We start from the raw sequence: 72,089 nt of genomic DNA on the forward strand, positions 1-72,089 counted from the left end.
CGTTCAGGAGTTAAAGGCATTTTACTAAAAGTAGCCCTGCCCCTTTTAAACGCTTTGGCGCCCCTTTTGCGACAGAGTCGAAAGTTCAACTTTTTTTGATAATTATTGATATTCACTCTCCGAAGGATCTTTCTGCACTGGTTTGGTTCCGATCAGGTGAAAAACCTAGGACTAGTTCTCAAAAGTAGTTTTTTCAAAGAATGTGAAATACCCGAAAATTTCGCCAGTCCGTTGTGAGCCAAGGATTCCAACAACATAAGACAATTGAGCCTGCGACTGACAATTTAGGAGTTATGAGTGATTTCGTACTTTTGATCGCTGTAGAGCTCCCATCAGGCCGACTGGGGCGAGCCTTGGTCACATTGTAAGTGGTGTGAGTACTACCATCCCTCCAAGTTTTAAGTCTTTATGACTTTCGGTTTGGTCTGTATGAGTAGTTTTACATGAAGATCACTGATCCGTAACCTTCTAACAATTACAATAGGGTTTCAGTGCTATGCGCTTGAACCCTTAAAAAGTATAAAGTGACAGATCAGTTAAGTATAGAATGATTGTCAGTGTCTCCACTACATGATATCAGGAAGTGGTGTATCTCCATGCACAGACATGAATCCGGTCATTACATCATTAAACATTTAAGATATTTTTGTCTCTTTGAGGAAAGGCCACAGGCATTTTGTGACCTCTGTATTTGAAGGCAGAGATAAATAAGCTCTCTAAGAAAAGCTGTCTGTCCAGCGGATCTGACAAAGCACTAAGAGACAAGTAAGAAAGATGGGAAACAGAAAACCCAAAGTCTCTAAAAATAACAGCATGTCTTTCTGATAAACAACAGACTGTCAGCAGCTGTGTAACAGATAAAGAGTGACAGACAGAGACTAAACTGAACAGGACAACAACTGCAGCAGGTGAAACACACAACAGCTGTCACAAATAGGGTGTTAAAAGGACATTGCATGCATAATTGACTTTTACATGGTGTTTGTATATAAATGTGTTTTAACAGTGTGGACACAACCACCCTACAATGATAAAAATCCAATTACTCCTTTTTTTAAATCTCCAAAAACCTAAACAATCTCACTTGACCCCATGTAGTAAAATAATCTATCACGGAGCAAAGAAAAAACTGACAATGCACCAAAAGTCAAGACAGAGCAGGTTACTTCAGGTATAAAACATAGTCTCAGCTTTCAAATTTTGTGATTTTTAAAAAATGTAAAACAATAAATAAATACTGTTTTCTTTAATTTGTCCTGATAGATCATTGCAGCTCCTCAGTTCAAGTGGCAGGTGAACTGATCATCTCTTCCTCTTTACTAGTTATAGTATGAAGTAAACACAAATGAACATCAGAAGGTATCTTGTTGCAACCACAGAAAGACATCAATACACAACATTTTTCAAGTTCAAGTCCGCCAACTTCACATTTTTCATGTTTTATAGCAATTAAAAATGAAGTGAAGGATTATATTTAGTCCAAATTGCTCTCAAAGAAATAAAAAGCTATTAGTTGTGCAAGCTTGTGCATTCTTTAATGTATTTCTAAAATATTGTTTATATCTCCCTCTAGCATTTTATTTTATTTATTTATTAATTTATATTTTGTATTTGTTGTAATTGAATTGCCTTGAATGTGAAAAAAATCATCCAACTTTAAAGTTTATTTGTTTGACAAAAATAGCTGATCCGGCGTTATGATTGGTCAGATCGCCTGTCAATCAAACAGTCCACCAGCAGCCGTGGGCGGGACATGAGCGATGTTGTGCGGTTTGATTGACAGGCAATCTGACCAATCATAACGCCGAATCTGCCGCCCTCAGTCAGTTGTACGCAGTCCGCCATTGTCTCTGCACTCTTTGGTGTAGCTGTAGCGACAACGTTTTGTAAACAACGCAGGTGTTTTGTAGTTGGAGGTGAAGATGAACATAAGAGCAGTGCAGTGGATAGGTTTGGTTTTTGATGGTAACGCGCCATACTTGAAAGAGTGCGGTGGAATGAGCAGAGCTCATTAACATTTAAAGAGACAAGCACCAAACAGGTCGCTGTGACAAACGCTGTTTTTGACAAGCTGAAAAGAGTGTAAAAAAGTATTTTGACATTCCATGAAGACCCTAAAGAATCATACCAACCTGTGGAAAATGGGCATCTGTCGACCCCATTAAATATACATCAAAATACAGGTACTCTGTCAAGATCACAATATATAACCACAAACATACTTGAGTAATAGTAAAAAATTTCCATTTATGTTGCTATTAACTGAAACCACTTTTTGTGGTTAATTTATAAATGAACAAAATATAAAATGAATTAAATAAAAATAGATGAAAAACGATAAATGAAATTTAAAGATATTGCATTGGCATATACATTTAAATAAATAAAACAATTAATACAAGGGTTAACCACTAAAAATTAAAAACTAAAAACATGCACGTAACGGTGAATTGTACTTTGTGTTAAAAATATTCTTAAAAGTAATCTTAGAAATGGCCCTAAGTTTATAAAAAACTATAAACAGGATTTTCTTAAAGTAAAGCAAAGTGTTTAATCTAAATAAATAAATAAATAGCGGTTATCTGAAAAAGTTCAGTACCTCAGGAACTGTTTTTACAGTTGTGTGTGATTTGTGCACAGTTAGTTATAGTTATTTGAGATCATATGACCAGTTACACATTAAAATAGATTTCATAGGTTGTTTTAAATGAGAACATGTTAATCATTACCCAAGTAAATATATATATAACAGTCTGAAAGCACAAGTTAAAATTATTTCATGAATTTTATGGAATTTAATGGTGGAAAAAAAAAGTATTTAGTATGTCCTCCTAAAATATTATTTCTAGATTCTGAGGTTTTCAGACGTTTGGATCTCATTGTTATTAAATATCATGACACAAAAGATGTATTAAATATTAAAAGTAAAAAGTTTCTCCATGATAATGACCCTTCATGACATCTAGAAACAGGAAGTTGACACAACCAGATTTTCTTTCGAACTGTAATATAGCAGCTCAATTTCTGCATTCCTCCAAAACAAACATGTGTTGTTAGACAGAGGCACATCTGTTTCAGAGGTGTGTGAAACTCACACTTGGTCCCACACACAGTTATTACAGCTCCACACTGAGAAAGGAAGAGCTGTAATCTCCCACATATACTCTTTAATAATGGACTAACACTCCTGCTTCCCATGCTTCACCCAAACCTCCTTAACTAATGACTGCTTTAAAGCAGCTCTAGTACTCACACTAGCAAACCTAGCAGAGACACAGAGTGAAACACCATCATAAAAGCACAAACATGTTCATTTCTAACTTGTTTCAGGATTTTCAGTTCAACTGTTTACCTTTTGATTAGCATTGATCACTACTGCCACCTAGTGGGAATATATGTATCCTGGTTGTAAAAGAACAATGAATCAGCATCAATGTGAAAACAAACAAAAGCTAAATTACAAACTCAAGTATTATTTCAAATTATTTATTTTATATATAGGCCATTCTACAGATTTGGTCCAAACTACTGTTGCACAACCAAAAACACATTTACAAAGCATTTAAGTGTTTAAATCTTAAGATCCTTTTATCATCTATTGAAACTCACAATAATATTTAAAATATCAGTAAGCTTAATATATATATAAAATTATCATTTATTGGGTAATTTCACTTGGGAGGTGGCTGTCCTGAACCCTAACCCCTAAATTTCAACTTAAGAAAATATTGAAATAAAATTTGCATTTAATTCCATTGTTGATTTTAAAAAATAGCTTTTTGATTTCTTAAAGTTCAAAAAGATTTTTTTTTAGTATGTTCTTTGTAAAACATGATACTTCATGTTAAAACAAATGTCACTACCGAAACAATGTATGTTTTAGTCCATTGGCTAAGACTGATTTTAATTACATCCCCTACATTTATGATCAGGAAATATTCATGTTTCACTCTCTCTCATAGCTACATAGTGAGTAGATAGGAACCATCATTTTGAGGTAAAAGTGTTCAAAAGTATGAAAAATCTGTGTGTAACTTTTTTTTAGGAGTTATTCCGTAACATTTAGCTGATTAGCATCTTTGAGGTAGGTTTAAAAGTATATAAAATTGTCACTACTGAAACATTTGGTGAAGTTTCAGTAGTGACATCTTCGTTTTTTTGAGTGTTATTCCATAAAATTGTCATGACCGAAACATCTGATGAAGTTTCAGTAGTGACATCCTTGTTTTTTTTGGGTTGTATTCCATAAAATTGTCACTACTGAAACATTAAGTTTTGGTCGTGACATCCTTGTTTTTTTGGGTGGTATCCCACAAAAAAAAACGGTCACTACCGAAACATTTGGTGAGATTTCGGTAGCGACATCCTTGTTTTTTTGGGAATTATCCCATAAAACGGTCACTACCGAAACATCTGAAAACATCTACCGTAACAGTCATGACCAAAACTTGTCATAATAGTTTCAGTAGCGACAAAAAGAAACACATAGTCCTCATATTTGGGGGAAATAAACAATTTTAGTACAGTTATGCATTTTTTTTGTATTTTAGTATGCAAGTAAAAATTCTATAATGTGATGTAGTCTCTACCAAAACATGGGATGTTTTGTCAAAAATAAAGTACACTGCATTATCAGCAATTACAAGATGTTATAATAGTGTTTGGTTCAATATATATTCAAACTAATGAATCCTTAACTTTGAAATCAGTATGACAACCTTTTGCCTTAAGATTGGATTTAAAATACATCTCATAAATCACACTTGAAATATTGTTAAAATTGTAATTGTTATTGATTTACCGCTGAAAACCTTAATAGGTCAATATAAGCTGCCTTATTAAATAATATAGTACTGTGTTTCGGTAGTGACAAATATGCCAAAACTTTCTGAAAATACAATATTATAAAATTTTCATACATATACTTAAATTATTCCATAGCTATGGAGTCTTTACTGTTGTTTAAAAATGTGGAAAACTGTAGGCTGTTCCTCATCACCAGAAAAGAAGACACCAAAAGAAAGACATGTAAATACTGTTTTATTGTAAGAAATGGACTTCAGTTAAAAATGTGGAACTCTTAACAGCCAGCAAGTACAAAAAACAGGGAGAGAGACAGTGGTCGTGGTGCGGGGCCCACAATGTACTGAGTACCTTTCGCTACAGATTGTTCTTAAAGGCCACAGAGCATTGAAAAGAAGGAAGGAAGGGTGAATCACTGCATTTAACAGACATTACCTTCTTCCAAACTACTTCCTTCCACATTTTTACTTGCATCCACCTTGTGCCAATATTTAGCAGTTCGGCTTACGTGAAATTACAATGGGATATTTGTCAATGCAAGCCCAGAAATGTGAGTGTCACTTGTTTTCCTATTGTCTCCTGTTATAATCACCCAACTGCAGCAATGTTTCTAACCCAATGAACCAAAACATCCAGCTAAAAGCCTTTTCTAGCACAAACAGGCAAGTTCTTAAGGGTCAAGGTATTCGATAGCACCAATAACAACTCTGATTGCCGGTTTTGCACGTGCTATTGATGTAAAACGTAACATTGAGAACTACACAGAGAAAATTCATATCGATTGAGAATGATCAGTGCACATGAAAACAACCAAGCTAAACGTCGGAGAAAGTCAGAGTTGGCACAGTGATCATCTCGAATCTCCTAAAAACGACAAACGAAGCGGGCGAGCGTTGCTTTCATCTAAAAAGCTCCTTTAGTCGATATTTTTAGTGTTTTGCATTCGTATCATCAGCTCGACATGGTTATTTGGGGAATGGTCTTGAAAGAGTGCAAGATTTTTTTCATGTTCTCATCTTGCGTATTTAAAAGACTGAGGTCTGAAATAAACAATATTCTGCTGCTGATACTACTTCTACAAATAATAATTAAAAGAAAACTTAAATTTAAAACTTTAATATCTTGAATTACAAACATTTGCCAAGAGAGAATGAAAGGATAGAAAAACGCATTAAATATAAGGCAGTAAAAACAGGTGGAAATCGGGCAGTGTTTGTCTTGTCAACTCAAATTTTGGCTGAGTCCACCAACGTAGTGGCTGCTAACTTCATACGGATAATTCTTTAAAACGAAAGCAATAAAATTATAATAAAAACATTTAATCTCGCGCAACCGTGGCGCCACAGTGCATCTGCGTCCTGTAGGCCACAGCGCACGACTGAGTGTTAGTACACGCGCCGTTTCACTACATCCATAAAACAAAGCAAAGACGAACGTCAGACTGGGTCCACTCCCTCCAGACAGTCTGTATAAGGCACAGTCACTGAGGGTAGACTGGAGCGGTGGTGACTGCTACCTGCCTTACGCTAAAGCAAGCACCAAAACCATGAGTGGAAACTAGGAAGCGAGAGGGTTTTACGCACGTTTTGTCATTCCGTCCCTCGGTTTCGTGTCAGTAAGGTACGGTTCTGAATAAGACGTGATCACAGATATGTACCACAGCGGTGGGGGGGGGGGGGGGGGGGACACCACCTATAATTCACTACAGAGGATGTGTCCGAGACGACATTTAAAACAAGATAAATACATTTGCAGGTGTCTGAAGTTGCTGAAAGAGGAAAGCAATCTTAGATTGTATATTACAGACAGGAAACAACACACTCTTCCTCGGAGAGAACCAGGAGTATCGTGGCAGCCAGAGGTCTGAGGGCATTAAAACAGTTCGTTCGACATGAAGTGTGTCTATGCATGCTTTAGCAGATGGATTCAGTATGGAGTTTGTTCGGAAAAGTCCAAATGCATTATATGACGTGTAGATGGCGGGGTAGTGACTGTGTGGAGAGGACGGGAATGAAAAGGGGGAGAGGAGGGTAAAACTGCAACGAGTCATGAGCATTAGAACTCCTCCTGGTCCTCTGACTCAGCGTCTGGTATGACAAACCCCTCCTGAGAGAGCCAAAAAGACAGAGAGAGAGAAAAAGAGACTGAGTCATCTGATAAAAAAGGCTTGCCATTTAAAGATCGTTCCACTGTTCCACTGCAGATGTTGTTAACCAGAACAGCAGTGTCTGAACCATTAAATGAATGAACAAGACGTTTATTGTGGATCTGGAATACCTCTATTCGTCTTGGGAATTCTGTAATGTCAATACAAAAAAAAAAAAAGTTTATTTATTCATTAGAGGTTTCCAAGGTCATGTAAAAACTGGACGTATCTGAGCTTTTTTTTTTTTTTAAATGAATGTAAAGCTGCAAAATACTAATATGACTATCTTATTAACCCTTGACACTTCAGTCACACTTCATTAACCATTGACAGAGGCTTCAGTCGTAAAACAAATGAGTTTCTTCTGATTTCTAATAACTTATTTCTAGGGATGCAACAATACTATTTTTTCAGATCCAATCCAGAAAATTCTGAGTATCAGCCAATTCCGATCTGATACAAGCGCAGTTTGATTTTTAAATCATTGTAGAATTTTTATGCTTCTGTGTGTTGATCTAAACATCACTCTGTTAAATACAATCTACTAAATATGAGCAACTTCAATTTAATGAAAAATAACAAATGAAAAACTTATAACCATAAACCATGATAAAAATACTATTATAAACTAGGTTAGTGGATAATTTAGCAGCAGAAGTTATTCAAGAAAAATCATGAATGCACAATTTTATACATTCTAAACATTTAGAGAAATAACATTATGGGGAACAAATAAAAGTGAACAAGTGTAGGACTAAATCTGGTAAAATGTTACACATTGGTCTTTGTTTTGTAAAACACATGAAAATGTAATAATGGAAACAAGTAAATGTATTTATATAAATATAAACTAAAATTAAAAGACATTTCTTTTAAATGTATAGCACAGTAATGAAGACAGCAACATGATAGAGGAGTCCTATCTGTCATGTTGCTGCCTCCATTACATTAGATTATTAATAGCCTTTGTTTTTCAGTCCTATCGTAGAATAGAACAAGAAACGCTGCAAGTAATCTTTCATTGCGCAGAAGTATTATAATATGAAAAGCTTAAATATTCATCTGTATCTCACATTAAAGTATGGAACAGCTTCAGACCCTTGGACTTATCGTGCTCTATAATGTTTTTGTGCTTTCATGGGGCTTAACAATAACACAATAGTATACAAAGAACATCAGATTTGGACCAGTTTCGTATGACAGATACCTGATCCGGCAGAAATGCCAGTTTCGGAGCAGATACCGAAACTGAGTATCGGATCAATGCATCCCTAATTATTTTATCAATAGAACCAATTTAAAGGGACAGTTCAACCAAAAATGAAAATTCTATCATTTCCTCATCCTCATATTGTCCCAAACCTATATGACTTTTGTTGGTCTTTGACATAAATGGAGACATTTCTAATGAATCCTGAAAGTAGTGCTGGGCGATATGGAAAAATCATATATCACGATATGGATTATTTTATATCACGATATACCACAATAAAGTACGTTTTCAGTTATTCTCTGAAAAGTTTGACAAAAATATCATTGCATACTTTTTTTGCAACTTTATTTTGAAGTGACATTTAACTGAACTGTCACAAATGAGAAAAATACATTTTAGCGCAGCAATATAAATGTATCAAATGACAACAGATGTGGTGGAGGTAGAGCTACAGTAGCCTTCACATTTTTTTATCCACATCATAGTTATTTAAATAGTGTTATCAAAATAAACTATTTGTTTTTATTTAAAGTGCACAACCATTTCGAGTTTCAAGAGCAGAAAAGCACTCAATTATAAAAAAATAAACAAAACATTTTTCAACCTTGTAGTGCAAAGTTTGCAAACCAAAATAAAGTATCAAAAGTAAATATCAGAGTTGAACATAACACTGTTTAAGGCGGGTTCGGGTTGTTTATACACTGACCCCGCGCATCACTGATAGCTAGCTTGATAGAGATGGATCACTCAAATTAGAAAGAATGTAAAAGCTATGATGACAGCAATAGACATTAGACGGTGTTGACGGTTTTAAGACACAACACCGGTGACATCACTTTTCCACCGTGACACCATCCCCACATTTTTTTTTTTTTTAAGTATTCATTTTTTTAAATTAAATATTTATTTGAATTAAATGGAAAATATAATTCTAAATAATTTACTTAAGACAAGAGCATGCACTATAATTAAAAACTGAGCTACAATGCGTCATATTTCATTTATCACGTGAGGAGAACGAGAGGAGTCGAATTTACAGAAAGAGAATGGCGGACGATTTAGTGTCAAAACGCAATGCAAAAGCGCCTGCTTGGGAATATTTTGGGTTCAAACCAAATGCAAAAAGGGAACCTGAAAACGTTAATGAGGCAATCTGCAAACTTTGCCTGACAAAGGTGGCAGCATCTGGAGGAAACACAACTAATTTATACACGCACCTTCAAGCGCTCCCCGACTGCTGACTTCTCATTTTTGTAGCCTAATGTCATTTTGGAAGTTTTTCTTTTATATTCGTTTCTTGTTCATTCGTTTAATCTTATTTCAACTTTGTGCAATTTATTTATTTATCTTTCTATTTTATTTTCTTATTCGTTTTAAAAACATTCTAACATAGGCTACGTAATAAATGTTCTATGGTTGTAGTTTTTTCAGCCTGTAGCATTGTTGTGTTTTTTTTTCCGTTATGTTAATAAAAGTTCTGTTTTTTGTTTTTTTTTGTAGTTTCATTGTCTCCATTCAAACAATTGACGCCGAATTGCCAATTCCCGCAAAACTGAAAGTGAAAGTATAATACGCACGCATTTATAAGCTATTTAAAAGCAGAAAAAAAGGGGGGAAATCTGGATTTCCTCATCGTCACAACCCTAATGAGCGGTAAATTATAGTTCACAAGGAATTCGTTTGTTCCTTCTAGATACTGAATATTTTTAGGTGAAAGCATGATTTAAACAGGTACAATACTAATTCACACGCAATCACTCTGTTAATACATTAAAACAAATGTAATGGTATCCGATTTCGAATGAGCAGAAATCTTTAAGAAATGCAGCGATCCATAGGTAAAATAACTGACGAAAATGTATTTTTATTTTCATTACAAACTTTGCACTGCATAAAGCAGCAGTTATACTCTTTTAATGCTGACAATGTTATTAGCTTGGTATGTGGTAGGAACAAAGTTTGCACACTAGTGTTCCAAACTCTCCTGTTATTTAATTTTAGTATTTTTTTTATTTTAATATGTGTTATGAACAGGAACGTTATATTTCAAACATTATTTCTGAATTTTTTGACATGGAGCGGTGTTTCTGATATCAGTGAGTGGGAAATTGTGAACCCGGAGCGGAGCTGGAGCGGAGCGATTATTAAATGCACGGAGCGCGGAGGGGGAATTGTTGCCGCTCCACTCTGCTCACATACTCTGTAGTAGAGTATGCATTGCATAGCAACAAGACATTATCATACATTTGTCATAGCCTATTTAATGCAATATTTTCTTTAGTAATTGATAAAATTTGGTTAGATACGATAGAAACTTTTCTATTGTCCCCACGATATATATCGTCATATCGCCCAGCACTACCTGAAAGAGTTACTTAAAGTCCATTTCACCAAACGTTGCCACCTCAGAAAGTTCACAACTAGACTGGGTAGAAGTAAGCCATAAAGCACATCCAATATGGCAAACAGAAGCTCAAATATGTTTGCTTGTTATCCAAGAACCAATGAGGTTATAGAACAATTATGCTTCCTGTGTATTTTGGGTTGATCAATGTTTATATGTGAATAAAAGCCCAAATTAAATCAGTTCATAATATAAAATGAGTATGCTTCTTCAGAAGACTTCAGAATAAAGGATTACGTCATCCAAGATGCTAATGTCCGTATTTTTTCTGTCGAAAAGAAATTAAGTTTTTTTCTCCACATAGTGGACTTCAATATTGATCAGGTTGAAGGTCCAGATTGTCTCAATGCAGCTTTGAAGGGCTCTACACAATCCCAGCTGAGCTGAATAATGGTCTTATCTACCAAATCGATTGGTAATTTTCTGGGGGAAAAAATAAAATAAAAAAAAATAATAATAAATAAATATTGTATATACCTTAACCACAAATGCTCGTCTTGCACTAGCTCGACTTAATGCATAACGTAATCACGTTGGAAAGGTCACGCGTAATGTAGGCATAAGTACTGGCCCAGTGTTTACAAAGCAAACATGCAAAAAAAGTCAAACAGCCTTTACACATAAAAGTAAAACAACAATGCTAAATGATTTTTAAGTTGGAAGAGAAAATGAGATGGAGTTTTTTACTCTATCTTACTTTTTTGTAGGTGACTTTTCCAACGTGATTACGCAATGCATACGATCGCAGAGCTGGTGCGAGATGAGCATTGGTGGTTAAAGAGTATATACATTTGTTTTTTTTAGAAAATGACCGTAAATGATCGTTTTTCACATATTCCTCAGCTGGGATTGTGTAGAGTCCTTTGAAGCTGCACTGAAACTGCAATTTGGACCTTTAAGCCATTGATCCCCATTGAAGTCCACTATATGGAGAAAAATCCCAGAATGTTTTCCTCAAAAACCATTTATTTTTAACTGAAGAAAGAACATGAAAATCTTGGATGACATGGGGGTGAGTAAATTATCAGAAAATTATTATTCTAAAAGGGAACTAATGTATTAATTAGCTTGATTTGTAGTTTTATAGAAAGTTTTGGTGGAATTGACTTTCAATAAAGGGGCAGAAATTGCTCAGGTTTGATCAAAATATCTTATATTCAAAATAATTTAAAGTCTTATGGGTTGTGGGAAAGAAAATGACATGAGTGTGAACTATCTCTTTAAGTCTAAGATGATGCCATATCGGCCAGGGAACATGGGGATATACATTAATATATGACTGAAACAGTCATGAAGAGGTCATGGAATTCATTGGTCAATAAGTGCGGGAACATTGTTAATTGCTACTATGGTCTATGCAAGTGTGAGACTGTAATTGTGTTCAACTCACATCTGTGGCATAGAGAATATCCACAATCCTCTGCAGGGTGGGGTCTCCCTCCCCCTCCTTCTCTTGACAGATCAGCTCAATGTTCCTCAGTTTGCCAAAGTAAAAGTCCCGCTCCTTCTCCATGTCCTGGATTGTAGACTTCAAGATATTTAACTGCAAGTCAACAAACAAACATTTCAGCCATGAAGCCCAAAGTACACTTAGGTTTTTATGCATATGTTAAGGTACTAAGTACTACGCTGATGACAAAATTGGCTACTTGTACTGTACATGTGTTGACAGATGCAAGTGACAGGGTTAAAACATACCCAAAAATCTAGTTTAAACAAGTATAACAACATTTCTTTACTCTTCACTTCTGGACAGAATTAGTGCAAACATTAGACAAAGATGAAACCGTTAAGTGCATGTTGAGAGCCTCTGTTCATTTCAACAACAACAAATATGCACCTTGACACAGTGTGAAAGTTTACATAGTATGACAAACCTCTTGAATAAGCTCCGCCCTTTCATCATCACCACCAGCACCAGGTCTCCGTGCAGAGCCAGGCGCCACCATTTTGGGTGTTACCTTGGCAACGGCTGCTCTCTGTGGTGCTGTTGGGAACAATCAATAAGTAGTAAGAGACTGCCAAATGATTTTGAAACTCAGGAAGTAGTTAATAATGTTCTGACCATATAACGGAACATCACTTGACCTGTTATTGAAATGCACTGAAATGCAGTGTGTTGTTGATTATTTTTTTTGCAATGAAATGCAAGGAGTAAGTGGGCGATAAAATCAACATGAAATCAAAATAGACCCATTTACTTTAATCAGTTCTTAATGGACTGTCAAGAACCACTGTATTTTTCTTCTTGAATATCCAGGTTTATTTGGAAACGTGTCAGATTATGCAAGTAAGATGGGTTGTGAATAGGGGAGTGCGATATACATTGTCTGTAATTGTTGTTTTAACTATGTTTAATTTGACACTGAGTATTTTGCAAAAATCATTCAAAACACCTACAGAGTGAGTGCACGCATTAACAGTTATGTGTCTAGACTAGTGTGTGTTCAAATAGTTCAGCAATTTCACACGAAGAGCGCCATTTTTTTTCTCTAAAAATGATAATTATTTAAAAATGTGATAATGATATTTTACAACAGTTCAGTAGACAAGAAGTTACTTAAAGGATTAGTTCACTTTCAGAACAAAAATGTACAGATAATGTACTCACCCCCTTGTCATCCAAGATGTTCATGTCTTTCTTACTTCAGTCGTTAAGAAATTATGTTTTTTGAGAAAAACATTTCAGAATTCTCTCTCCATATAATGGATATGGATGGTGCCCCTAAGTTTGAACTTCCAAAATGCAGTTTAAATGGAGATTCAAGCAGCTCTAAACAATCCCAGCCAAGGAAGAATTTTCAAACAAATTGACAATTTATATACTTTTTAACCTCAAATGCTCATCGTGTCTCGTCTCTGCAATGCGCATGTATCTGTGTAATCCGGGTATGTCAAAAAACTCCCATCTCGTTTTCGTCTTCAACTTCAAAATTGTCTTACATTGCTGTTTTACCATTTTTTGTAAAGGGCGTTTAATCGTCTTTGTATGGTCACTTTGTAAACACTGGGTCAGTGATTCTGCTGCGACGTAGGGCGATTTTGAAGTTAAGGAAAAAAACAAGATGGGAGTTTTTTGACATACTCTAACTGTACTGAACCGGATTACAGAGACTACGCATACGGCACAACCATTTGAGGCTAAAAAGTATAAAAATTGTCAATTTGTTTCGAAAATAACCGATCGTTTCGCTAGATGAGCCATTTTAAGCTGCATTTAAACTCAATTTTGGAAGTTCAAACTTGGGGGCACCATTAATATCCATTATATGGAGAGAAATTCTGAAATGTTTTCCTCAAAAAACAATATCTTTACGACTGAAGAAAGAAAGACAGGAACATCTTGGATGACTAGGGGGTAAGTACATTATCTGTACATTTTTGTTCTGAAAGTGAACTAATCCTTTAAGAGACTTGCGTTAAAGAAACCATATTGCCTGTTTTTGCTCTGTTTTGCCAACAAAAATCATTCCAAACACAGCCACACCATGGTTTTGCATCTCTGAGCAACATGACGGTGTTTCCTCCTGAATGAATCAACCGCTTAAATGATTCGGTTCAATCGGAATGACTCACTTATTAACAGTGATTTACTGCCTCCTATTGGTGGTTTTAGTTCCACATTTAAAGTATCTTTTTATTTTTTAAATAATTTTAAATATTAGTATTGAACATATGTTTAATATTTCAGAATATTATTTATGCATTTGTAACTGCAGATGCATTCATGAGTCATGACCTTCATTAAACAGTGTGTAAATACATCTAAATCCCACTTCAGATGCATTCTTGTGTTTCCTCTGCATTGCAAAGACAAATTTGGTTGATACTGATTTCATTTGGTTGGTAACAGCCCAAATGTCTTATTATTCTAATTCACTGTATAATTGTAAGAATTTGACTCAAAAGATAATGCACACTTTTACAAAAATGGCTTTCAAAGGTTAAAATGCCCATAAAAGTTATTTGAAAAGATTAATTTCTATCAGTGTGAACTGACCACCACACAGAATATGAAGAATATCAAAAAATGTAGGAGTCAGCTGTCCATGGTAGCCCTTAAGATACCAGCACAACAACACACTCAGCAAAATTTTTTCTAATTTTCGTTATCGATAAAATTCCAGAAAATAGAGATTATTTTTGGTCAATATCTCGCACACCCCTAGTTGTGAACACAATTTCATGCTGCTTTTATGCCTGGCCAAAAGTCTTAAAAATCGCACCAGACTCACCACGTCTCTATTGTCTGAAAAGTTTCAGTCTAGCACTTTCCATTTGACTGGGTTAGTTGACACTAAAAAACTCATTTAAACATTCAATTTACTAAAATGACTGCAACAAGGTCCACTCCTCCAGCAACAGCAATCATGTTACATGTGTATTTCTTAGCTGACACCCTGCATTTTCTATACTGACTAGACGTCAGCAGTGAGTAGTCAGTAAAGACTGAGGTGTATCAGGAGAAATGGCACCAGACTGAAACTGTTCCATTAACTAAAGTGCAGAAATTACGAAGTGTTCCACCACTTGAAATCCCTACAGACACTGAAGACATTTAAAAGCCCAAAAACCCATGACACATCTTCATACCAATTACAGCAGCTGGTGTGGTAGTCCTAACAGGAGAAGACTGATGGACTGCAGTAAGCCAACAAACACAGACATTTTTGGCACGTCAAAACGAGGACAAGAACAGAATGATCAGTTCATGTATATTTTACCGAAAAAATCAAGTGCATGTGAACATAACGAACTGCCTGCTGGATATAAATAAAACGGGGGAATGAAATTGAAAATACACTATCGTTCAAGATTTTGGGGTCAGTAAGATTTGACAAAGATTTTGATGTTTTTGACAGAAGTCTCTTATGCTCACCAAGGCTACAATTATTTGATCAAAACAGTAAAAATAAATATTTTTTAATAATATAGTTAAAAATATATATATTTTCTATATGAACGTATTTTGAAATGTAATTTATTCCTGTGATGCAAAGCTGATTTTTTAGCATCATTACTCCAGTCTTCAGTGCCATGATCCTTCAGAAATCATTCTAATAAGCTGATTTGGTGCTCAAGAAACATTGTCGCTTCCTGTTGAAATCACACACACAAACTTCTCTTATTTCAAGCACATTGAAGCTTCCAGGATAAGCACAAGTACCAATTTGATGAATACAACACATGTATCCTTCAATTTCTTAAAAAAAAAAAAAGAAAAAAAAAAGAAAATGTTACTGACCCCAAGCTTTTGAATGCTAGTGCAGTTCTGAATATCCAACCTTTTTGGGCAGATGTACAAAACATAAATATATGTCTAACCCTAAATGCGTTGTGTAAACAATCTGTTCAAATGTAACCAACCTGCATTCAAGATCTTCTTGGGCTTGCTGAGGGCAGACATGGAAGGGTTGGGTGCAGGCATGGTGTCCTGGCCTTGTCTCGCTTCCACTGGGTCATAATCTTTTCCATCGTAGTTGGCGTCAAAGAACTTCTTAAACCACTGAACAAATTCAAAATTGTCTTGAAATTTGCCCTTCACCAATTTGTCAACCGGGATAATCTGATGGGGAAAACAAAGTCGAATATTACTTCATGGATTTTTCAGGGACATTACAGTGGAAAGGATGTAACAGTATTCAATATCGTTGTATCACAATAGCAAAACTGCCACATGACGATATGAAATGATAGGTCTTCAGGGCAAAAAGTGTTGTTTTTAAAATATCTTATTCTAATATAAAAGTTTTTTAAAGTTTTATTTTGGGCCATTATGCTTTGCTCCGTTTTCACTGCACATTTTAAAGTGAAGCGTGCACTTTAGACGATCAGCTTGTGAACCAGTGTTTTCCGCACTTCAAGTAGCTCAGTTCACAGTGAATGCAGTGAACTCGTTTATTGCATGCGCCTGCTGTGAGTTTAGCATGAATTTGAGAGCAAAACGTCCACCAGTTATGTATGGTTATTATTGTCAAAGGAATAAGATTAATATAAAAATGTTGTTATTATTATTATATTCTAATTTGTTTGGCTTGACAGAGACGGTATACCACAAATAAAAAGAGGGTTGAGCCCCCTTTTAAGAACATAGGTTGGAACTCTTAATTTTGAACTCTAAAAGTGAATTAGATAGAATAATTTAACTTCAAAATGTACAAAATATAAATTTTTCTCCCCGAGTCTTGATTTGTCTTTTTTTTTTTTAAATATCGCAATAATATCGTATTGTGGACTTCATATTGTGATACTATTGTATTGTGAGATTGATACCGTTACATCCCTATTCATTGATAAAATCAAAGAAAAAAGAAATCTAAAATGTCTACAAGGTGTCTCGTTGCTAAATCTCTAAAAAGTCTGAAGTCTGTTTTGTTGAACTTGACCAGACAAACACTACTTGTGCAGACAAGCTTGAGGAAAAGAAATGAAGCAACTCACTTTGTCAACTCCCATCTTCTTAAAGGCAGCCTGCAATATCTTAAAATTGTGAATGTATTCATGCTCTAACTTTGCACCAAATTTAACTTTCTTCAAAGGTATGCAGCCTGGGAACAGCATGTCCATGAACTGGCAGTAGGCTGCACCTGTAGAGAAAACCAGATTACAAAAAGTTTAAGGATTAGTTCCAGAAAAAAAAAAAAAACATCTGATGATTTACTCATCTCTATGTCATCCAAGATGTTCATGTCTTTCTTCCTGAGGAAAACATTCCAGGATTTTTCTCCATATAGTGGACTTCAATGGGAGATGTGTTGAAGGTCCAAATTTCAGTTTTAATGGGCTCTACACAATCCCAACCAAGGAATAAAGGTCTTATCTAGCAAAACAATCAGTCATTTTCTAAAAAAGGTTTAAATTTATATACTTTTTAAACCATAAATGCTCGCCTTGTACTAGCTGCCAAGTGTGTCATGTGTGGTTAGTTCTTTGTTTGTGTACTTTGGTTCATAAAGATAGTGTACGACAAAAAACGGCATCCCATTCCACGTGCTGGAATAAAACAACAGATTCCTATGGATGCTTCCACATAGACCGCGAACATTCGTGCACCAAAAAAGCCAATGTTTTTTTACCAGTCCGACGAATGTTTTGAGTTTCGCAAAGCGAAAACAAGGCCGTCTAATACGATTTGAGGCCGTCCATCACGTGCCCGGAGCACCTGCTGTTGCACAAAAGGACGAGTAATAGTGCAGTTTCGAAAACCAGTGTAAACAAACACAGAAGAAAAGTATTCCTAGAGAGAAAAGGATGCATTCTTGTTATCGCATGATTATTCTCACATGTTCTTTATATAATTTCTATTAATTCTCCACTGAATTATGTGATCTGGAGGAGAACACTGTCCGTTTTCTTCCACATGCGCGAGTGTTATATGAGTCAGAGCGCGTTCTCAAAATCTTCTGTATTAAAAAAAAAAAAAAAAAAAAAAAAAAAGGACTGAAACATTTTTCTACTGTTCTACACATAAAATATATATAATATATTTTCTGTATCTGTTTTGTGTTGTATGCAGCTCATGGTATTTTTATAACAATAAAGGATGTTTATGATAATAAGCAGGGTGGTGTTAATAAACATACAAAGAGTGCATGTCTCCCTATTATACATTCAAAATCAACTGCAGATCACAATCAAGTTATTACAAGCACTCAATGAACAATGTTAAATCCATACACAAGATACATATTGAAAAAAAAAAAACATTGTTTGTCGACGCTCTCAGTGTGGGAAGGCCTTGAAGTGTAGTGCAAGATGAGCATTTGTGGTTAAAAAGTACATCAATTTTATTTTATTTTAGAAAAATGTCTGATCATTTCGCTAGATCAAGAAAATTTTGGACCTTCAACCCATTGATTCCCACTGAAGTCCCCTATATGGAGAAAAATCCTAGTATGTTTTCCTCAAAAACCTTACTTCTCTTCACCTAAAGAAAAATAGACATGAACATCTTGGATGACATGGAGGTGAGTAAAATGATCAGGAATTTTTACATTTTTGAAATGAACTAATCCTTTAAAGCATTGAAAAAAATAGTTCCATTACTCCAATAGATATCCATAATTATAAAGTGCATTAGAGCAGACCCATTTCAGCAGTGTTACTGTTGGTTTCAGAAGCATTTCTTCCACTGAGATTGAGAAATACTGAGATTTATACATTTATAAATTGTAGAATAGGACAATATTTGGCTGAAAATCTGCAATCTGAGGGTGCAAAAAAATCTAAATATTGAGAAAATCGCCTTTAAAGTTGTCCAAATGAAGTTCTTAGCAATGAATATTACTAATTAAAAATTTAGTCGGTGGTAAAGCAATTTTTGTGCTGTTTTTGAACACATCCTCAAGAAAATAATTGCTCTATCTGGACATTTGCATTTTTGTTAGCATTTTTTACTGTCAATCATATTGTGAGTGCAAATATGAATCTGAGGCACCATTTGTGACCACAAAACCAGTCATAAGGTTCAATTTTTTTATCTGAAAGCTGAATAAATAAGCTTTCCATTCATGTATGGTTTGTTAGGATAGGACAATATTTGAAAATCTGGAATCTGAGGGTGCCACAAAAAACAAAATATTGAGAAAATCGCCTTTAAAGTTGTCCAAATGAAGTTTGAAGTAGTAACGAATATAAAGTAATGAATATTACTAATCAAAAATTCAGTTTCGATATTTGTACGGTAAGAAATTTACAAAATATCTTCATGGAACATGACCTTTACTTAATATTACGATTTTAGTTTTTTCTTTACAATTTTTGGCATAAAAGAAAAAATTATAGTTTTGGCTATTGCTACAAATATACCTGTGCTACTGGTTTATGGTCCAAGGTCACATATAAGCCAGAAACCAAGCTATTTCCTTAAATTTACATACATTTTCATAAGTTTCTACTTCCAGAACCCAAATGTTGCACATTATACTCCAAAGCCACATACATTACAACTTACCTGAACATAAAAGCTCAATCTTAGTGAAGTTCATCTGTAGAGACTCATTGATCCATGCAAGCATGTCATGGCGACTCAGATTGTCGCTAGTCACTGAGGTGGAATATACGTTTACAGCCATGTCCTAAAATGAATGAAGCAAGAGATAAATGAGACATCAAGATGAGTAACCATGCCCTGAATTAATAGTTCTGAAACTAGGGCATATAACATCAGGTTATTATTAATCTACATATTATTATAACAACAATAATAATAATACTACAAGAGGCTCAACATCTCAATTTCACTATAGAGGTGTATAAAGAACCATAAGCACTGCAATGAACGTATTTTAACCCATGGGTGACTCCTAAGGGAGTGTATCACGGATGTTAAATCTCACATTTCTTCTTTCATACGCCTATTCACAAAACCAACCACAGTGCGGACTAGTCTTTCTAGTCAACAAAAGCACTGATATCTAACAGAATAAGCACTACGCCTCTGGTTAATCCTACATAGTGTGATATATACACTATGAAGAAAAATGGAGTTGTAATGCATCGTAATGCTATTAAGCCGGTCAGAGTCTCAAGACAGCTAAGCAGATGCTAAGAAATAGACAGGAATGATGTCAGCCACTTATAAAACCCCTATTAGTTGCCCTACATAGACAGCATTCTATTCGAAGTCGTTTTTAAATATAAGCACTTCTGACTCAAATGCGCACTTGAAGGCCAAAATGATTTCTTTATAGGCACCTCGGAGGTTTTGAGACACAGCCCTTGAGTCACACACCGCCTCAGCTGCTCATCTCCATCCAGGCCTCGCCTTCCCCTGTATAACCTTTATAACACACGCATTTACGAACACTTATTAAAACTAGAAGGCTAAAATGAATAAACGTATTTACTCGAACCTCAAACACCGGTTTCACAGACCAGAGTACCGACGAAATATAAAACAAGCGCAGCTAATTCTTTGTCCCATAAAACATCAGCAGCAGCATCAGCTTCCGTTAGCGGCCGGGGCTAACCGTTCATTTCAACGCACTCGTTTAAAATAAACCGTTCCCCAGGGGCATATAACGCTTTGACGACGATGTCGCAACATAACATACCTTTCCGTGTCATTCGTTTATAGAATAAAAGAAAAAGAAGAATATCTAACGGTATTTGAGATGTCAGCCGAGTTTTACCTCTTGTTCGCCGGCGCCTCTTTCTCTCAGATCATGCGTCGGTTTGTTCTTTGGGCGTCTTGCGTCATCACGTACCGATACGTAGGGAAAATGTTGTGGCGGAACACTTGACAAGATAAGAGTTTTTCCGTCTCGTTGTTGTTTTTTTTTTCTTTTGGTAATATATTGAAGGAACAGTATTTATACTAAAATGAGACTTTATAAATGTAAGCTAAATAATAATAATAGATTATAATAATAGGTAATTTCTGATGTATGTGATGCAGAAAGATATATAGACCGTAAGTAGATGTCTTTTTTTTGTCAAATGCTGTAAGTGTAAGGGAGGTCACACTTTAGTTTGAGATCAGTTTCACTATTAGCTAACTATTAACTACGACTTTTGGCTTAATAAACTCCTAATTTGCTGCTTTTTATGTAAAGTATGTAAATCAATATTCTAATAATATACACTACCAGTCAAAAGTTTTTGAACAGTACGTTTTTTAATATTTTATTTAATATATAAAATAATACCAAGCCTGCATTTATTTGATCCAAAGCACAGCGTAAACGATATTTTTTTTTTTTACTAAATTACTAAATAAATATTTTTACTATTCAAATTAACTGCTTTCTATTTGAATAATTTCTAAAATGTAATTTATTCCTTTGATTTCAAATCTGAGTTTTTAGCATCATTACTCCAGTATTCAGTAAAAATATTTCACACTTTTACTGTTTTTGCCATACTTTGGATCAAATAAAAAACAGGCTTGTTGAGCAAAAGAGACTTCTTTCAAAAACATTTATAAAATATAATAATATAAAATATTTGTACTATTTAAAATAACTGCTTTCTATTTGAATCGTTTTTTTTTAAATGTAATTTATTTCTGTGATTTCAAATCTGAGTTTTTAGCATCATTACTTCAGTCTTCAGTGCCACATGATCCTTCAGAAATTATTTTAATATGCTGATTTGATCAGAAAACATTTATTATTATGTTAAACAGCTGTTTTTCATGTTTCTTTGATGAATAGAAAGTTCAGAAGAACAGCATTTATCTAAAATAGAAACCCTTTGTAACATAAATGTGTTTATCATCACTTAGAATGATTTCTGAAGGATCGTGTGACACTGAAGACTGCAGTAACGATGCTGAAAATTTAGCTTTGATCACAGGAATGAAATTATATTTTAATATGTATTTAAATAGAAAACAGTTATTTGAAATAGTAAAAATATTTCACATTTTTGCTGTTTTTGTTGTACTTTGGATCAAATAAAAGCAGGCTTGTTGAGCACTTCTTTCAAAATCTTACTGTTCAAAAACTTTTGACTGGTAGTTTGTTCTAATAAGCAACTCTGAACTAAAGTGTTATCATAAGGGAAATTCATTTACAGATATTCTCGACAGAAAAGCACAAAAGACCAAAGATTTGTCTCATGAAGACTTTATTTTTCTTACAGATATCATCTCTGCTTATTCTTTTCTATTTACAGTATGTAAACAAGAGAGTCTACAAGACAAGAGAAAAAAGAAACATGCCCACAATAAGTATAATCTTTTCCTTTACTCCTCTAGATTTTTGCTCATTTTTGTTTTTGTTTGTCAAGAAGCCTTCCATGGGTGAAAGACATTAAAGAATTAAATCTTTCCAAAAACGTAGTGACAATCCATTAGTACTAACAACCATGTTCCATAAGTTTTTGACCTTGTACAAACACGTTCTTCATTTGATAAAATGAACTTGACTCTTTCAGAGGCACTTCTAAGTGCATCTTTCACATTAAGAGAAAAGAAATGATATCGATCAAACACATTTGCTAAAGTTTACAAAAGTCGATATGTATAAAAAAAAGGACAACAGTTTTACAGTTGCATATTTTATATCAAAGGGTGTTTCTGTCTTTTCTGTCTGTACTAAACAAGTCACAAATTCAAATACGAAATGTACGTAGAAATGAATCAAACTTTCATAGGCATTATCCTAATGTTGCGTTGGATGTAGTGAACAGGAAGTGACATGTCATGATCACACTGAACAAGAAGCAGTCTGTTTGAAATGAGTCAAGGTCCTTTGGTGTTAACATCTGACTCTCTCTGAATGGCACCGTTTTGCTGATAAAAAAAAAAAAAAAAAAAAAGATTTCACTCTTGGGTTATGAGACAGCCACCGAGGAGCTGCCTTTAGTGTTGTCTGTGGAAGGGGAGGGTCCTCGGTTTGTGGGTGATGTTCTTTCTCCGGTTGGTGAAGGCTGGGTTTTAGGGGACTGTCCTACTGGTTTTCCAGCTGCGTCCGAACTGGCTTCAGCTTCGGTTTCCTGCTGAGATGCTGTGGCTGAGAAGATAAGAAAAAGTTAAGATGATTGCCATTTAGTAATAAATGCAAAGTATTCCTTCAGAATGGAATACTAGCTTACTACATACTGAATAGCACAGCATAGTTTGAAAAAGGACCCTTTTTCAGACCGTTCTGATGCATTTCCACAGTGTAAATCTGGTGAGTTTTAATTTTTTTTTTTTTTTTTTTTTTTAAGTAATGCACACTGGCATTCAAAAGTTTGCAATCAGTAAGATTTTTATGTTTTTTAAATAAGTTAATGCTCATCAAGGCTGCATTTATTTGAGCAGAAATCCAGAAAACAAAACAGTAATATTGTGAAATATTATTTCAATGTAAAATAACAGTTTTCTATGAAAATATATTTTAAAAATTAATTTATTCCTGTGATGCAAAGCTGAATTTTCAGCATCATTACTCCAGTCTTCAGTGTCACATGATCCTTCAGAAATCATTCTAATATGCTGATTTGTTATGAAGGTTATTATCACTTTGCACTTTTACACTTGGAAACATTAAAACACTTTTTTCAGGATTCTTTAATGAATAATAAAGTTAAAAAGAACAGCATTTTAAAACCATTTTAAACATTGCGGTCAGTAAATGTTCTTTTTTTGGAAAGAAAAAAATACTTTTATTCAACAAGGATGTTTTAAGTTGACAAAAAAGTGATAGTAAAGACTTATATTGTTAGAAAAGATTCATATTTTGAATAAATGCTGTTATTCTTAACATTTTATTCATCAAAGAATCCCAAAAAAGATTTACAGGTTCTAAAAAAATATTCAGCAGCACTACTGTTTCCAACATTGATAATGAAAGTAAAAAATCAGCATATTAGAATGATTTCTCAAGAATCATGTCACACTGAAGACTGGAGTAATGACTGATGAACATTTAGCTTTGCATCACAGGAATAAATTATATTTGAAAATATATTAAAATAGAAAACCATTAGTTTAAACTGTAATAACATTTCACATTACTGTTTTTTCTGTATTTTGAATTCAAATAAATGCAGCCTTGATGAGCATAAAAGAATTCTTCTAAAACTTTTGAACTGCAGTGTATACTATACTTTTGTGACCAACAAACTCTCAATATTTTTTACTCTTTTGGAAAGTCATAGAAATGCTATTGTGAAACATTATATTTGTTGAAGTTCCTGTTTACCTAGAAGATTAGAATATAGACGTTTACCCAACTATGATGACCGTTTGCCGAGAACCCTGTGACCTTGAAAAGAGTCTATAGTAAATGGTAAATAAATAAAATGGTAAAAATAGTTTTTTTAAAAATTACAATGTGAGTGGCATCCATTTATCATCTTAGTATTAAAAATGGTTATTTAGCATTTTTATTTTAGTAAAATGTCTTATCACTTTAAAACAAACATTACTTGATCAGACCACAAAAAGTAAAATAAAAATGTACAAAATTACATCATTTCACTGCATTACACTGGAAATGAAAATTCAAGTTGAGTGCATTGCATTATGGAACACAGCAAAAAGTGCAGTACACAACAGAGCATACTGCACAGAATACTAAGTATATACAAAATATACAAAAATGCCATACTGTGCACAGTATACACATTGGACAAATAGTAGAAGTAGTATGTTAGTATGCTATTCTCACCTTAGCCATTCACAGTTGTGGCCTTTCTTTGGTGCTAATAGAGTGGGGGAACTATGACGTCACTTTGTAGGCAAAAACCCTGAAGCGAGTTAGCATTTTAGCATTTCCGGTTCCATCGCCCCAAAGTCAATGGGTTTTTTGAATGGGATTTTGGTTCAATCTATTAAATAAGGTCTGTGGTAATTCACAATTTTTTTCAAATGTTATGTTTCTTAAAAACTTGTTAGACGGTAGCTAACAAGCTGCTGTCAGAGAGCTTAAACGTCATCACGCAGAACAGTTTATCAATTTATAGTATTGTATATTGTATAAAGTATAATTTGTAGTACAATTAATTGTAGAATAACCAAACTAGTTCCCTGTATTTTATATTGTTGTTCGACAATGTTGTTTTTGCTTTGCCCCGAAATGCAACCACAAAATAAAACAGTTTTATTACTGATGTAACCAGCGGAGACTCTGGGTTTGTACCATAAGGTAAACTCAAATTGCGATTATTCATGTAAACACCACATTTACCAGCTTTACGTGGTCGCGGTGAAACTTTACTGATGCATAGCGCTTAAAGCGCGTTAAAATTAAATGCTTAGAGCCACACGAAGCTGTAAGAAAGCAGAAAGATTGAAGATTTTCTAGAAGAAAGGATAAAATATCATTTTGTGTAACCACCCTAACAAAACAATAGCTGAAATATGGTACTTTATTCACTAAGCTAAGTTTAATCTTACCAAAATTAAAAACTTGCTCACTCTGCTGTTATTTAATAATTTCATGCACTAGATTTTTATTGAATACTACGTGGAGACTCGTTTTAATTAAAATATTCATATTAATCAAGGATTTATTGGCTTTTAAAATGGACCTTATTTTGAAATGTACAGAAATATATGCTTTCACATGTGCGTTTAGTAATGATTATTTCACTCTTTACTGTTTATTATTGTTTCATTTCAGTTTTATTTTGGCTCTAGTTTTGGATTTATTCCAGTTTTATATGAAAAGGTTCATGTAACATGGAATAAAATTCACCCACAGAGTAAATCCTTTATACTGAACATGTTTCTAAAAATAAGTTTGAAAAAGGTTGTCGGAAACATGCTGGTGGTGGCGTTGAGACGAGCGAGCGATGTAGTTCGTTTATAGCCCAAGTTTAGCTTTTTAGTTCTGCCGTTTGTATTTAGGCTTCAAAATTTATATACAAGTTATATTATTTTGTGAGGATTACCTTTATGGAAAAAACGTGCAAGTTTCATGAACTGTGGTTGAACTCAGCCTATGGAAAAATCCTATTGCCTTTTGTCGAGGAAACCAGTGTGATGTTAGCAGCCGATCTGCCTACAAAGTGACTATTCAATACTGGCCTTTTCCTGTCCTCTCTCTTCTAATCTTTTGGTAAAAGTGATACTCTAATGAAAATAAAAGTTCAAAAAGCAGATTTTTATAGCAATGCACTTATTGCACTATAAAGAATGAATCTTTTGCGCAATAGAAAATTTTCATTGAAGTTAAGCGATTAGAAATATTTTTGCAAAGAGTGTAAAAAGCCAAAAGCTGAAAAAGATAGTATGGTGCAGAAATGGTTACCTGACTGTGTGCAGGATTTCATGTGTTCGGGCCAGTGTGCCTGCTGGCAGGGGTAGTCGCAGTAACTTGTGTTCCAGCAACAGTAGAAAATGGCCTCTTTCTTGCAGTTGGCACACCACTGCTTCTTCTTGGTCTCGTCCACCGCCTGCTGTTTCTCCATCTCCATTTGTTTCTTCACTTCTGACACCAGCCGCTCTCTCTCCTGCTCCAGACTCTGCCTCATTTCAGCCATGGTCAGCTCTACACACACACACAAAGGTTATATGTGACCCTGGACCACAAAACCAGTCTTAAGTCGCTGGGGTATATTTGTAGCAATAGCCAAAAATACATTGTATGGGTCAAAATTATTGATTTTTCTTTTATGCCAAAAATCATTAAGAAATTGAGTTCATGTTCCATGAAGATTTTTTGTAAAATTCCTACTGTAAACATATCAAAATGTAATTTTTGATTTGTAATATGCATTGTTAAGAACCTAATTTGGACAACTTTAAAGGTGATTTTCTCAGTCTTTTTGATTTTTTTGCATCCTCAGATTTTTGATTTCAAATAGATGTATCTCAGCCAAATATTGTCCTAACCTAACAAACCATACATCGATAGAAAGCTTATTTATTGAGCTTTCATATGATGTATAAATCTCAGTTTTGTCAAATTTAACCTTATGACTGGTTTTGTGGTCCAGGGTCACATATATTAGTGGTTAAAGCTCTGTATATGCTCTCTAACTTGCAATGAATAACAAAAGCATTTGCTATCACAAAACTCCCATAATGCAGTGCTATTGTAAGTCATAAAAGTGAGTTACCGAGGTTATGTTTCATCTCTGACAGCTCCTGCTGATGCAACCACTGGAGTTTCTCAATCTCAATCCGTAACCGCCGGATCTGCAACAAAATGCACAGCGAATGTCACCCAAGAGAACCGTAACAAAGTATTGCTATTATAGAAATTCAATCTATTAACCTGCAACCTATAAGTGCCTGGGAAATGTTTTTATTTTTTTATAAAATACATTCGGAGAGGGTTTGGATGGTGGAATAAAATCAAGCAGAAATGACATAAAAGCACAAACCTCAGCAATGGTGTTCCCCGTCGTGCTCTTAGAGAGATCATTGTATATCTCTGTCATTGTTCCCTTGATCACATCCATCATCTATCATGATGCAAATCACAAATAACAGTAAAACAGTCAAATTCATCATCAATTTTAAAATTATTTAGGCACAATTTAAGTAACAGTAGTTCATCAGTAGCATTAATCAAAGATAATTTATGTTAATAATCCAAAATGAAATTGCATACTGGAATATTAACTTTTTAACATTACTTTCCAAATTATTTTTCAGAATTACAGCACAGGGAGCTGTAGCTGTGGCCTGAAGTCAGGGTTGTGGTTAAAACGTACTTGTACTAATGTGCTATTTAATTTAATAGTTTGATTGAACAGTTTTAAATGATGAGTGAATATCTGACTCACCTTAGTGGTGTACTTGGCAATGTCAGCGGCAACGTCAGCAGATGCCGGAGGGGTGAGGAAATCTCCAGCCAGACCGGAAGTGGACGTACCAGAAACCATGTTAACAGGTGAGGTGTCTTTGTGTTGAACAACTTAAGAAACACAAGAAAACAATTAATGTTACCGTGAAACAACGCAACATTATCAAAAACACATTGAGCAGCATAATGTTAATCACCATAGGAAATACATTTTAAATACATTACATCTTAACCTTTAGCTGTATTGTTTTTGTTGTCATAATTGTTGTTGTTTTTAAAGCCGAATTCACTTTTGGATGAATGTAAAGCTCAAATGTGAAACTTGTATATCTATATATATGCATATATACATTTTGGGTTTTTGGTCAAAAGCAAGTAGGCCTACTTCTATTTTTGAATATTTTTTTATATTTTTAAAATGACCCTCAATTAATAAGAATAACATTCTGAAGTATTGTCAAATACATAGAGATGGTTTTTTTCTAGGCTTTATAGACAGATGAGTTGAGAGTGACTCTTGAAGGACCAGCACCACATCCTCTTGTAGCACTCTTTCAAAAATATATTTTCCAGAATCTGGCAGTAAGTTTTAGGAGTTTATTTTGGTCCCTCTCTGCAAGACAGACATTTCAGGATAGGAGATGGACTAAAACTGAAGTCCCAAAACTTACTGCCAGATTCTGGAGGATAAACTTGAAAGAGTGCTACAAGAGGATGTGGTGCTGGTCCTTCAAGAGTCGCTCTCAACTCATCTGTCTATAAAGCCTAGAAAAAAAACATCTCTATGTATTTGACAATACTTCAGAATGTTATTCTTATTAATTGAGGGTCATTTTTTAGGATTTTTTGTCCAAGCAAAGTCTCTGAGAACCTGACACATTGCACTTCTGGAGACTCCAGGTAGGTTGCAGTTCTGGAAAACGGTGGCGCTGGAGACTAAATGGTTCCTGATGGTTTCATATCTGATTCTTAACATTAATTCTTACTTTTTTTGCAAATAACATGCATCTTTTCTCCTCCACCTGTTTGTTCTGACAATGCAGATGCAACAAGCGTTTTTCTGTCCGGTGGTCATGCCTTAACTTTGCAAATTGCAGTATTGCATCCTTCTCATGGGCATTTAATAGTTTTTGACTTTTCAGTCTGAGGTAAATCTCTTTTTTGGCTCATTTTATCTGTAAAAGAAAATGTGCCTAATAATTCTGCACACCTGAAAATAAGGAGTTTTTCACTTCCAGCCTTCTTGGACAATTATATAACAATTATAAATAATTAAATACAAAATGAATAGTAGTTATTAAGATTGATGTGGTTTGGAATTATTCAAATGTGCTTGGGAAAAAAATATGACAAGAATATCAACTTGCCTAATAATTCTGCACTCCCTGTATATATATAACCATATTGCTAATTGCCACTGCTAATTGTAACTGCATTAGTTATATTTTCATAATAATCAAGTTATATTCCAAGTTATATTCCTGTAACCATCAAAATTATATACACATACAGTCAAACCAAACTTTATTCAGACACCTTTAACATTATCACAATTAATTTGCTATAATTTAGAAAATGGTAATAAAATATGACAAGACCTCAAGAATTAAACTGTGTCAGGACTAATTGATCTAGATAATGTCAGATAACTTTGATAGAAAGGTATGTAACAAAACATGGTCAGGCCAAAGTGTCAAATCCAATTTTTGGTCCCAAATCTATATTAATTTTACTGGTAGTCTACTGTATGAAGAATTGTTGGTTAATAATATCTCACAGTTTATTTTATTTTCATATCTTATTAGAAAACGTAACCCTGGACCCCAAAACCAGTTTCACGTAGCACTGGTATATTTGTAGCAATAGCCAAAAATACATTGTATGGGTCAATAATGATCAATTTCATTTTTTAATGCCAAAAATCATTAGTATAATAAGTAAAGGTCATGTTTCATGAAAAAATTGTGTTAATTTCCTACCATAAATATATCAAAACATAATTTTTGATTAGTAATGTGCATTGCTTAGATTAGAACATCATTTGAACAACTTTAAAGGCGATTTTCTCAATATATTTAAAATCTGCACCCTCAGATTCCAGATTTTTAAATAGTTGTATCTCCAAATATTGTCCTATCCTAACAAAACATACATCAATGGAAAGCTCATTTATTCAGAGCTGATGTATTAATCAATTTCCAAAAACTGACCCTTATGACTCATTTTGTGGTCCAAGGTCACAAATAAACTACAGAGTTCTGCAACCACTAATAAAATAAAAAATAAAAAAAGATATATGGTGTGTGAATAATTTTTGGTTTGACTGCATATACACAGACGCACACATGTGTGTTTTTGTTTTTGCTACATTGTGTGTGTGTAAAACTTTTGCATTTAGAATCAGTCATGTATTTACCTTTGACGGACTGTCTGGTCTGGTAGCGTGTGCTGGAGTTATTGGCTGAGCTCTGGGTCTGCGCTTGGCTCTGTGCCACTATCTGAGGAACCGTTTCACCTTGTTGTTGCTGTCTCTGCACCTTCTGACTGGACGTATGGAGTTTACCCCCAGCTGGGTTCCACGTCGCAGGCCGCTGCGCTGGCTGTGTATTGTCCTTGGGCAGCAGAGGGCGCTGTTTTTTCACCACATTGGAGGAGACTGGGGCAGTAGACGTGGGTTGAACAGCCGAGGTGGAGGTGGCTTGAGTGGTAGATGCAGTTGCGACAGTAGCTGGAGGCTTGATAGCAGATGCGCTTGCATCTTTTGGACCAGGATTGATGGAAGATAAAGTATTATCTGTGGATGAAGAAGCTGATATGCTGGTGGATGCAGAAGCTTTACCTAAACAATGGAAAGAACAAAGATAAAGATTCAAACTAATGAGAAAAAAGAACAAAAACAAAATCTTTAGGTTATCTACCGTCTATTTTAATGCCCGTCTGATCTTTAGTTGTGGGGATGGGGGCTGTTGGGTTGTCTCGCTTGGCTTTTTTCTTTTCCCTTCCACCTGGTTCCTCACCAAGGTCTATTACCAGCTCTCGCTCAGAGTCTGAGTCCAGTTCCTGCTCTGATCCAGCAGGCCGAACGTCCGGCCCAGGCTGTGACTTCTCCTTCTGGGTCTGCTGCAGGGGTTTGCTCTTCTCCTGGGAGTCTTTCTCCACGCCCCCGCTTGACTTCTCTTTGGTCTGGGGCTCTGAGGACTTCTTGTCTCCACCTGGTGTTCCTCCAGCGGTTGGCGGGGCAGCGTCTTGATCTTGTCCTTGAGTGGATGGAGGTCTGGGTCTCTTTTTGGAGTCTTTGTGGACACTGTTGTTGTGGTTAGTGTTCTTGGGCTTCTGTTCGTCCTCAGACATATATTCGCTGTCACTGGAGTCTGATTTGTCAGAGTCGTCCGAGTCACTGTGCTCAACACCGCGGTACACATCATCTGAGATCTCATCGATTCCTGTGGATAGAGAAAAAGACTTTTTTCAGTTCTAAGTGTTATAAACTGCATATATAATAGAGCTCAAAAGCAGGGTTTTAGACATACAACGCCATTTAAAAGTTTGGGTTTGGTAAGGTTTTTCACATTTTTGAATGCAGTCTCTTATGCTCACTTAGCCTTCATTTATTTGATCAAAAATATTTGTAATATTGTGAATTATTATTGGAATTAACTGATTTGTATTGTGTGTGAAGCACAAAATTACTAGTAATATATCAACCACAACTGAAGCATCTAGGCAATATTTGCAGGTTACCTACATAACCTAGTTAAATTGCTTAAGCATAAAAACAGTAGAGGTGTTTTTTCTGATAAGACAATAAAACTACAAAAAAAAAAAAACGAGACAGATTAGATTATCATTCACAATGCTTTATGGGAGATGTAAGTGCAGATTACTGCCTCATAAAAATATGTTAAGGTTGTGCAAAGTGTAGAATTAGAGAACTGGTTCCCTTTCAGTTCATAGAGTTGAAGAGGAATTTACTGAATTGCAAAGAAATTTAAAGGGATAATTCTCCCAAAATTGAAAATAACCCATTACTCATATTCAGGTGTATATGACTTTCTTCTTTCAGACAGAAACAATCAAAGTTACATTAAAAAATATCCTGGCTTTTCCCAGCTTTATAATGGCAGTGAATGGCTGTCAAGATTTTGAAGTCCAATAAAGCCACCTACGATGACTTGAGGGTGAGTAAATAATGGGCATATTTTGATTTTTTTGGTGAACTATCACTTTAAGAGCATTTATTGGCATTCTGGGAAATTAAGATTTCTTCTACCCTGGTCTATGAATCTGTTTGTCTATCCGTTTGAAACGCCTGTAAACGCATCTAGATTTTAGAACTTTCAAACAATGGTTTTGACAAACGTTCCCTTTTCTTGTTAAAATGAAAGTATTGAATTTAATTCTAGCTCTTTTTGCTACTTAAAATAGGTAGCAAAAAGCCGTGGCCTAATGGTTGGAGAGTCGGACTTGTAACCCAAAGGTTGCGGGTTCGAGTCTCAGGTCCGGCAGGGATTGTAGGTGGGGGGAGTGAATAACCAGCACTCTCTCCACCCTCAATACCACGACTGAGGTGAGTCCCTTGAGCAAGGCACCGATCCCCCAATCCAAAAAAATTCCTAGTATGGGTCACCATACTTGGCCTCACTTCACCTCCTTTCCTTTCCTTTCCTTTCCTTCCTAAAATTGAGGAACTGAATTGGAATTGAAAAGACATTTTCAATTCAATTCTTAATGGCGCAAAACCCTGTAGTAAATGCAATATGCATAATTTCACTGCTTGAAGGCAAATATTGTACTGTTGTGATCTAAAAGGTGGCTACTTTGGGTCAAGATTCTTTTTCAGTTCAGGAACTTTCTGATATTTATATGGAGAAAATAAATGTGAAAACCAACGTTGGCACAAAAGAGGATGGTCATTATTTGAGGTCTATTATTAATAGGGATGTAATGATATTATCAATATCACAAAGTCAAAACTGTCTCGATATTATTGTGCTCACATTACGATATCAAACAATAGGTCTTCTGGGCAAAAATATATTTAAACGTCTTATTCTAACATAAAAGGTCTTTGAAGTTGTGTTTTGGGCCATTATGCTTTGACACAGTATCTGTCAAACGAACTAAAACTGAAAGCACAATATGGCTTAATCCCTTCATCCAGTTTGTTTTCCCTGCACGTTTAAAAGCAAAGCGCGCACTACGTTCAAGTGATCAGCTCGTGATCCAGTGTTTTCTGTGCTTCAGAACGGCTCAGTTCACAGTGAATGCAGTGAACTTGTTTATTTCATGTGCTGTAAGTTTAGCACTCGTTTGGGAATGCAACAGCCACCAGTTATGCTTTATTTTACATCATTTTACAAGATTTGTAGAGAGACACGTTTTCTGAAGCCTGTTTTCCATCATAATAAAAGCTCTACTGCCGTTTCTGTGAAAATAAAAGCTTAAATCTTTCAAGTGTAGAAATTAGGAAATTATTATAATTAATTTCCCTACTGTACACATATACATATGTGACCCCGGACCACAAAACCAGTCATAAGGTTAAATCTTACAAAACTGAGATGTGTACATCATATGAAAGCTCAATAAATAAGCTTTCTATTGATGTATAGTTTGTTAGGATATGACAATATTTGGTCGAGATACATCTATTTGAAAATCAGGAATCTGAGGGGGCAAAAAAAAATCAAAATACTGAGAAAATCACATTTAAAGTTGTCCAAATTAGGTTCTTAATGCATATTAATAATCAAAAATTACATTTTGATATATTTACACTAGGAATTTTACAAAAAATCTTCATGGAACATGATCTTTACTTAATTTCCTAAAGATTTTTGGCATAAAAGAAAAATCTATAATTTTGACCCATACAATGTATTTTTGGCTATTGCTACAAATATACCCCAGCGACTTAAGACTGGTTTTGTGGTCCAGGGTCACATATATATACACACACATATATATATATATATATACATATATATATATATATATATATATATATATATATATATTAATTTTCATTCATCTTACAGTGCAACTGTTTTACAATATATGGCTATTACTATCATAGGAATAACAATAACATAAAATAGTTTTTATTACTATTATAATAATTTGTTTGGCTTCCTAAAACACCAGTGTGAATGTAATTTAGAGCAAGACAGTATACCACAAATAAAAAGAGGGTTGAGTCCCCTCTAAAGTTCAGATACTGATCAATTCATTGACTTTTTTCAGACTTCCTTAGTTAAAAAAAAATGGATTGGAGCTCTAAATTTTGCACTCTCAAAGGGCATTAGATACAATAATTTAAATATCGCATCGTGAGGTTTTGATATCATTACATCCCTAATTATTAATCATCATTTGTGTGTGTTCATTACCCAGCTGAGCCTTGCAGCTCTCTATAGTTTTATCCAAACTCCTAGTAGGTTTTTTGGGAGAGGTGAGGAGAACCGATGTCCCTTGCTGCTGCTGCTGCTGCTGTTGTACAGTCTCACTCAACTCCTTCAGGTCCATTTCAGCTTTACTGCGATCTGAGGAAATACATCCAGCACAAATATTCAACAAACACAGATAAATAAGGATCAGAGTGCAATGGTCATTTCAAAGGCCTCAGGTTGATTTAAAACTCACCCAGATTTAAGTTGAGGATGCTTCCCGTGCCCGAACTCCTTTCCTGTTTAACCGGCGTGGGGAGGAGAGGCTTGGGACTGTTGCTTGTCTTTAGAGACGCAGGGGACGCTGTGGACAAAACATTAAAACTTTAATCACCTGCTATTATTCGTAAAATAAAACACTAGTTATATTAAAAGCAACACATCAAATTAATCACCTGTATAATCCATTGAGTCTTCACCGCCGCTATAGTGACTCGATGACACTCTCGCCCCTCGTTCGTCCTGCTCCAGGTCGGACCCCGTGTGGACTGAAGAGTTGGTGCTCATTGGGGATCTGGGCACGTCCGTCATAGAAATTCGCCGCCCCCCACCTCCTGACATTACTGTTTTACCCAAGAGCATCTTGGGAGATGCGGTCATATCGAAGCTGAACTTGACCTTGTCCTGTTTCTCAGGCTTCACCGTGCCTTTTTTAGGGTTATTAGGGTCCTGCAGCATTTGGAACTGGTTGTTGGGTGTGTAAGGTGTCCGGAACGGGGCGTAGTTGAACACGCCGTATTTCTTGCGCACATTTTCCACGTAGACCTCCATTTCTTGCATGGCACTGTTGAAAATGCTTTTGGTCTTCTTCACAGAGAAGGGGATCTCCTTGGACATGAGGTAACAGTTGTTTATGGGCACCCAAGCTCTGAAAGACAAATGAGCGGGAATACACATAAAATTGTGTATGGCAGTAAAATGCCACAATAATATTGATTTTGTTGTAAATATAACAGATAATTAATACAATAATCATTAGGAATTGTTAAAATGGAATTAACACCTGTTTTCAAAAGTTCAGTAAGATTTTTAAATGTTTTTTTTTTTTTTTAAAGAAATCAAAGTTTCATTTGTGTGATGCAAAACTGAATTTTCAGCAGCCATTACTTCAGTCTTCAGTGTCACATGATCCTTCAAAAATCATAATAATATATTGATTTATTATCAATGTTGGCAACTGTGTTGCTTAATATTTTTTTCGGAACCGGTGATATTTTTTCAGAATTCTTTGATGAATAAAAAGTAAAAAAAGAACAGCATTTATTCAAAATAGAAATCTTTTCTCACAATACAAGTCTTTACTACCACTTTTGATCAATTTAACACATCCTTGTTGAATAAAAGTATTAATTTCTTTCAAAGAAAGAAAGAAAGAAAGAAAAAATTTGCTCACCCCAAACTTTTAAACAGTAGTGTATGTTGTTACAAAAATTTATATTTTAAATAAACACCATTCTTTTTAACATTTTATTCAAAGAATCCTGAAAAAAGTATCACAGGTTAAAAAAAAAAATTAAGCAGCACAACTGTTTTCAACATTGATAATACATCAGAATATATGAATACTAAAAATTCAGCTTTGATAACAGGAATAAATTACATTTTAAAATAGAAAACCACTATCAATTGCAGTAATATTTCACAATAATAATACTATTTTTTCTGCATTTTTAATTGAATGAATGCAGCCTTGGAACGACTTTTAAAAAACACTCATAATCTTACTGATCCCAAATTTTTGAACGGCAGTGTACATCTAGATATAGATGAACAAAATGCTTATTTTTCAAATCATTTTTCGTGATATTCTTGAGATTTATGCATTTGCTCTAAATATTTTGTCTAAAATTAATCATTTGTTTTTCATTTTTACCAATACAATAACCCATAATACCAATAATATTAACCCATTTTAAAACATAAAACTATGCAGACTTAACTAAACAGCAAACAGCTGTTATACAATTGTAGCCAAATTGGAAATTAGAATTGCAAATGTATTTGCTACTATGCTTAAATCAGAGATGCTATTAAAACTTTAAGCAAATTAAGTTCAAGATTTAATTTGCTGGATTTTATAGTTTTATAATATGGGTCAGAGACAAAAGTGTAATACTGCTTTAAATTGTAGTTTTTTTTTTTTTTCAAAAAAAAAATAAATAAATAATTGAGTTTAATTTTATTGCGTTTTTGTTTTTGTATTTCTGAGCAAAAAATAAATATCATACATTTTTCCTTAATTTACAAAAGACATCCACTAAAATGTCATTCAGTGTAACAATCTTGTTAGGCATATTTACAACAAAAATCAATTAATTACATATTAAAAGGCAAATTACTTTCACCCCAAATACGAATTAGTTGTAATTTTTTAAATTTGCCACTGTCCTAGGTTTTGCCCATTTGTCAGTAAGATTTTTTTTACTAATTTAAAACACAATAAAATGCATCTTTTATATATGTGACCCTGGACCACAAAACCAGTCATAAGGTTAAATTTTACCAAACTGAGATATATGCATCATATGAAAGCTCAATAAATAAGCTTTCTATTGATGTATGGTTTGTTATTATAGGACAATATTTGGCCGAGATACATCTATTTGAAAATCTGGAATCTGCAAAAAAATCAAAATACTGAAAAAAAATCACCTTTAAAGTTGTCCAAATTAAGTTCTTAACAATGCATATTACTAATCAAAAATTACATTTTGATATATTTTTAGTAGGAATTTTACAAAAAATCTTCATGGAACATGATCTTTACTTAATTTCCTAATGATTTTTGGCATAAAAGAAAAATCAATAATTTTGACCCATACAATGTATTTTTGGCTATTGCTACAAATATACCCCAGCGACTTAAGACTGGTTTTGTGGTCCAGGGTCACATATTTTAATATTAACAAGTCAGAATAAGCATGTAGTTTGATATGTATTTTTTACATAAACATTGTCTTACACTGAATGACAATGTAACATTATTTCAACCAAATTTTGACATTTTATTCTCCAAAAACTTATTTGAAATCTTAAAAGTAGACACTTTATTTACATTTAATGTGTTTTCTATGAACATAAAATCACTTTTGGAAATGTATTTTGTCGTAGACATCTTAACGCCTTTGACCCATATTTTCTAAATAATCTATATATTGATTAAGTAAATACAAGATTAACAGGCTTACCTGTCATGCTGGCCAAAGAACCGTGCGTCCACCTGACCATCTTTGTCCCTCAAGGCTTTAGCGGGCCAGAAAGGAAAACCTTTCAGTTTGGCCCACACCAAAGGATGAGGCTGAGACTACATGAAAACAACAAACATGACCATTAGATACCCATGAAATACAGCCTAGATATTTAACTGGATGATTATTTTTTAAAAATGACTAATGAAATGACTGATAAAATGACTAATATAACATTTTATATAATTGTATAAAAAGATTATCCTCTTACACAAGGTTCGCAGAACCAGTTGTCTCTCTTCTGACAGGCGGATAGGTAGCACTCCGGACAAACCTCGATTTCATTCATCTGTGGATGATTCAAAGATACTGTAATTCTTTACTAACACCACCTTCACAAAATTAAAATGTATACAATTACACATTTACTACTGAAAAAAATATTTGGGGCTGATAGGATAGGATTCTCTCTTTTTTTTTGGAAAGAAATGAATACTTCTATTCAGCAAGGATGCATTATTTGATTAAAACTGACAGTAATTAATTAAAATTCTAAAATAATAATAATAATAAAAAAATTGATAGAAAATAGATCATGGTTTATACGAAAACATTAGGCAGCCCAACTGTTTTTGAACATTGCTAATAATAAGAAATTTTTATTTAGCAGCAATAATATCAGCAATGCTATGGCGTTAGAGAAATAAACTGCATATTAAAATACATTAAAATAGAAAAAATAATATCTGGTTTTACTGTATTTTGATCAAATATACTACCAGTCAAAAGTTTTTGAACAGTAAGATTTTTTTTTTTTTTTTTTAAAGAAGTCTCTTCTGCTCACCAAGCCTGTTATTTAATATTTAAAACAGTTGAGTACATTTTTTTTTAGGATTTTTTTGATGAATAGAAAGATACAGAGATAAGAATTTATCTTAAATAAGCTTTTGTAACATTATACACTATACCATTTAAAAGCTTGGAGTCAATATAATTTTTTTTTTTTGGGGGGGGGAATAAATGATAGAAATTAATACTTTTATTTAGCAAGGATGCTTAAGACATTTATGATGTTACAAAATATTTCTATTTCAGATAAATGCTGTTCTTCTGAACTTTCTATTCATCAAAGAAACCTGAAAAAGCAAAGCAAATCAGAATATTAGAATGATTTCTGAGGGATCGTGCGTCTGATCCTTCATGAGTATTGATGCTAAAAATCCAGCTTTAAAATCACAGGAATAAATTACATTTTAAAATATATTCAAATAGAAAGCAGTTATTTTAAATAGTAAAATATTTCTAAATTTTACTGTTTTTGTTGTACTTGGAATCAAATAAATGCAGGCTTGGTGAGCAGAAGCTACTTCTTAAAAAAAATAAAATAAATAAAATTAAACAACATTTCAACATTAAATCAAATCTTACAGACCCCAAACATTTAAACAGCAATATCTGGTTAACATATAACATGTATTATGTATTGTAAGGATATAATAGTACTCACTTCATGTTCACAGATCTTGACAATAACTTTAGCAGTTGCTGTTAGCTTATGGTTTCCTGAAACACACCCATTGAAACTTCATGAACGTACAGATATGAGTCAAGATACATGTAAACTGACCTAGACCGGCACTAACCTCCATTATAAATGATACAGTTGTGTAGAATCCATTTCACATCGGCCAAAAATGCTTCTGTGCAACCGTACATTTTCTTCTTGATATTCTACAGACACACATACATCTCAGTTACAGTATTGTTATTATTTTTATTTTTTACATTTAGGCATATACAGTGGCCTCAAAATCTAAACTTGAAAAAATATATAAGAATTAAAGATATACTCTTTAAAACCAACCTTCTCTAGAGTGCACAGGTCCATGGGGTGAAATATATACTCGGCATAATCCGGGTGCTGTTCAAGCGACACTGGCTTCTGAAATGGTTCGGTCTGCAAGATAAATCAATCATAATGATAAACCATAAGGGTTGAATCAATGCAACCTAATCACATAAATACAGAGACTACCAAAATTAAACTATGGAGTGATTAAATAAATTGTGAGGGTATAACGTGGTATTGTTGACTCACCCCTGGTTGTTTCATTTTCTGCAAAGCGAACTTCAGCAGGTAGGACAGCTGCTCCAGGTTCAGCATGGTCATAGCTTTACTCTGAGTCTCTATGCATTCAGCCACTGTTATTTTCTGAAAGCAGAGAGCAAAATGACTGTACTATATTCATAAATCACACACATAACTGAATCAAGAGAATGTTTGAGAGCACATGACTGAATATGAACTGCATAAGTTAATATATATATATATAATAAAATGTATTAAAATAAATTTGTTCTACCGTTGGCAATAATGAACAACTGAATGTAATCTGCTATGAAATCAAGGGGGGTAAAAATTCATTGATGCTTTTTTCAGTTGTAAACATCTAAATATTACCAGAATAAATTGATTTGTGAACAAATTTTAAATTTCATGATGCGTGACAGGATTTAGTAAAAAGCAAGCAAAATTGTTGTAAGCAAATATCTACGCCCCTGCATTGTTAATTCAACCTGTTTAACTCGTTTCTGAACGATCTACTTCATTCTAGTCCAAACAAAAGCTTAAAACTCTTATGTAAGGAGTAGTGAAGCACCTGTTTGTCTCCAAAACATAGTGAGCTTGTGTCAACTGCCTAGACGGCATCCTAATTGTTATGGAATCTCAATTCAAAAGCCACTAAAAATTAGCGGTCACGCGAAGTGCTTGAACATTCGCCTCAATTTTTTTTTTGTTTGAGGTTAGCATGTCACTAAGCTAGCACAGTACAGATAGCCTACGTGATAACACAGTAAGCATAAAGATATAGAATACGCTGAAATATTGGGCAGAATAGCCAATTTAACGATACCGGTAAATGACTTTCAATCAACACTTTTTAGTACTGAATGAAACGTTCATTTATAATCAACATTTACTGTGACTCTTCTGCCACTTTGGATAAGAAGTTTAGGGGAATCTCCACGAAAGATACTATGATATTTTGGCCTCTTTAAAGGGATGGTTCTCATCAGGAACACAAAAAATATATATTTTGAAGAAAGTTGAGAATCTAACAACATTCGAGTCTGTTGACTTCCATTGACACAGAGACAATTTTCAAAAATCATATCAGAAAGTCAGCCATGCAGTTTTTTTTTTTTAATTATTATCATTTACATACGTTTATAGTACTTATTAATATTCAGATTTTTTCATTGTACGTTTTTTAAATTAATAATTTAATTTTAGTCATTTTAATTTCGTCATTTGCACACACACACACACACACACATATACATGTACATATATATATATATATATATATATATATATATATATATATGTATAGCTAGCAATTTTAGTACTTTCCACTTGTTTTATTTCAGTTACAGTGTTGTTTTTGACAACCATCTTAGATTTAGTCTTAGTCTTAGTCTTTTGGACTAAAATGCTTCTTAGTTTTAGTCAAATTTTAGTCACTTCTATATGTGATAGTTTTAGTCCAATTTTAGTCGACGAAAAGTCAAAAAGGTTTTAGTCTAGTTTTAGTCGACGAAAAGTCAAAAAGGTTTTAGTCTAGTTTTAGTCAAAAAAAGGGGAAAAAGTAGTCTTTTAACAAATTAATGTAGGTCATTAAGTATTTAGCTGTTGGGTAGTGTCACTTATAAGTTCTGAAAATAGCAGATCTATAGTTCAACACAATGTGAGCTTCCGGATCGACTATTTTCACCAATAATTACAATAATGAAGGAATGTTTTAGAACATAAAAGACAAACAAGGATGGAATGCTAAAACGGCTTGCCATACTAGTATAGCAAAGAGTATTTAATGCTAAAACGGCTTGCCATAGCGTCAGATACTTTTTAAGTTTTAATTGGCATGCACAATAAGCGGAAATGTCATTTTAAACGTCTGACGGACCACCCACTAACATTTTCGTCTATTCTCGTCTCGTCAACGAAAACTCGCACACGTCTCGTCATGTTTTAGTCATCAACGAGCCATTTTTATCTCGTTATCGTCATGAAAAAAAGTGGCGTCAACAAAATGATTTCGTCATCGTCATCGTTGACGAAAACAACACTGTTCAGTTAGTTGCTGAGGCAACATTTTCAATTTTCTTTTTAAAGTCAAGATTTTCATTTAATATATTTTATTTCAGCTTTATTTAAATTAACAAACAAAAAGATACAAAAGATAGTTACTTATTATTAAAGGTATAGTTCACCCAGAAATAAAAATTCTGTCACTCTCATGTCACTCAAAACTTGTAAGACCTTCATCTTCCGAACACAAATTAAGATATTTCTGATAAAACCTGAGAGCTTTCTGACCCTGCATAGACAGCAATGCAACTGAAACATTCTCAGGCAGAGAAAGGTAATAAGGTCATTGTTAAAATAGTCCATGCGACATCAGTGGTTCAACTGTCCGTTATGAAGCTACGAGAATACTTAATGTACTAAATGAAGTAAGGAATAATTGACGACGGGCCGTAGAATTCTTAGAAAATAATGCACACCCGAGGTGGTGATGCGGTCACGACGCGAAGCGGAGTGGCCGTTACACCTCGGTTGTGCATTATTTTCGTAGAATTCTACGGCCCGAAGTCAATTATTCCGCTTATACTACAGTTACCACACCTCAAGACATCGATCAAATGATATATTTCAAGACATTCGTCCGGTTTTTATCCTTAAAATGCTATTGTGAGTAGGATTAATTTCTTACGCAGCTCATTCAACAGCTTCGTTGCTAGTTCCAAAACGTCATTTTAGACCTAGTAACGATGCTCGGGCTGTTGATAGCAAAATAATGCCGTTAATAATGAAGTTTAGACAGACCGACAGACAGGCAGACAGACGGAAAGAGTGAGGGAGAGTCACTAAGTGTATGACTTTACCTCTTTCACGTCTGTGTCTCTCAAGGGTGACTGGCAGCATCGTCTCTACTAACAGTTAAACTTTAAGTTCATTTTCTTCAAGACCACGCCGTTGTTACCTCGCGTGTGAGAGCTGTCATGTCATTTTTACGTTGTTAATCGTCAGGGCAGCGCTAACAACATTAGCGCGAATGCTAACGCGAGTGCAAACTGTAATGTTATGTGTGTGCGTCTGTGAGGTGAGTGAGAGAGGGCGAGAGAAATAGAGTTTGTGCTTTCCGTACATAATAAAACGTAATATATTGTGGAAAAAAACATGGAAATAATCTGTCGTTTTTATCCTGATGTTTACTGTATTTATTAGTTTGGCCAGTGTCATTGTGGGTTATAGTTATTTTGCTGTTTTGGGCTGTAAGGACCTTTGAAATAACTGAAATCGTATGGCGAAGTGATATAGACATGCACTGCGGTCTAAAGCTGCCTGGAACTACGTTCGCCGTGCGTTTCCCCATGCACACCTCTAGAACGTTCGTCAGCCAATCAGATTCAAGCATTTAACGGCCCTGTAGTATAAAACAAAAATAACAACTTGACTCAATGATTTCTTCTCTTTGGTGTCAAGATTGACCCATGACCCAGAAAAAAAAAGTTGTTATTTTGGTTTTCGTTGGACACAAAAAGTATTCTCATTGTTTCAGTTGCATTGCTGTCTATGCAGGGTCAGAAAGCTGTTGGATTTTATTAAAAATATCTGTGTGTTCTGAAGATGAACAAAGATCTTACTGGTTTGGAACGACATGAGGACAAGTAATTAATGACAGAATTTAGATTTTTGGGTAAACTATCCTTTTAACACGACTATACACTTTTGGAATGATCTGAGGGTGAGTAAATGACCATTTTTGTTTTTAGGTGAACTATCCCTTTAAGACAAGTAGGCAGCTCACTAGGTTTTGGAACAGGTCTTAAGTTTCCATATAACCAGTAAACTGCCAGAAGGACAGTCCCATAACATGACTAATCCAGATACGGTCCTCAGTACCTCGCACTCTGGACAGAACCAGTCGCCTTCAGGCTCTGCGGCCAGTTTGAGGCACTTGGCGTGGTAGACGCGCGGGCAGAGCTCACAGCAGAGCACCTGGCCCTCGCGGTGACACACCCAGCAGTAGAAGTCATTCCGCCCGTCCTGCGGTACAACATCAACAGGGTCTGTGGTGAGTGCGGGCTGCTTGACATAGTAAAAGGGACCATGTCTTAGCTCACACTGAAATGCAGGCAAGAGAGACAGGGCAAGGGGTCAAATCACAAGCCACAACACTCGCAGGGGAAACGTAGCAAGGTACTGCAATAAATCAAGCATGGACAGGTAAGCAGTCACATGACCACTGGGTCAAAAGCGGCACACTGGGATCACACTGTAGGATTTCATTTCACATTTCCGTAAACACACATCACGACCCGTGTGTGATCTGAGAAACACATGGCGTCTGAGATCAAGTGTGTTTCGTCAGAATTTGAAATCCTAAATTACCATCAGATGCCAAATACAGATTAACAGGATCACAGTGGTAAAATATACTTCAGACCAAGATTTAATGGAAAGATACTAAACATAATAGTGATTTGCTTTTTATTATGTATTGAAAACAATCAATTAATATCAATTTGCTTAGTATTTATTTTTTTTTAAATAAGACTGATAAGCAAATCCACACTTGGCATCTTTCATGAAACATTGTTCATATGCATTGCAACACACCACCACAAAGACAGCACAGCATTCGATAAAATGAGTGCACTTGATTTTCAGCTGTAATTAAGTGAACTTACAGTGGGCCAAAAAAGAAGCATTTGGACACTTGTGTAACCTTTTAAAAAGGTGTCATCTGCAAACAAATTATTAGTAACCATACCAGCTTTTCTCAGAATTAACTTCCCTTTAAGCTATTTTTGCCGTGGCTTTAACCAGCTGGCAACCACAGGTGCAGTTCATCACATTAAGTATGTACACTACCGTTCAAAAGTTAAAAATCAGTAAGAATTATGTTTTTAAAGAAATTTCTTTTATTCAGCAATGGTGCATTAAACTGATCGAAAGTGACCGTAATAGATTTATAATGGTACATTATGCTCCATTTCTATCTATTTCTAGATTTCTGTTCCAAATAAATGCTGTTCTTTTGATCTTTATATTAATCAAACAATAGAAAAATGTCAGCTTTTACTGAAATAATAACCTTGGTGGGGATATTAGACTTTTCTCAAAACATAAAAAAAAAATCCTAATACCAACCCCATACTTTTGAACAGTGTGGTACATTTATTTTATGATTTAATACTAAATGTTATATTTTTATCTAGCTAATGCAATGAGAAATTTATGAAGGGTATATACTACCAGTCAGAAGTTTTTGAACAGGAAGATATTGTTTTTTTTGTCTCTTCAGTTCACCAAGCCTGCATTGATTTGATCCAAAGTACAGCAAAATTTTGAAACATTTTCACTATTTAAAATAACTGTTTTCTATTTGACAATATTTTAAAATGTAATTTATTCCTGTGATTTCAAAGCTGAATTCTACTCCAGTTTTTAGTTTAACATAATCCTTCAGAAATTATTATAATATGCTGATTTGCTGCTCAAAAAACATTTATTATTATTATGTTGAAAACAGCAGTAGATTTAGAAACAGTAGATGTTTTCAGGTTTCTTCTATTAATAGAAAGTTTAGAAGAACAGCATTTATCTAAAATAAAAATCTTTTCTATTAATATCACTGTCTTTATCATCACTTTTGATGATCGATGAGAATTTAAAGCATCCTTGCTAAATAAAAGTAACACAAAAGTATGTTACAAAAGCTTTTTATTTTTGACAAATGCTGATCTTTCTATTCATCAAAGAATCCTAAAAAAAATTCTCAACTGTTTTAAACATTGACAATAATAAAAAATGTTTCACGAACAGCAAATCAGAATATTAGAATTATTTTTGAAGGACCGTGTGACACTGAAGACTGAAGTAATGATGCTGAAAATTTAGCTTTGACATCAAAGGAATAAAGTACATTTTAAAATATATTCCAAAAGAAAGCAGCTATTTTAAATAGCAAAAATATTTTATAATATTACTGCCTTTGCTGTATTTTGGATCAAATAAACACAGGTGTGGTGAGCAGAAGAGACTTCTTTAAAAACATTAAAAATATTACTGTTCAAAAACTTTTGACTGGTAGTGTAGTTCACCCCAAAATTTAAATTCTGCGTTTCTTTCCAAACCAGTATGGCATTATTTCTTATGTGGGACAGAAAGAAATGTCTTTTTGTCCATATTTTGTCCAATGTTGTTTGGACCCCATTCACTTTCATTGTACGAACAAAAACGACATGAGAGTGAGCAAAAGACAGATTTTTGTTTTGGGGTGAACTATACGCTCTTAAACCATGCCTGTAGTGTCCAAATGCTTTTTTGAGGCCACCCTGTAGCTTACAGGACAGAAATCCCCACAAGGGGTCGACTTTGTTCATGCAAATCAGCAAAAGCATTCGGCCCTTTCAGTGACCGGTGTTTTATCATTAAAAACTGCACATTGAATGGGAATTAAAATCAAACACACATATTTACAAGCCACAATCAATCCTGATTATTTCGATTGGCCGTATGAATAGAAAAATGCAAGAAAATGTCAAAGGACACAGAAAAAGACAAGAGTTTGACTTACAAACCAAAGGTGTGTTTTGAATACTACAAATGTTTTTATATGAGCAAGAATTATCAGCTTAAACTAATACAACAAAAGGACATCAGGAAGCCATGGAGGGAACATACTTGGTCTTTACTGTTGTTGACTAGTCCCGGTTTCTTCTTTTTCTTTGTGGGACTGGGTGACGTGTCAGCGGGAGAGTGTCCGTTTGAGGAATGTGGAGGACTGGGTGCTTTCCTCTTCTGCGCAGCCAGCGCCTGCTCCGCTGATCCTAGATCAGAGACTGCTGATGAAAGAACCACAGCTGCTTTATTATGCAAAGCCACATGGATAATACAACACCTCACCCAGCTGGGCCTGTGATTGTGACCTTTCAAAGCATCGACAACACAAACCACCATCGACCTCCACACGCACAAAGGCTTGTCTTTTATGCACATCTTCGAGAATAAAACAAAAGACGTTGTATCAAATGTCTGACTAACCTACTAACACAGCAGCAACCAGTCAGCATAATGAAAGAGAAAATTAGGCTGCACGCCACATTTGATGTGGTTCAGATTAAAGCATGACTTGCTTTTTATTCATTTCTGCTCAAGAACTGTATACAATCTGAATCTATTTTTGGAGTCTGTTACATAAGAGTGCATGAACAAAAGAGTCACATTAGAACGAAAGGAAAAAAATACCTTTGGGTGGCACGGACACCTCCATCCCATCAACAGCATCAGACTCCGTCTTTACTTCATCCACAGCCAAACTAAATGAAGTAGAGAGAGAGCAAAAGAAAAAGCTGTAGTAAGACACTGAAATCTCATGAGGTCTCCCCCTGAGATAAAAGACTTGGGTGATGTAATCTAATCTCCAGAGTTATGCTGTTGTTGTTCATAGCGATCGTCCTCCATTCCACATATGAAGCACATTTACTTGTGCTTGGAGACCCTTGCATGAGCATTGCTTTGTCTGAACGGTGCTGTAACCAATCATGGGCCTGTAGAGTGATTTTACAACATGATATTAACCGTACGAGGGACACTCGTCTGATCGAGATGTGCGAAGTGTAAACTAACTCTCTCTGTGTCTAGTAATAGATCAGCACCTCCTTCAAACGAAGCAAACATGTTCATGGGGAATACTGCCGTGAATAGGTCCACTCACAAGGGATTTACGGAGTAGACGTCTGCTGTGCATCGTAGAGTGTCTTTAACTCAGTCTCATTAGTCTACTTCTCGTCTGAGAGGATTTGGCCTCGTCCGAGTTCACGCATAATCGGTGCTAAAATACCATCAGCTACTGACATGGATATATTCAAAATGTGGCCTACAAAGCGTTACATTTACATTAGGCTGTTAAGCTGACATGAATTCGTCTTAGTATGCTATGCTTTGCATCATATAATTAAAGACAAAAGATGTAGATGTAGGTCTCAAAAAAAGACCGGTACTAACACACAGTGCCCTAAACAGTCACTAAACAATAAAGTTGAAAGTGCTAAATGGTGGATTTTCTGCAACAAAACAACTGCCCTGCTGAAAAACAAACAAAAAATAGAAACCATCACATAAATTTGAATGGTTTCCACTACAAATTCCATACAATCATTACAAACCACCAACTTTTAACCATTAAAACCATTAAAAATGGTTTTCTGTCGTTTGTTTTGGGACATATTCCATTAGGATTTAATGGTTTTAACAAGCCACTAATAGAAGGCGACCATTACAGTTTCCATTAAAACCAAGTCCCATTTTAACCAATAAAACTATCACAAATTCTGTGATGGTTTCTATTTTTTTTTGTGCTAAAGGATGAATTTTCTGCAACAAAACGACAACCAATAGGAGCGATTCGCCACATGATACCTTTGAATATTACCTTAGAAACCATAAAGGAACTTAAAGGAGATGAATAATATTCCTTAGAGTAGGAACGTGTAGAAACCAACAGCTCAGAGATTCAAAGATCTTCAATGATTGAATCATTGTCAGCATAAATGCCATTTAACAAGCTACGACGGCAATGAGAGACAGAACATTTTTATTTGTCATTAGGGTTCAATTCCACCCACAATGAAAAATCATTGGACAGATGAAAACTTAGGTCATTCGCAGTTCAAATTTTTACACTGCACTGTTGCGTTGCTCTTGGCATATGAAGGCCTTTAGTTGAGCTGCTGAAAAAACACTATTTGCAAAAAAAAAAACTTTACATTCGCAAGATATCAAACAATGAGAATTTAGTGGACAAGTCTACCCAAAGCAAATCTGCATAAATTGCTTAAATGATCAATGTGACAGTTTTAATAAAGATTTATATAAAACAGTTGCGCCAGAGCAAACCGTCTTTTGGCGTTACAATACAATACTTTCAGGATTTACTAAAGACGCACAGTAAAGAATTAGCGCTGAAAAGACTTGGACTTAGACTTGCACCTGACCTTATTGAATATGCATTTGCAGGAGTTTCCCTTTTAGATGCAAAATTTATGGGAGGAGAGTATTAAAATGAATGACGCAACATGATTTTTTCTAAAGATTGCGCACATCAAATTACTAGTATTTCCGCAATTATTCAATGCCCAAGAAAAGCATGTCTTAAGCATCAGAGACTGTTGATGCTGCAACAAATTATGCACATATATACAGCGACAACCAATAGGACTGTTTGGCCATGTGATTTGTCATTAGGGTTCAATATTTGTGGCATTGCACTAAGTAGGCAATTTAGGCAATGCGGTTCGATTTTTTACATTGCGTTGCTCTTGGCATGAAGGCCTTTAGTATGAACTGCTGAAAACACACTATTTGCGCAACACAATATATTTCGCATTTGCAAGATATTGAACAGTGAATTTAGTGGACAAAACTACCCAAAACAAATCTGCGTAAATTGCTTTGAGTCTTATGCGATCAAAGTGACAGTTTTAAGAAAGATTTATATAAAACTTCATTCTCAATACTGAAGATCTATCTTCGTGAACTTAACATTTACGGCCAGATTTACTAACAGCTTGTGCCAGCGCAAACCGCCTTTTGGCGTTAAAATAGTACTTTCAGGATTTACTAAAGACGCACAGTGAAGAATTAGTACTGAAAAGGCATTGACTCAGTTATTTTTGCTGCTGACCTTATTAAATATGCATTTGCAGGAGTTTCCCTTTCAGAAGCAAAATTTATGAGCTGAGAGTATTAAAATGAATCATGCCACACAATTTACTAAAGATTGTGCACATCAAATTACTGGTATTTGCGCTATTATTTAATGCCCCAAAAAAGCTTGTCTTGAGTATCAGAGACTGTAGATGCTGCAACAAATTTTGCACAAATAAACAGCGACAACCAATAAGAGTGATTCGCCACATGATACATTTGAATACGTCTTTTGGCATTAAAATTGTATTTTCAGGTTTTACTAAAGACGCGCAGTGAAGATTTAGCGACTTTTTTGCGCCTGACCTTATTGAATATGCATTTGTAGGAGTTCCCCATCAGACGCAAAATTTATGAGTGGAAAGTATTAAAATTAATCATGGAACATGATTTACTAACATTTGTGCTTGTCAAATTACTAGTATTTGCGACATTATTTAACGTCCAAAAAAGCATGTCTTAAAGCAGGCGGTAATTTGCGCCGATCTTGGTAGATTGCGCTGGTCATTATGGAAATGATCTGGCTGCATCTGTTCTTGTCAGTAAATCTATCGGCACTTTTATAGAATTGCTCTATAATGCTAATGCCGTGTTTAGTAAATCTTGGCCTTGATCCTGTAGCGCTATTATTTTACCTTATCATCTGACTGAATGTAAAATATAAGAAGAAACTGAGGTAACAAATAGAGTCTCTACATTTGGTGATAATGTAATCCAATCAGAAACATTTACAAATTAAGAACAGTTAAAAAAAAAAACTAAACTAATAAGCTAAAGAATTAAACAGCAACAACAAAAAGGGGTTAAAACTCTACTTAAAACTCAACCACACGTATCTTGACCACAATGAGGCCTTATTTACCCTCTATACACGGGGAAAACCACTACGGTCAATCAATCAACAAAAACCTTCTCAACCGCAAGTGTAGGACGGAAATGACGCGTACCAAAAAGAAGCTGGTAAATGACAGGTGAAAGAAAAGAGGCGGTACAAGGCCAACGGCACAAACAAAATCCTAAAACGACGAGGCCTTGATCCCGGTCTTTGTGAAAAAGAAAAGACCAGAAAAGATTAGAAGCTGGCAACGGTTCTCTATTTCATGAGGTCAGGATTAGGACCAGTGTTGAGGATTGATCATAAGGCCACAATGAGGCCTTAGTCTTTTACTAATTCTCATTGACGGGGCCACGGCTTGACAACGTAGAGAAAAAACCCCATGTACTTTCACTGTTTAGATATTCAAATAAATCCAAAATGCCACATAATCCTTCATGGCGATGAATAAAACTCACCTTTCTCACAAAAAAGTATTCCAGGTTGTTTGTAAAAAAAAAAAAATTGTAAACAATCTGCAGGGTCTTTCAGAAATGACACTAATGTCATTGATCTTGAGAAAGAATATCCGTTAAATAAGACATGCAATGTCTGAGGTGGGAAAGGCACATCTAAGAGTGTAGCCAAGGGCCTGAGGGCTCTCCATTTTTGACTTTAATGCGAGGCCGAAATGAGCCACATGGATGTTATGTCACATTAGGGCCACCTCACGTCAAAAACTCCCATCCACCAGGCCTCGCTTTTCCTGCTCGCTTCAGAAAGGTCACACAACGTCAGGCCAACTGCGTGGCTGCAAATCCAGATCTCTACATTGAAATCAAAGAAACAGGAAGTCCTGAAGCTGCTCCAATGAAGAGAAAGAAAACCACCGCTCTGCAAGCAAACCGGCCTCCAAAACTGGGTCTTCTAGAACGATCTGAGACAATCAGAGGTGCTCGCAAACAGACCAAATACAGAGAAAGGCGGCTGTGAATGTGGAGATAACTGGTCAGAGAGTGAGCCGAGTTCTTTTTTTCTCTCTTCGCAGGAAATGAGAGTGCCTCCCTTCCCCCACCGCTCTGCTCGAGCTCCCCTTCCCCCCTCCCTCTAGGCCAGAGACGCGGGCTCTGGCACGTCCATGGCACAGGAGCTTACAGTAAACAGGGAGAACGAGAGAAACCCGTGCATATAGGTCAGTCTCAAGAGCCACAGCTGAGAAAAACAAGTGAAGCGGTAATGCACTTGAGTATCAACATGCAAACAAACGTTTTGCCTTTCAGACAAGGCAAACCTTTTTTCCAGATTGCGCTCGTGGGTTGTTCAAAAGAGCAGCTTTGTGGTTCATGGCCATTTTGCGAGGGGCAAGCAGTGTGATTTTACAAGCACACGGTTGTTTTTCCTGTCAGAGATGTCGACGTTGATACTGTTTGAGGTTTTCTCTTACTCTTAGCTGATATAGCACAGGCAAAATAGCCTTGTCAGAGCACTACCAGTCATTTCCTCTGAATGGCATGAAGCCAATCACCACAATCCTTTATAATGTTGTTTCCTTGACAAGAATCCCAATCGCAGTGGCATAATCTCCCTGGGAACACACAAAACTCGAGTTATACTGTACTGAGGTAAAACCCTCCAGTCATTTTCCCATAAAGAGCACTTAGGCTAGCAATATATAAAAGATCTAGCCAACTGTATTGTGATTGCAATTAAATTAATCGCTCATAATTACAATAACTAACTCACAAGCCATTTGTTGTTGATAAACAGGTGTAATACGATACGTATCGGATGGGGGGTTTTTTAAACGCAGCCATAAATATCATTAGAAAGGCCAAGGATCCGTTGGGAATGCGGCAGGAGGCTTTCGGTCCCGTGTGATTTGCGCTCGCTTGTTTTGTCTTGGGGAGCAGCTGTGTGTGTATGTGTGCCTGCCTGGGCACAATTTTATTGTTAACTATACCATAAACCATAAAGGAACTTAAAGGAGATGAATAATATGTAAATATCAGCCAATAATCTTCTACGACAAGAATCTGTTTTGTTTTTACATAATTTGAGTTTAAAAAGAACTGAATTGAACACTTTACATGTATGTTTCAAAATATTTAAGTGGCGATGATGCTAACTTTGCAAGAAAGCAATGGAAAACACATCTGCACATGAAGAAATTTAAAGTCAAACATAATTCTGATGAACTCGGTGGCTTTTTGCCATGTGACTGTTACATTGTAGAGTATGCATGCTAATTATTGGCCTGAGGAAAATTATTTCCCTGTTTGCTTATAAGTTTTTGCATGATTTGTATGAAGCCGATATCCAAAAAAAGCTGCATATGCATTTGAAAAATGTGATTCTGGACCACAAAACCAGTCGTAAGTAGCATGGGTATATTTGTAGTAATAGCCAACAATACATTGTAAAGGTCACAATGACCGATTTCTCTTTTATGCCAAAAATCATTAGGATATTAAGTAAAGATCATGTCCCATGAAAATATTTTGTACATTTTCTACTGTAAAAATAACAAAACTTCATTTTTGATTAATAATATGCTTCAAAGAACTTCATTTGGACAACTTTAAAGGCGATTTTCTCAATATTTAGATTTTCTTGCACTGTCAGATTCTGGATTTTTAAATCTTGTCCTATTTTAGATCACAAATGTACCCTTATAACTGGTTTTGTGGTCCAGGGTCATAACTGGTGCCTTAGATTCATATTTGTACTCACAATATAATTGACAGTAAAAAATGCTAGAAAAAATGCAAATGTCCAGATAGACCAATTATTGTCTTAAGGGTGTGTTCAAAAACAGACCAAAAATAGCTTTGCCACCAATAACGTCCCTCCTGAAACTAAAACTACAACCTGAGAATATAAAAGAAACACGATTGCCAGTGAAATATGTGCATGAAATGGAAGATATATATAAAAAATGTTTCGAATTCAACTCTCCGCCCCTCATTGGTAGCTGACGTCCTGAATTACCCATGCTGCCCCTGTGTAAAATGACCACAGCTGGGGCTCTGAGCTCTCTAATAAGGCCCTAACAGATGCCTCCATTTTCTATGGCGTGGCTTGTGACACAAACAGACAATGGGACAGGCAATCAGCTTACAAAAGTACATCACCCGAGCACCCCACCCCCCTGATCCTCCACCCCCTGCGTGGGGCAGATCAACAGAGGGCCCTAGATATCCAGAAATGACTGTCACTGAGCTGTTTGTCAGTACAGCAATGAGTGATAGCTGACTTGGTCTGCCATGTAACCATGTGACTGAGCAGCACACGGGCCAAAGCTCAGGAGAGCGAGAGGGAGAAAGCCTGACCCCCCTTCTCTGGCCCTCTCCCCCACCTCCTTCCTCCTCTGCCCTGTTTTTCTGAGGCACAGGCCTTTGCTAGGCCTCCCCAGTCAGTGGAGAATCAAATCTGCAATTCACAGTGTTAGCAGTGGATGAAAACAGTACAATGACAAGAAAGGACAGACGTAAGAAAACATCAGGCTTACCTCTGTGGATGCATGGCTGAAACAGTGTAATGTCAATACTTATAAAACATGGAGGACAGCCTCAGCCTTTAGACAAGGGAGGGCTCTCCTCTCCACACTCAGAGCTCAGGCCTGTCTGATCAGAGCAGGGCCGTGACTGGCTGCCCTCCCACTAGCAGGATGTAAGGCCTCGTCTGATTGGCCGAAGCGCTTCCTGAGTAATTATCTTTGTTCGGCACTGGCAGGATCAGCGGTGAGTGCGGGAAAGAGCACAGAGGAGAGGGAGAGAGAGAACTAGGCCTCACTCGCTCAAAAAACACGCTTGTTTGTGTAGAGCCACTGTGAAATGGCAGCTAAATGTCTTTTCGCTGTGGATGTGGTGGAAATTTAGTGGGATGTTGCATTAAAAGCCTATTGTTTGTCTCGAGTCTGTGTGGAGCCGTAGGCCTTTGTTTAACCCTCCCCCACCGGAGCCGGTTGAGAAATAGGAGACACTCCTTTAGTGAAAAAGAGCCTTGAGCAAAAATAGTGCAGTCACCATAGCTTCCTGCAACTGATTCATGGGCGATATGTAAAGCAGATATAACATTTAACCTAAAATGAGAAGAACAATGTATTATACCACTATTGTGCCAGTAATCAGTGCAAATCCAAATGAAATATACTTGGATGTTACGTAACGAGTAAAGGAACAAAACAGATTACATTAAGTAAAACCTGAAGCACTAAAAAATAAAACCAAGTCATTATATTCAACATAAACTGTTTTCTAAAAAACTGTATTCACAAAGTAGGAGAGCTATACAGATGGTGCGTTGCCAGACCTTTTTTACTGGGGCACGTGCCCCAGTAAAAATATGCTGTGCCCCAGTAAAATCTCAAATTTGAGTTATAATTTACGTTGATAATCCCAAAATAAAGACATTAAACTACATGCAACAACTGAATTAACAAGTAATGGGGGGCCTGTGCCCCAGTAGAGCTTTAGGTCTAGCAACTCCCCTAGATTTATAATCAATATTTGTACTGCTACAGTTAAATTCTCTCAGTTGTGACTCCATTAAGACGCTGTTACATTTTAAGGTGACTCTATTAGATATATATTAGTAGGAACGTGTTTAGGCCTTTCTAGAAAAAGCTTTCCCTAGGCCGCAAACAGCGCCGTCTGTTCAGTGACACTTACATAACACTGACATCTACTGGAGAGACAAGGAAGAGACTTTCGTCTGAAATCATCGTTAGGACTTTTGGAATAACAAAACAATAAAAAACTCAAAAGTGGTGTTACTGTTAACTAAAACTATTAAATATTTATTATCTGCACTTAACAAATATTGTAAAAATATGTTAACTGAAAAAGGTAAATTGTGCTTTAGCAACTGAATGAAATCAATAAGTTAAATTAGGCTACTGAAATTACTAAAAGTAAAACTAAAGTAAAAAATAATTTCAGCTATTTAGAAAATATCTAAATTAATAAAATGAAAAAAACTAATGAAATATAAATGCAGTCCCTTGCAAATTTTTTTTTTTTTTTTCACGTTTTGTTATGTTGCTGCCTTATGTTAAACTGCTTTAAATAACTTCTTTTTCCACATCAAGCTACACTCTATTCACCATAATGGCAAAGCAAACATCTTTAATATCTTAGCAAATTTATTAAAAATAAAAAATTATTTCATTGCATAAGTATTCAAACCCTTATCTGGGGCAGTTAAAATTTAGCTCAGGAGCAATTCATATTGCTTGTAGATGTTACTACACTTTGAGTCGAGTTAACTTGTGACAAATTCAATTGAATAAGTATGATTTGGAAAGGCACACGTCTCAATAAAAGGTCAGCTGAAAATGCATATCAGAGGTCAAAAAAAGTGCCTGTAGAGCTCAGAAACAGGTTTGCGTCATGCCACACATCTGGGGAAGTGTTCAGAAAAAATCTGCAGAGTACCATACCAAAAGTAAAGTGTGGTAGCAGCCTCATGCTGTGGGGCTATTTTTCAGTGGCAGCCTGGCAGGATCTGAGGGACTCGTCAGAGGAAAAGCTTAATACACCAAATTATTGAAAAAGCCTTAATGAAAACCCAGTCCAGAGCATGCAGAACCTCAGACTGGGCAGAAGGTTAATCTTCCAACAGGACAATGACCCTAAGCACACAGCAAGAGTGGCTTATAGACAACACAGCCTGGGCTTGAACCCAATCAAACATTTCTGGAGAAACCTAAAAATGTGCCTCTGTGCCAATCCAACCTGGCAGAGCTTGAGAGGTGAGGCAAAGAATGGCAGATAATGGTCAAATGTTGATGTACAAAGCTTGTCCCACCACACCAAAAAGACTTGAGGCTGATATATGATGCACAACAAAATGTCTAATACTGAGAGGTTAAAAATAAAAGCTTTATTATTTAAATAGAAATAATGCTAAAACAACTGGTCTGCAAGTCCTACTAACTATTTTTTAATTAACTATTATTTATTTATTGTTTACATTTAGTTTAAAAATAATTATGTACAGTCAGGTCCATATATATTTGGACAATGACACATTTTTTATTATTTTAGCTGTTGACCAAAACATATTGAAGTTACAGTTATACAATGAATATGTGACCCTGGACCACAAAACCAGTCATAAGGTTAAATTTTACAAAACTGAGATGTATACATCATATGAAAGCTCAATAAATAAGCTTGCCATTGATGTATAGTTTGTTATGATAGGACAATATTTGGCCGAGATACATCTATTTGAAAATCTGAAATCTAAGGGTGAAAAAAAATCAAAATACTGAGAAAATCACCTTTAAAGTTGTCCGAATTAAGCTCTTAACAATGCATATTACTAATCAAAAATTACATTTTGATAGGTTTACAGTAGGAATTTTACAAAAAAATCTTAATGTAACATGATCTTTACTTGATTTCCTAATGATTTTTGACATAAAAGAAAAATCAATCATTTTGACCCATACAATGTATTTTTGGCTATTGCTACAAATATACCCCAGCGACTTAAGACTGGTTTTGTGGTCCAGGGTCACATATGGGCTTAAAGTGCACACTCTGAGCTTTAATTTTTAGGGCAGTCTCCTCAAATTGGTAGAAAGGTTAAGGAATCACAGCTCTTTAAAATGTACCTCCCCCCTTTTTCAAGGGACCATAAGTAATTGGACAGTTGACTCAAAAGCTGTTTCGTGGACAGTTGTGGGCTATTCCTTAATTTTTTCTACATCAATTAACCAGGTAAAAGGTTTGGAGCTGATTCTAAGTGTGCCATTTGCATTTGGAAGCTGTTGCTCTGAACCCATCATGCAGTCAAAGGAGATCTGCATGCAAGTAAAACAGACAATTGTTAGGCTTCAAAAACAAAAGAAATGCATCAGAGAGATAGCAGGAACATTAGGAGTGGCCAAATCAACAGTTTGGTGAATTCTGAGAAGAAAAAGAACACACTGGTGAGCTCAGCAACATAAAAAGGCCTGGATGTTCACAAAAGACAACAGTATGGTGGATGATTGGATGATCCTCTCCATGGTAATAAAACATTTTACAACATCCAGCCAAGTGAAGAATACTCTCCAGGAGGTAGGTCAAGTCACTGTCAAGTCTACAATCAAGAGAAGACTTTATAAGAGCAAAATAAAGAGGGTTTACCACAAGGTGCAAACAAGGCCAGATTAGACTTTGTTAAAAAACATTTAAAAAAGCCAGACCACTTCTGGAAAAGCATTTTTGGACTGCTGAAATTAAATTCAACGTGTACCAGAATGACGCCTACAACATCATCATCTGTGAACATAGTGAGCAGTGTAATGGCATGAGCATGGCTTCCAGTGGCACTGGGTTACCGGTGTTTAGTGATGATGTGACAGAAGACAGAAGCAGCCGGAAGAATTCTGAAGTGTATAGGGATATACTGTCTGCCCAGATTCAGTTAAATGAAGCAAAGTTGTTTGGGCGGCTCTTCATAGTACAAATGGATGATGACCTAAAACATACAGCAAAAGCAACCCAGGAGTTTTTAAAGGTAAAAGTGGAATATTCTGCAATGGCCAAGTCAGTCTTCTAATTTCAAATTGATTGAACATGCATTTCACTTGCTGAAGACAAAACTAAAGGCAGAAAGACCCACAAACCAACAACAACTGAAGTCAGCTGCAGTAAAGGCCTGGCAAAGCACCACAAAGGAAGAAACCCAGTCTATGGTGATGTCCGTGAGTTCCAGACTTAAGACAGTCATTGCCTGCAAAGGATTCTCAACAAAATATTAAAAATGAACATTTTATTTATGATTATATTTATTTGTCCAATTACTTTTGAGCCCCTGAAAATGGGGGTCTGTGTATAAAAATGGTTGTAAATCCTTAGCATTTTATGTTGTATTTTTGTTCAACCCCTTGAATTAAAGCTTAAAGTCTGCACTTCAGTTTCATCCTGATTGTATCATTTTAAAACTATTCTAGTGGCATACAGAGCCGAAATTAAGAAAAGTGTGTCAGTGTCCAAATATATATGGACCTGACTGTATGTGACTGTGTAAATGTGTATATAAAATGCTACTCATATAACCAGACTTTCAGTCTCTCTCTCTCTCTCTCTTTAAAAAAAGGGCAAGGCATTTCACGTGATATGGGGAACCACAAAAAAAAAGAGACCTGATAAGAAAGAAAAAAAAAAAAGCAGGGCATGATGAACATGTAGCCATCTGGACACTTTGCCAGTTGTCTCTTAACTCATGTAGGAGAGGTAAGCTCACTAAACCTCTGTTTTATACTGTGTTTTAAAAAAAAGTTTTTAGTTAGTGTAAATGTTGATATCAATAAATAAATATGTACAAAGAGTTATCAATTAACCAGAACGTTTCGTAATGATTTCTGGGTGAATGTAAACAAGTGTTCTGTGTTTTCTTTTAATGAAAATCATGGCTAAAATCATATATTTTTCATTTTATTTTAGAGAGGACCTAACCCAAACATGCCCCCATCAGCTACTACAAACCTGGGCTACACTCCTCCAGATGGAGGCTGGGGCTGGGCAGTGGTGTTCGGATCCTTCATCTCTATCGGCTTCTCTTACGCCTTCCCCAAGTCCCTTACCATCTACTTCAAGGAAATCCAGGAGTATTTCTCCATCTCTTACAGTGAGATAGCCTGGGTCTCCTCCATCATGCTGGCTACAATGTATGCAGGAGGTTAGAAAGCATATTACTCAGCTTTGCATGATAATATATATACATGTACGTCATTTTTGGAAAGCTGTGCCATCGCTTGGCATTCCAGGTACTCCTACAATCAGCCAGAGCAGTTCAATATGCACTGGAAGTAACTAAATAACAGGGGGAGCCCAAATCAAAGATTACTCTGTCCCCATGGTTGCATAATGAGCCAGAGCTGTGATCAAGGTTTTAGTATTACTTTTGGGTTCATGACGACTAATATTAGCATTGCATCATCTTCCTGTCTTACCTTACAGGACCTGTGAGTAGTGTTTTGGTCAACCGTTATGGCAGCCGCCCAGTGGTGATAGTTGGTGGACTAATGGTTGGGGTTGCTATGGTAACGGCGTCTTTTGGCACCACCATTTTGCATTTGTATTTATGTGTGGGAGTCATTGGAGGTATGTATTTTTATGTTTATAGCATTTATATAAATGTTCCTGTTCTTCTGCTAATAAAAGTCTTGTTCGATTGTGATTGGTCAGTGTCGGTGCACTGGGGTTCCTCCCCTGCATGTGCAGACCTATTTGTGTGATCAAAGATTACAACCCCCAAGGTCAAATCTCTTCTGTTCGATCTCTAGGTTTAATTTAATATTCTGGGTTTTAAAGAAACACGCAATTCCTTGCTATGCTGGGGTGAAGAAACTGATCCGAGACCTAATAGAGATTTTAAATGAATCATTATTTAGAATCAATTTATTCATATTCATTTGTGAATTTGACTGATTGCAGTACTCACTCATTTAATAATCACTTGAAGAACTTCAAGCAAGCCTCAAGTTAACAAATCACTGAATCTGTTTTGTCAGACTCAAAATGAGCCAAATTTCAGGAGTAAAATGACTCCCAGTGTGCTGATTAGTGCTAAATAATTCAGTGTTAGATCAGACTCTAAGCTACACTACCGTTCAAATGTTTGATTTTATTTCAAATTTTGAAATAAGTATCTTATACTTATCAAGGCTGCATTTATTGCACAGTCAAACCAAAAATGATTCAGACACCGGATGCAATTTTTTAAAATATTTTTTTTACTATAAAAAAGTAAAAAAAAGTTTTTTGGGATAAAATAAACTGTGACATATTATACTCAAAAATTCTACATTAAAGTGGACTACCGGTAAAACTTATTAAAATTTGGGACCAAAAATTATTCATACACTATCCAAGTGTTTTTTCCTTAACTGCTAATATGACCTTTTTACACCACAGACTGAACAAAATTTAGCATTGCTTGGTTAGCAATTGATAGTTAAAGTATTGATAGTTGTGTAAATATATTGTCATACTAACAGTTGTCTGAATTTTTAGTTGATTGTAATCCATTACTTACCTTTCTTTTAAAATTATCTGACATTATCAAGATGAATTTGCTCTGACACAGTTTAACTCTGAAATGTTGTCATGTTTTATTACCATTTTCTCAACTATAGTGAATAAACTGTCAATGTGAGAAACGTTGAAGGTGTCGGAATAAATTTTGGGTTGACTGTATATGCAGTAAATACTTAAATGTCACATTTTTTATTAAAAACAAGACTTTTGAATGGTAGTGTATGTCAGCATGACTGGAACATTAGAGCCTTCTCTCTTTAAATAGGTATTTTAAATATTACGGAGTTATATATTATAGATACTTTTAATACACCATAAAAATGCTGGGTTACTTTTTTCTACCCAACTGCTGGGTTAAGCCTCTTGGGTCATATGTTGGGTAGTTTTTGTGTTACCCAGCGTTTGCGTTCTCACCGACAGCTGAAACTATACACCCGTACGGAGCGTGGGGTTTTTGCGTCCTCTACAGGAAAGAGCGGTTCTCAGCGTCGCCTGTTGCAATTCTTCAGTGAAATAAAGGTTTGTATACGTTTTGTTTAATCGAGTCTAACTCTTTACTGTGCTGTAACGTTAAATTATATTATTTTATGCAACGCAACATACAGGGTGATGTCAGTCAGCTGCATCATTTTAAATGATGGAAATGCCTTTTGTCTTGCATAACAAACTGACATTATTTGTTATAATACCGAATTTAATATACTTTGATGTTAAAATATGTTCTCTAACCTCTGTACTGTTTATTTATAGGCAGGTTGTGCAGTCAGTCACGCCATCTTTCAGCTGCGAGTGAAACGCGCGGCGGCGGTCTGAGGTTCGCAGTTTCCCTGCCGAACAACATCCCATCACCGGCTCAGAGTTTGGGAAAACACCGACAATCCGCAGCTATTTGGTGAAAATGGATTACCTGGGCCGCTGCTGCACTGTAAAAAATGACAGTGAATTTAACGGTAAAAAACTGTAAAAATGCTACGGTAAAAACCTGTGAAATGGTTAACGGTAAGTTCCCCTTCTATATACGGTGAAAAACTGTTTTGGACATTGCATTTAATTTTACGGTAGTATACCGTTTTTGGAAGTGAAAAAGAAACGTAACATTTACAGTGAATAACCGTAAATTGACATTCCCAGAATTCCCTGTATTTCATTTTTTTATTTGATGTTTTTTTTTTTTTTTTTTTTTTTTGTTGATATAACTTCATCTTAATTTTTTTTCTTGGCGGTTTTGTACATTAGTGTTTTATGTTACATCTAATGTTGTCAAATTAATGTTTTTTGCATTATTTAAGTTTTATGTGTGTTACCATGATGGTGTTTAGTGTTTGTGTGAATGACACTGTGCACCTTCTATATATGTTGTCATTTAAAACCTCTGTGCGATGGGCTTTGGTTCATCATGTGATGTTGTCATCACCACCTGCTTTTGGTGGTTATCATTGTATTGCAAAGGTACAAAACAGATTTCGGTTCTTCAAAAAGTTGGTACATTACCATTATATGAGTTACGGTTTTTTAGTATGAAATTGCGGTATTTACCTGTAAATTTATAGGTAAAATTTATTCACTTTATTTCATATTTATTTCTATAAAGTGAAAACCTTAAAATGTAAAACATTGCTACCGTATTTTTTACGGTAAAATTCTGGCAACCACAGCTGCCAGTTTTTTACCGTAAATTTTACGGATTTTTTTTTACAGTGTGGCCAAATGGGTGCCCTAAGCAGAAATTTACTTTTGTGCCCTCTCCCCCAAATATTACGGAAATAAAAATAAAATAATTAAAAAAAACACCTACTAGGGGCCAAAATAGAACTCTATTCAAATAAAAGTAAATACATAAATAAATTGTATCATTTATAAATTACAATTGTAGCTCTACAGCAAAAAATACAAACTGAAATGACACTTTAAATAAAAAGTGTAGCTGCTAAGTCCCTCTGGATCAATGCTTGATTGTACCACTTCATCCTCTTTGGTAACAAATTTCAATATTGACCCTGCATTAAATGAAGCAGAAGATATTATCTGAAGAATTACGGAGCGCACTTTTAAATAAACAGTTATTTTTGGTCAAAAAGGTAAATAAAGAGCGAAATAGCAAGATCGGTGTAATAAAACAGTTTTATCAACAACAAAGAGTTAGGCTACCTCCAATGGCTATGATTTTATTAATACAGTTGTCTGATTGATTTAATAGTCTCAGAATCATACAAAATGATTCATGAAATTAAGCAGTTTTACTATGATAAAACCATGGTTATCTGCCTTTTTATCTATCTTTCTATCATATCCATGCTTGTAAATTGTGTTTTATAGAATATATAATATTTGTATTTGTCTGTATTTTTTAAAATATATTTTTATTCTGTGGTTTTACCTGTTTGCACCAAGGATGTGAGAGAAACGAAACTTCAAAACTCTTGTATGCACTGTACATGTGGCAGTTTTGACAATAAAGCAGACAAGGGTTATGATGTCCACATATTTTTTTTGAGGAAATGATAGGAAAGATTAGATTGGATATTTTAATTAAATGTTTGGTCAATATTAAACAAGGAATTCGATGATCATGTAAGTATAACAACTGCATTAACCAGGCCTTTGGTGCCCTTTTCAGGCATTTCTATTAAAATTGTAATGTAAACTGTTAATTTTGTATTAGATTATGCATTTTAACATTGTTATTTAATGACACCATATGGTCATTATTAATCAATAATCATAATTGCATCTGTGTTTTAATATAATGCATTTGAAGTCATTTTGTTTACTTAGATCTGCTTGTATTCATATTAAGAAAGATGCGTTAGTCGTGAAATTATTACCGACATTAAAACACATTATTAACGTCGACAGAATGAAATAAAGTTTCACAGTATTATGAACGTACCTGAAAGGGATGCACGGGCTTCATCTTGGGCTTTTTTTTTCTTTCGTTTCTCGGCGCCGGACTGTTGATGTCTCTTTCCAGGACCAGGCATATTGTTCATCAATTATTATCATCATTTTTGGCCAAATAGGCAGCCGTAAACAGAGGTGAGGGCGCGTCATCACGTGTGCTTACTATAGCCTACTCTGCGTTCACCGTAAAATGCAATATATATACGTTTATATTTTTATACTTTTGTTTATTTGTATATGTATGTTATTAATATTATTTTATTATTATAATATATAAAAACGATTTTTTTTGAGCAGCTGGGATGGTGCCCCCCTGGGAGTTGGTGCCCTATGCAGACTGCATACTCTGCGTATAGGGAGCGGCGGTACTGGGGATTACAGACAACAGTAGAATACACTTGAATTTAAGGAGAAGTTCACCTTAAGAATAAAAATGTCCTGATAATTTACTCACCCCCTTGTCATCCAAGATGTTCATGTCTTTCTGGTCTGAGTCGCAAAGAAATTAAGGTTTTTGAGGATGTGCGGCCATTGTGGCGATACTCGGATGTAAACAGCAGCATGGGTTGAGTGGTTAACGTACTACTTAAGTTCTACTCATTTATGCTGTCTAAATCACATAAAAATGTGTTGAAGCTGTTAAATCATATAGAGGAGGACTTAGTAAGCAGGAAAGGGCATTATATTTAAATAAAGTACAGGTCTCAATGCTAAGCAGATAGTGTTCCCTTGGGTTACTGCTGTACACAAAACTACTCTGCGTTTATTAACACTGCTTTATAATCCTTTATACAGATGCTAGATGAAAAGAAAAGAACAGACTAAATATAATTATAAAAAGTAATGTTATATTTTCTCACAAATGACATTTTGGAACATAGAAGCGGTGCAGTAAATGTTCGAGACTGATGATAGCCGGACTGATGACCCGACAATTCTTTCTTCTGTTACTTATCCTGACCGAGTTCCATTCGGTTCAATTTCATTGTTTACGTTTGGTGCCGCCAAAATATCTAAATTCTGGATTGATGATGTAATGTAAAAACACTCTATAGTGGACTTCAATGGGGATCAATGGGTTTAGGGTCCAAATTGCAGTTTTAATGCAGCTTTAAAAAGGTCTAAATTTATTGTTTTTAAAAAATGACAAATCGTTTCACTAGATAAGACCCTTATTCCTCAGCTGGGATTGTGTAGAGCCTTTTGAAACTGCACTGAAACTGCAATTTGAACCCTCAACCTGTTCCCATTAAAGTTCACTATATGGAGACAAATCTTAATTTCTTTGTGACTGAAGACCGAAAGACATGAACATCTTGGATGACATGGGGTTGAGTAAATTATCAGGAAAAGTGAACTTATCCTTTAAAATGTTACTTTTCTAATTTCTAAAATGCTTATAATTGTGTAATACTGCATTCATACAAATAAATTCAATGTCTTATATTTTTCTCCATGGGTGTTCTTGCTTATTAACAAATATCCACCTTTTGATTATTACTGTTGCCTCTGTGTGTGATTTCTAATTTCCAAGCAATTTTAAGCAAGCAATATAGTACATTTTAAACATTAGTGAAGTAAAACAACCCAGCATGTTTGGTAAAACAATTAACCCAACCAGCTGGGTAAGCAGTGTGACCAGCATGTGATCTGTCCAATATTTAACCAGCGTTGAGTTGCCAAATGACCCATGGCTGTTTATAACCCAGCATTTTTAAATTTAGAGTTTACATAAATTCAGAAATACAGTCAAACCAAAATTTATTCAGACACCTTCAACATTTCTCACATTATCATAGTTTATTCAAATGGTAATAAAATATGACAAGAACTCAAGAGTTAAACTGTGTCAGAACAAATTAATCTTGATAAAAAGTAGAGTGCTTTTATTGGAGTAATATCATCAGAACATCTGTATTTCTCAAGTACAGGATTTAAACTTTGTACATAAAATGCTTTTGTTTTACAGGCTTTGGCTTAGCTTTTAACCTGCAACCATCTCTCACCATAATCGGTAAATACTTCCTAGTGAAAAGGCCGATAGCAAACGGCCTGGCAATGGCAGGCAGCCCGGTCTTCCTGTCCACCCTGGCTCCCCTCAACCAGTTTCTCTTTGACCATTTTGGATGGCGAGGAAGCTTCCTCATCCTCGGAGGAGTGGTGCTCAACTGCTGCGTGGCAGGATCCCTTATGAGACCCATCAAGATAAAAACAGAACCGTCAATGAGCAAAACCACAGATGAGAACGATACAGAAAAACCGGACGTCACCTCTCAGACAGCTGGACAAGACGAGTCCAAGCAGTCAGGCTGTGCAGCAAAGGTCAACCAATTCATTGACGTCTCGCTCTTCAAACACAGAGGCTACCTGATCTATCTAGTGGGGAACGTGCTCTTGTTTTTTGGATTTTTTGCTCCAGTGGTCTTCCTGGCACCATATGCCAAGCATCAGGGAATAGATGAGTACTCCGCAGCATTCCTGCTCTCCATATTCGCTCTAGTTGACATGTTTGCACGTCCAGGAACGGGTTTGGTCGCCAACACCAGATGGATCAGACCCAAGATCCAGTATTTCTTCAGCTTCGCTGTGACATACAATGGCCTGTGCCATATGATGTGTCCGCTCTTACCAGGTTACAGTGGCCTGGTGGTGTACGCTGTGATTTTTGGCCTGGCTTTTGGGATGGTGTGTGCTCTTCTGTTTGAGGTACTCATGGATTTAGTAGGAGCCCAGCGGTTCTCCAGTGCGGTTGGGCTTGCTACCATTATAGAGTGCGGGCCTGTTCTGCTGGGGCCACCAATATCTGGTAAGATCATCACTGCCATATCTCACTATGTTATTGTGTTCAGGATGTTTATTCACAGACTTCTTTCTCAGGTTTACTGGTTGACATCTACATGGACTATAAATACATGTACTATGCTTGTGGCATGATGATGCTGGCTGGAGGTATCTTCCTCTTCATCATGAACTATTACAACTACAGATGGTTGGAAAGGGAAGAGAAACAGAGAAAGGTGGAAGAGCTAGAGATTGGCTCAGCCAAAGAGTTTGCAGCCAATGAGGAGGACAACCAGGAAGAGATCAAACTCACCAAAGAAGGGGAAGTAGGGAACTCTACCTACGAAGAGCCTTGAATGTGTCATCTCTTGTTAGAAACTATATCTATTTGTCTTTTGTCCTTTGTATCATTCTACCTGTCTGTCTTTCTGTCTATATCTCTTTCTGTCTATATGTGATCCTGGACCACAAAACAAGTGTTACATAGCACAGGTATATTTGTAGCAATAGCCAACAATACATTGTACGGGTCAAAATTATCGTTTTTTCTTTTATGTCAAATATCATTAGGATATTAAGTAAAGATCATGTTCCATGAAGATATTTTAATTTCATACCGTAAATATTTCACTTAATAAACTTAATTTCTGTTTAGTAATATGCTTTGCTTAGAATTTCATTTGGACAACTTTATTATTATTTTCTCAATATTTAAATTCTCAATATTTAAACAAATTTTCGCACTTAAAAAGATTTTCATAACATGTCACCTTTAAGATTCACCTTGACAAATGAATATAGTTAAAATGTCTTAAGAAAGAAAAAAACATTTATCTATAGACACATAGCACTCATTGCATGTTCACTCTTAAAACATTTAAAAAAAAACATTTTGTTTGTTTGGTATATTTAAACACACTACTTACATCTCAGAGCACCAATATTACTCATGTCAGGAGAACTGATCGGTCATATGATCATCAAAGCTTTTAGTCTCTAATCTATGCATAGAAACACCACAGGCCTTATTTAAGAGTGGAATGTATGTACCAGACGATTAAACACATTCCAAAGCTTTAAATGCAGTTGCTGTGCAAGCTTTGCTATGTACACATCTATGTTACAGACCCAGCCACCCTTATTTAAATGGATAGGTCACCCAAATATGACTATTTTATAATCATTTACTTGAGATTTGGAATATGATGACATAAGAGTGAGTAAATGAAGACTCAATTTTCACTTACATAGACTTTCACAAAGTCCTATTTGGAAAAATATACTTTGGAAGCATGGCCTTTTAAGGAACAGACATAAACAGAAACCTATTTAAGTAAAACAGCCAGAGAGGGTTACAGCTTTAGCCAGGGATGTTTGAGACACTGAGCTGCTGTTGCCCTCCGCTCTGGGAGGAAGTTCAACATCTGTAACAGGAAATCAGAGAAAAGTGATGCCTCTCTGAGGAGAAAGTGATATTTCTCCACCAGCACTTCATACAGCCCCCATGGACGGAGGACGGCTATTCGCCGCATATCACCTGAGCAATAAAAAACATAGTTAAAATAATGAAACTACTGCAACACTTCTGCTGGAAGAGAGTTTGGTTTTTCTTACACATTAAAATGTTGAATTTGATCCAATGAATTAGGAAAGAACAAATCTTGTATTGTACTCACCCTTGCGGTTGAAATACTCATAGGAATATTTCCCAGACAGAGCCACTGACACTGGGATCTTACCCAGGAGCTCAACAATATGAGCCAAGTGGTCTAAAAATAATAAAAATGTTCAATCCCACAAATCTACACTTCTCTAATAAAAATATATTCATGATGACTATTAAACAGTTTACCTTCTTCTAAGGAGAAATTCGGCCCTGCTTTGGGTTCAAATAAGGAATCACCAGTAACAAGCTCAAATGTCTGTTGAAAAATAACACAGATGAAATAAACAATGCTGGATAGTAGCTAATCACATGTAATCAGGATTCTGCAATCATATTAAAATCTTAGCATTTAAAATGCTCATAATCCTAGGGATGTAACAGTGTTATCAATTTTGTGGTATTGTGATAGCAAAACTTCCTTCATATCATTGTGGTAACATGATGATATGAAACAATAGGTCTTTTATTTAAAATATATTTAAACTTCTTATTCTAAAAGTCTTTAAAGTTGTGTTTTGGTCCATAGTATCTGATAAATGAACGATGCTTTATTTTTGCAGCAGATGATTACAGCATTTGACTAGATTTGTAGTGAGACGTGTTTTTGTAAGTCTGTTTTCACATAATCTGGAGTTTTCCAACAAAATAAAAGCTTTACTGCTGTTTCTGTCAAAACAAAAGCTTAAAAGTGCAGTATGAATTGCCAACGGATTAAATGGGTAACGTTACTGCAGTCCTAATTCAAAATATCTCTTTCAACTGTAAAAAATTAGGAAATAAGTATTGTAATTTCCCTACTGTAGTGTAAAGCAAAAATAATATGCCCATAAAATATTCATTTTCATTTATTTTACAGTGCAAATGTTTTACAATATATGGATATTACTGTCATAGGAATAATAACAATAATAGAAAATTGCTGTTATTTCTATTATTATTTTGTAATATGTTTGGCTTCCTAAAACACTAGTGTGAATGTAATTTAGACTGAGACAGTATATCACAAAAAAAAAAAAAAGGATTGAGTCCCCTTTAAAGATGACTTAAGTTTTCTTAGTTAGGAACAACAATTTGAACTCTTAATTTGGAACTCTCGAAGTGCATTAGATAGGAGAATTAAAATCTGCAATTTTTCCCAAGTCTTTATTTGTCTTTTTTTTTTTAAATACCGCAATAAATACCGACATTTTATCATATTGTCAAATTTTGATATCGTTACATCTCTACAGATTACAGTTACTTTTATATGGATTATAAGATTACATGGTTAGTAAATTATTACTATTTTTTAAAATCTCCCTATTTTTTTTCTGTTTTAAATTAAAATTTCTAAAAATACTGTGGAATATCATTTAGCTGTGACTATATTCACAAATGTTGTGTAAATACATTCAGAAACCGCTTCTAAATTTGGGTGAAAAGAGCACCTCTGAAGCAATTAGATCATTTCTGAAACAAATAATTATGCAAATTACTGAACACTGGTGGTCTATAGCTGTGAAAAACCATCTTCATCATATCCAGTGACCTTTAAACCCAGTTTGAGAAACCCTGGTGTAATGTAATGTTTAATGCATTTTATGATGTTGATATAAAAATATTAAACTATAAAACGTAATCTAAAAAGTAGTCAGATTACATTACCCAAAATGAGTGACCTAGATTTTTTTTTACATGTTTCATCATTCTCAAATTTTCATCAAAACTGAAGCAAATGTTTTAAGCAATTACCATTTTTCACTTAATATCGCTTAAAACCACAAATTACAAGATCAATGCCTGCTTACAATTAAATAATCCAAGTAATCCAGTCATGTGGTCAACAGTTGTACACTTCTGAATCTCAAGAAGAAATTTTCTTTTAGGATGGATATATTTTGCCAAACACTGTCGACAGCTGTAGACTCACCAAGCAGGCCACACTCCAGATGTCAGCTGGAGGCCCATATTCAGAGCCTAAAAGAACCTCCAGAGAGCGATACTGTCTGGTTTGAATCTCTTGACAAAAGTGTTTGTACTAGAACAACAAGAAAAGAGGTTAAGCAATCTAATCAGGCATAAACATCGTGATTTCACTGATTGAGTTCATCATAAATATGTTTTCACAAGACCAGGCTGCACATTGTTTGACTTTGAGGAAAGCATTGTATGTGTCGCACCACCCAACATGAGCTGCCAAGGTCTGCAATCTTCACTGTGACGTTATCCAAGTTTCCAGGTTTTCCAATTGCTTCTGCATGAAAGTAGATGATGACATACTTTGTTGCAACCTTTATTACAGTGATTCAATGTAACGATTTACTTCGTTCACATTTAATGATTTTCTTACTGGGATCCTGGAGTATCGTGGTTTTAATATCTGAAGAGTAAGTTTGTATTGCGCCCCCTGGAGGATGAGATGAGGACAGCAGGATGTTCTCAGGCTTGATGTCTGTGTGAATGATCTTGCAGTGGTTGTGAAGATACTCCAGACCTTCAAGCACCTGAGACAGATACAATGCTGATTTATATAGTCTTTCTTTTTAGACACCAGCTCTAGATTAAAGTTTACACACAATTGACTCACCTGAGTGATGACGTGTTTGACAAAGGTGAGAGAAAGACCTGGATTACCAAAACACACTTGCCAGCAGCGCAAGTCTGGCCCCAGCAGCTCCAACACCAGACAAATATCTACACAGTGGTCAAGAAATAACTAATAACTCTTATTATGTATCGCTGTACATTACAAAAACATGTGCAGCTTGTGAATGACTCTTTATATATTATATGATGATTTATATATTATAAATGTGACCCTGGACCACAAAACCATCAAAAAAGTCGTAATGGTCAATTTTTTGAAATTGAGATTTTTACACCATCTGAAAGCTGAATACGACTATTTAAAAATCTGGAATATGAGGGTGCAAAAAAAAACAAAACACTTAAATATTGAGAAAATCGCCTTTAAAGTTGTCCAAATGAAGTTCTTAGCAATGCATATTACTAATCAAAATTAGGTTATGATATATACGGTAGGAAATTTACAAAATATCTTAATGGTACATGATCTTTATTTAATATCCTAATGATTTGATAAGTTTGACCCATACAATGTATTTTTAATTATTGCTACAAATATACCCATGCTACTTAAGGCTGGTTTTGTGGTCCAGGGTCACATATGATATATCAAAATATAGACACACTTTTTGAAAGGTCAAAACGCCCCTGAATCCAGTCATAAAGTGCTATTTTACTATAAAAATGTGAATAATATCAATGTCTAATGTTTATCATTGTTGTAATGCTTCATTTCACATGATATTATGAAAGGATACGAATGCCGTTCACACCAGCTATCTTAAACTCATCCAGTAACTGCACTATATGTTCTTTAAGAGGGTGACGGGCTGTGGGACCACTGGCCTAGAGAGGGAAAAGGTTGAGATGTACAAACACACAATGGAAGAGAGACAAAGAACCTCCAAGAGAGAGAGAGAGCGAGAGACACTCACACATCGCAGTAATGTCAGTTCATCTTGGCCAGCCTGAGTAAATCCAGCTCCGCTTTTCAATACCTTCACTGCCACATGCCTGCCTGACCTGCAAAACCACAAACAAGAAGACTTGAGAACACAGAATTGAACACTTTCGCATTTTGTTATGCTGCTGCCTTATGTTAAACTGCTTTAAATGACTTTTTTCTACATCAGTCCACGCTTCATACACCATAATGACAAAGCAAAAAAATTGCAAATTTATAAAAAATAAAAAACTTAAATGATTTGATTGCATAAGTATTCATACCCTTATCTGGGACAGTTATAATTTAGCTCAGGAGCATTCATATTGCTTTTAGATGTTACGACATTTCAAATGGAGTTAACCTGTGGCAAATTCAATTGAATGGGTATTATTTTGGAAAGGCACACACGTCTTGATAAAAGGTCTAACAGCTGAAAATGCATATCAGAGCAAAAACCAAGCCCTGACGTAAAAAAAAAAAAAACTGCCTGTAGAGCTCAGAGACTGGATTGCACTAAGACACAGATCTGGGGAAGAGTTCAGAGAAAATTCTGCTGCATTGAAGGTTCACAGAAGTGTTGTAGCCTCTGTTCCCCTTAATGGAAGAAGTTTGAAACAACCAGGACTCTTTCTAGAGCTGGCCTCCTGGCCAAACTGAGAAATTGATGGAGAAGGGCCTTGGCTAGAGCTGTCACCAAGAACCTGATGGTCATTCTAGTTGATCTCCATTATCATATATGCAGATGGGAAAAACTTACAGAGGGACAAACACCACTGCAACACTCACCAATCTGAGCTTTATGGTGGTGTAGCAAGACTCAACCCTCTCATCAGTGAAAACACACTTGGAATTTGCAACAAAGCACTAAAAGGACTCACAGACTGTGAGAAACAAGATTCTGTGGTCCGATGAACCTCGGTTCGAATCATCAGGTTTGAAGGAAACCAGACAATGCTCATCACCTGCAGAGTACCATCCCAAAAGTAAAGTGTGTTGGTAGCAGCCTCATGCTGCGGGGCTGTTTTTCAGTGGCAGGGACTGAGGGACTCATCAGAATAGAAGTAAAGCTCAGTGCACCTAAATATTAAGATAGCCTCAATAAAAAAAAAAAAACAGTCCAGAGCATTCAGAACCTCTGGGCAGAAGGTTCACCTTCCAACAGGACAATGACCCTAAGTACACAGCAAGAGTGGCTTACAGACAACTCT

The 72,089-nt window shown here is 35.4% G+C and overlaps 4 protein-coding genes across 9 annotated transcripts in view; 1 reads left to right on the plus strand and 3 right to left on the minus strand.

Moving 5' to 3' along the window:
* Nucleotides 1–5,023: 5,023 nt before the first annotated feature.
* Nucleotides 5,024–20,757, minus strand: mapre1b (microtubule-associated protein, RP/EB family, member 1b). The gene is made up of 7 exons (XM_073823085.1): nt 20,700–20,757; nt 19,520–19,643; nt 17,008–17,153; nt 15,934–16,132; nt 12,444–12,553; nt 11,957–12,109; nt 5,024–6,909 (listed from the first exon to the last, which is right to left on the minus strand). The coding sequence occupies exons 2-7, from the start codon at nt 19,638–19,640 to the stop codon at nt 6,859–6,861; spliced, it is 780 nt and encodes a 259-aa protein (XP_073679186.1). The 5' UTR covers nt 19,641–19,643; nt 20,700–20,757; the 3' UTR covers nt 5,024–6,858.
* A 1,363-nt stretch (nt 20,758–22,120) lies between these two features.
* prkcbp1l (protein kinase C binding protein 1, like) lies at nt 22,121–53,618 on the minus strand. Of its 6 annotated transcripts, none has more exons than XM_073822561.1 (20): nt 53,494–53,618; nt 46,712–46,782; nt 46,148–46,305; nt 43,361–43,504; nt 39,488–39,601; nt 39,254–39,346; nt 39,033–39,120; nt 38,897–38,952; nt 37,661–37,738; nt 37,390–37,505; nt 34,597–35,069; nt 34,398–34,505; nt 34,145–34,297; nt 30,674–31,198; nt 30,172–30,594; nt 27,736–27,866; nt 27,331–27,411; nt 27,064–27,142; nt 26,253–26,492; nt 22,121–23,024 (listed from the first exon to the last, which is right to left on the minus strand). In XM_073822561.1, exons 1-20 carry the CDS (start codon nt 53,505–53,507, stop codon nt 22,846–22,848), a joined length of 3,324 nt encoding a protein of 1,107 aa, XP_073678662.1. In that variant the 5' UTR covers nt 53,508–53,618; the 3' UTR covers nt 22,121–22,845. The 6 variants fall into 6 exon arrangements, with proteins under 6 accessions (XP_073678662.1, XP_073678658.1, XP_073678661.1 ...); XM_073822557.1 differs by having other exon boundaries at nt 43,361–43,582; XM_073822560.1 differs by having other exon boundaries at nt 46,148–46,308.
* A 4,493-nt stretch (nt 53,619–58,111) lies between these two features.
* Nucleotides 58,112–66,362, plus strand: slc16a7 (solute carrier family 16 member 7). Its single transcript, XM_073823079.1, has 5 exons — nt 58,112–58,216; nt 58,427–58,661; nt 58,943–59,086; nt 64,893–65,729; nt 65,801–66,362. The coding sequence occupies exons 2-5, from the start codon at nt 58,445–58,447 to the stop codon at nt 66,058–66,060; spliced, it is 1,458 nt and encodes a 485-aa protein (XP_073679180.1). The 5' UTR covers nt 58,112–58,216; nt 58,427–58,444; the 3' UTR covers nt 66,061–66,362.
* A 16-nt stretch (nt 66,363–66,378) lies between these two features.
* The window catches only part of LOC141290928 (SRSF protein kinase 3), an 8,969-nt gene continuing 3,258 nt past the window's right edge, over nt 66,379–72,089 (minus strand). The window contains exons 4-12 of the mRNA XM_073823080.1: nt 70,871–70,958; nt 70,694–70,781; nt 69,937–70,043; nt 69,700–69,853; nt 69,530–69,603; nt 69,280–69,387; nt 67,557–67,626; nt 67,381–67,473; nt 66,379–67,241 (exon numbers count right to left, since the gene is read on the minus strand). Of these exons, the coding sequence (XP_073679181.1) occupies nt 67,057–67,241; nt 67,381–67,473; nt 67,557–67,626; nt 69,280–69,387; nt 69,530–69,603; nt 69,700–69,853; nt 69,937–70,043; nt 70,694–70,781; nt 70,871–70,958 (967 nt within the window). The 3' untranslated portion in view covers nt 66,379–67,056. The remainder of the gene's footprint in view (nt 67,242–67,380; nt 67,474–67,556; nt 67,627–69,279; nt 69,388–69,529; nt 69,604–69,699; nt 69,854–69,936; nt 70,044–70,693; nt 70,782–70,870; nt 70,959–72,089) is intronic.

The sequence above is a fragment of the Garra rufa genome, chromosome 18, assembly GCF_049309525.1.
Source record: "Garra rufa chromosome 18, GarRuf1.0, whole genome shotgun sequence".
NCBI lineage: Eukaryota > Metazoa > Chordata > Actinopteri > Cypriniformes > Cyprinidae > Garra > Garra rufa.

What these genes read in the sequence shown, in the direction of transcription:
- mapre1b (XM_073823085.1), bottom strand. Translation starts at nt 19,640, where the DNA reads ATGGCTGTAAACGTATATTCCACCTCAGTGACTAGCGACAATCTGAGT. An exon ending in GATTGAGCTTTTATGTTCAG is followed by an intron (nt 17,154 to 19,519) that starts GTAAGTTGTAAT and finishes TTTTCTCTACAG; the next exon opens with GTGCAGCCTACTGCCAGTTC. An exon ending in GGGCGGAGCTTATTCAAGAG is followed by an intron (nt 12,110 to 12,443) that starts GTTTGTCATACT and finishes GTTGACTTGCAG; the next exon opens with TTAAATATCTTGAAGTCTAC.
- prkcbp1l (XM_073822556.1), bottom strand. An exon ending in GGTTCTGTCCAGAGTGCGAG is followed by an intron (nt 39,602 to 43,360) that starts GTACTGAGGACC and finishes CTCTGCTTTCAG; the next exon opens with AAAATAACAGTGGCTGAATG. An exon ending in TCAAGATCTGTGAACATGAA is followed by an intron (nt 37,739 to 38,896) that starts GTGAGTACTATT and finishes AATCATCCACAG; the next exon opens with ATGAATGAAATCGAGGTTTG.
- slc16a7 (XM_073823079.1), top strand. Translation starts at nt 58,445, where the DNA reads ATGCCCCCATCAGCTACTACAAACCTGGGCTACACTCCTCCAGATGGA. An exon ending in ATGTGTGGGAGTCATTGGAG is followed by an intron (nt 59,087 to 64,892) that starts GTATGTATTTTT and finishes TTTGTTTTACAG; the next exon opens with GCTTTGGCTTAGCTTTTAAC. An exon ending in GCTGGGGCCACCAATATCTG is followed by an intron (nt 65,730 to 65,800) that starts GTAAGATCATCA and finishes CTTCTTTCTCAG; the next exon opens with GTTTACTGGTTGACATCTAC.